Genomic DNA, 72,089 nt, shown 5'->3' with positions numbered 1-72,089 from the left:
GGCTGGGGGATAAGGGAGGGAGGTGAGACTAAGGGAAACAGAATAAGAGAAAGGGAGAGAGAAACCAAGGAACTAGAGCCACTCCCCCTCCTGCCCACCTGCCCAGGAGAAGGAAGGGAAGCAGGGGGAGGGCTGAGGGGGGAAGCAGGGAAGAGGCCGGCCAGGCTTGGCTGTCTCTGGGGAGCCCTGACCCCACCTCCAGCGGCCCAGCCGCTCACCTCCCAACCACGCTCAGGTTTCAGGGCTTGGAGCTCACGCAGATTCGGTAACAAATGCATGTGCAACGCATTATGAAGAAAGCCTTAAAAAGCCCTCGTTTATCGCTGTTTACGTTACATGATTGAGGGGAGAATTTGCCAAGACCAAAGGTTACTGCTGGTGTTTCTGTGACGAATATTACCTCAAACTAAAGCAATTAGCTTCAAGGAAACGTGCGCTGTCTTTGGGAGAGCTTTCAAGAGCGACCAGTAATGTGCCCGCGATGGATTTCCACGCTACCCAGCACGACCGGCCACACATACACATCTTCTGTTTTGCATGGAATTTCTGCATGCGCTTGACCTGACCGCCTGCCTGCCTCGCTGGGCCTTGGTTTCCCTTTCTGTGGAGTGGCATGGGGTGGGCGGGGGGTGGGGTGGCATGGACTAGACACAGGCTCCAGGACTCCCTGTGGCCTAAGTGATTTATTTCCTTTGGTTTGCGCTCCCTGAGCACAAATCTTTAGCTTTTCTCCCTAAGGCTGTTTCTGCTCACGTTTGGCTGATAAAACCCTTTCTTGAGGCAATTATGGAAATTGCTTGAGTGGTAATTAGTGAAAGGTAATTAGTGAACTCTCCTTTCTTCCAAAGAGGACACGTGACAAATCTGCCCTGCCCTGCCTCCCTCCTTCGGCTCCCCAGCCAGGGCTTTGGGAGGTGGTGGGAAATGCCTGGAGCACACCCTTGTGCTTGTAGACATGACTGGGTGTGCCTCAGTTTCCCCATCTGCAAGCAGGGTGATGATAGCACCTAATGTGGGACCGTGAGGAGGAAAGGGACTCACTCCGGCACGTAGGCAACATAAATGAAAGTCATTGTCGCTGTTGTGCCCAGGAATCTGGGCGGACTGGGTAGTGAAGCTGCAGGGAATGGAGGGGTGAACTTTTCATCAGGTGAAAAGGGCAGACACCCCAAGATGGAACGGAAAGACACCTGAACCTGTTGGGATGTGGCAGAAGTCCTGCCATCTGCTTCCCACTGCCTGTCCCCAATCGCCTTGCAAACCAACCAGCTGAAGTCACATAGGTGGTGTAGCTGTATGCCCGTTACTCACATCTAGTGTTAGCAGAAGGCGGAGATACCAGCTCCCAGAGGCACTGAGAGTGGGATGGACCTTAAACATACAGCTGGCAGCCAGGATCTGCCCCTAATTCTCTTTTGGCACTTAGCAGGGGGTCTTCATCGAAAGACATATGCCTCTTTCCTATGGCTGTAGAAAGAGTAGATTATACAGAGAGAGTGCTCAGAAGAGGGCATGGAGCAGACCCCGTGTGCAACAGACCTGTGAACATTGACGGTGGGGAGGGGTCAGAACAGACCCAGGGGGCCCCACGGGGGTACAGAACCACCTGGGTTTGCATGCAGGATCTGGAAACAAAACAGCGTCCAAGTTGAATTTGAAGGAGGGTCCAGCCCTCCTGTCTCCTCCCTCCGGAGGCCCCAGGACAGCCAATCGGTCATGCTCTTACACTTCATGCAGTCTCTGGACTGAGAACAGAACAAGCATCACTGTTCTCAGGGGGGCCAGGAGCCTGAGTCAGCAATGTGGGGGCAGACGGATAGGGGTCCCAGGAAGAGAGGGGTCCCTGCAGCTCTATCCCAGTCTGTGCAGGCTGTTCCAGCCTCCACAGTGTGGAAAGTATCTGCCCAGAGTCGTAATGGAGCGAGGGGTGAAATTTGAAAAGCCAGGGCTCAACTGCCAGCGGAGTCACAGGCAACAAAGCAACAAGAGCGACATCTGGGCTCCCCCAGACTGACTACTTGTTTCTTCTTCCCATTATTATCCCACTTTATAGACAAGAAAACCAAGGCTCAGAGGTGATGTAACTGTACATTCAAGGCTCAAATAGTTGTCTGTCAAGTTGATGGATGGAATTGGGCTCTACTGGAGTCATCCCACACCACCCCCACCCCCCCCAGCACCTAGCAGGGAGCTGGGCATGTCCTGGAAGCTGCATCAGCACCTCCTTCTCCCCTCTGCCTGCAGGACTCTATGACACTTCAGCTCTGTCAGTCCAGAATTGGATGCAGGGTCACACCCCAAAGTGCTCTCTGACATTTTCTGAGCTGATGGACGGAGGTCCAGGAAGCAGGCCTGTAGCCACCCAGCTGCCCAGCCCAGCAGAGCGCTTTCCACTGCAGGACCCTCCAAGAGCTCTTGGGCAGGGTCCCATCCTCAGCTGCTCCTCCACGCGCCCTGCCCTGGGCGACCTCGGCGATCCTGGCACTTCTTGGTCAGTGACCACAAGCCCTGTAACCTGAGGATGCCCAGAGGGACCCGACAACCCATCACGCCGCTCTGCTTCTACCTCCAGAGAGACCAGCTAATTCCTCAAGGTCGCCGCACACCCTCAGCATAAAGCGCCCATTCTTCCCCAGCGTGGGGCTGAGGTGGGAAAATATTTTCCAAAGGTCAGTTTTCCAATTATACTTAAAATTTGAAAGTTCATTTCTCTTTTTTTTGCCTCCCCTCAGTGCAGCCGCTTTCTGCTAATTTCATAAAGATACCATTTAGCTGAGGTAGGTGGGATTCTGGGCATCAGAACAGCTTCCCAACGTCAACAGCCAGCCGTAACTGTAACCACCGACTTCCCATCATTTGTGGGGAAAAAAACGTTTCTCTCCCCAAAAATTATGGCCTGTAGGAACCAGACAACATCCCCATTGCCCGGCGGGAAATTACAGAGATTTTCTTATGTACTTAACTTTAAGCCACGTTTATAAAGCTCTGCTAGGTCTTAATGACTTGCTCATGGGCCGCTGGGGATGCAGGATGTTCTAGGCTGTTGCTTTGGCATGGGGTGATGCAGTTGAGCGCCTGCATCATGGGACAGCGGCCCCAGGGGGTCTGGCATGCAGCCCGAGGGCTGAGAACTCTCAGGGCTTGGAGAGAAGTGGGCAGGGCTCCCTGAGGGTTTGGGTATGAGTCTGAGAGGGGTCAGAGCAGGCCAGACAGGACTGTCTTGGCTACACTGTTTGGGTGGGAATGGAATGAGGGACACATAGGCAATGAACCTGGGACTCTCTCTCCCTCATCTGCCCTAGGGGACCCCAAAGGCAATTGGAAATCTGACCCTATCCCCACCTCCACTCCATCTGTCCCCCATACTCCATTCTCCCTCAGCCAAACTCTGTCCTTCCCTCATCCATCCAGGCCCCCATGTGGTTCAGAGGGAAGGGGCTCCTTCCTGAGGTCTGAGAGCCTTCCACCCTCTCTAGTCACTCTGCTCCAGCCACATGGGGCTCCTGAGTTGACATGAGATGGAGGAGTGGTAGCCAGCAAGAAGGCAGAAGCAAAGGGCCCAGAGGATGGGCTGAGCTGGACCTGGAGTCAGGGTGCAGGAGCAGAGAGGCCTCTGTCCTATAGGGTCCAGGAAGAACAAGGTGCAGGTGTAGTGACGGGCTTGCGTGTACAGATCCCACCCCTTACTAAAGGGCTGAGGGTCTTTCTGGGCCCAGGCAGGGGTGGGAGATTCTTGCCCAGTTGGCAGTAGGGCAGTGCCTCCAGGTTCCAGATTATAAACCTGGTGGTACCAACAATGCCAAATTTTAGGAGAACAGAGAGTCCAGCTTTTGATGTGAAATATCCCAAATTTTCAAATTTGGCATCTATTTCATATTTTAAACACTGGGCTTGTCATACCACACCAGGCTTTGGGTCTCATCAGTTCTATCACCTCCTATCTTTTCCCTCACCCCCATGCTCCAGTCACCTCTTATGGATCCCTGCTCCTATCTCAGGGTCTTGGCTCATGTTTTCTTTGTCCCTGTGCCCAGAAAACCCCTCACCAGTAACTGCATGTCCAGCTACTTCTCTGTTCAGAGGGCTCTGACCATCTGTCACTCCGGTCTACTGTTCCATTTTGTTTTCTTCCCAGCCCTACCTTGACTTCACTTTAAATTATCCATTCATCCATTGATATATTCATTCACCCACCTATCCACTTATCCACTCACTCACACGTCCTGTAAGTGCAGGGACAGGGCTGAGAACAACTACTGTGTGGTTGAGAGCTGAATGGAAATGGGTACGATGCTCAGGGACACTGGAGTTCTGCCAAGCTAGTGGGAAAGGCTAAATCCACCCCCCAAAAAATCTCACTAAGATCAAGTTTATTAGCCAGCAAATTGTCCATCAGAAAATCAGTCAACACTCTTTAAAGAAAAACAACATTCAGGATCTCAACAGCATAGCATTCAGAATGTTTGAAATACAATCAAAATTCCTAGACATGCAAATAAGAAGGAAGAAGGGTTTGTTCCACAACCAGGAACAAAAAAATCAATGTAAACAGACACAGGAAAAATATGTTGAATTAGCAGACAAGAACCCACTCCAGTGTTCTTGCCTTGAGAATCCCAGGGACAGGGAGCCTGGTGGGCTGCTGTCTATGGGGTCGCACAGAGTTGGACACGACTGAAGCGACTTAGCAGCAGCAGCAGCAGCAGCAGCAGACAAGAACATGAAATTATTGCTATAGTATACCATATTATTTATTATATTCTGGTTTAGAATTTAAAGTAAAGGATGGAGTGAAGAAGAAGTGAAATTTCATCAGAAAAAAATCTCTAAAGAAGAATCATGTGTAAATTCTAGAGCTGATAAATAAAATATTTGCAAAGTGAAATTCTCTAGATAAGGTAAATAGCAATTTGGACACTGCAGGAAAAAAGATCAGTAAACTTGAAGACAAGGCAATAAGAACTATCCAACTGAAGCATACAGAGAGAAAAACAGAAAATAAATAAACAGAACCTCAGAACTGTGTGGGGAAATGTCAGTCAGTCTAACATTTGTGCAATTGAAGTTCCAAGAGAAGACAGAGAGATTGGGAAGGAGAAATATTTGAAAAAATAGAGGAAGAAGATTTTTTAAATTGGGTAAGAACAGTAGACCTACAGAAAAAAAAGCACAAAAAACTCAAGCAGAAAAAGCAGAAAACAAAGCAAAACTCACACTAGGGCTCATCATATTCAAATCGTGAAAAAACGAAGTTAAAGAGAAAAGTCTAAAACACAGTCAGACAAAAAGACACAATTATATATAGGATAACAAAGATAAATATACTAAGTTGTCATTAGAAACAGGAAGTCAAAAGACAATGAAGTGCTGAAAGAAATTAAAGAAATGCTGAAAGAAAAAAGACCTGTCAATCCAGAATTCTGCAGCAGCAAAAATACTCCTCAAAAATAAAGAAAAAATAGATGTATTTTTATACAAACAAAAGCTGAGAGAATTTATCATGATAGATTTGAACTATTAGAAGTATTAAAGTTCTGTGGACTGAAAAAGAATATCTGATGGAAGTATATTTACATGGAAAAATGAAATGGTAAATGTGTTAGAAAATATAAAGTCTTATTAAAGAAGGAATATAGATTTACATTGATAAGAGTGGATTTAGTCATTCTAATCGTTAACACACCTAATAATAGAGACTTAAAATGAAGACAGAGAAGTAAAAACTGAGAGAACTGAAGAGAAATAAACACAGCAAGAGATATAGTTGAAGATTTAGCCTTCTTTTTTGAATAGCTGATTAAAAACTAGACAATTTAATAAGGATATAAAATATTTGAACAGTATCATAAACCAATTATGGCAATTAATTCTAATTGATATTTATATATCGTCTTCTGGAGAATATGCATTTTTACCTGTACAGTGGGAATTTAGCAAAACAAGTTGTTGTTTTTTTTAACTTTTTGTTTTGTATTGTGGTATAGCCTATTAACAATGTTGTGACAGTTTCAGATAACCAGCAAGGGGCGCAGCCATATATATTCATGTAGCCATTCTCCCCCAACACCCCTCCTATCCAAACTGCCACATAACGCTGAGCAGAGTTCTATATGCTCTTCAGTAGGTCCTTATTGTTTATCCATTTAAGATATATTAATAGCAGCATATACAGACAACCACAAGTTCATTCTCTAAGTCTGTGAGTCTCTTTCTGTTTTGTAAGTAAATTGAAATTATACTCTGTAGAGAGTATATACCACTACAGAGTTAAATTAGAAATTCATAACAATAAAGTAATAAGAATATTCTCAAATCTTTAAAAGAAATACACTTCTAAATAACTCATTGGTCAAAGAGGAAATCACAGGACAAATTTAAAAAATGTTTTGAACTGATAAAGATTAAAACAGAACATATCAAACTTTGCAGAATGAAGCAAAATTTGTGCTTAAAGGGAAATTTATAGCTTTAAATGTTTGTATTATCAAAGTGCCTCAAATCAATTATCTAAGTATTGTATCATGCATTTAGACAAAGAAAAAATTAAACTCAAAATAGAAAAGGGGAAATAATAAAGATAAGAATAGAACTCAATAAAACAGACAATGAATAGAACAAACAACAGAGAAAATTACTGAAATAAGAGTTGGTTACTTGAAAAGATCAGTAAAATTAATAACAACCCCTAAGTCAATTAAAGTAAAACCAGAGAAAACATAAATTATTATTATGGATCAAAGAGGAGATGTAATTCAGGCTTTGAAGACAACAAAAGAATAACAAATGAGTATTATGGACAACATTATGCCAATAGATTTGACAACTTAGATGAAATGAACAAATTTCTTAAAAGTCAAAATAAAATGCCAAAATCCTTTCTCTGTCTCAAACACACACACACACACACACACACACACAGAGTGAATACATTTCTTTAACTCCTGGGGGCTGCCACAGGCTCCAGTGCCACACCCCGCCCACAAGAAATGCATACTCACGGACCCTTAGTAACCACCAAATAGTAACCACCAGCAAATCAGAAATGCTCTGAAGGGACTTCCCTGGTGGTCAAGACTCCCTGCTTCTAACACAGGGGACATGGGTTCGATCCCCAGTCAATAAAGACCTTGCACGCCACGTTTCCCCTTGATTCCCTGCCACAAAATAATGCTCTGGAAATGGGGAGGTTTGGGGTATGTTAGGGAGCAAAACCCAACTTGAGCTAACAGGGGAATTTATAGTCCCGCTCAGCACCGTCGAACAGAAATTTGTGCTGTGCTGTCCGGTATCGTAGCCACAGGCCACATCTGCCTGTTGAACTCTTGAAATGTGGCTAGTGTGACTAAGGATCTGCATTTTTAGTTTTATTTCAGTTTTAATTAATTTAAACTTAAAACACCATGTGTGCTTCTTGTGTAACACAGGTCTGTATATATCTCAGTTAATGTGACTCTTCATATGTTTCAGGACCAAAAAAATATTAATGGGTATGACTGGGGTAAATATTATATATAATTGTGATTCAAAATAAAATTACAGTATCCAATATAGAAATGTATGGGCTTCCCAGGTGGTGCAGTCGTAAAAAATCTGCCTGCCAATGCAGGAGATGCAAGAGACGTGGGTTTGATCTCTGGGTTGGAAGATTCACTGCAATAGGAAATGGCAACCTACTCCAGTATTCTTGCCTGGAAAATTCCAAGGACAGAGGAGCCTGGCAGACAGTCCATGGGGCTGCAAAAAGTTGGACATGACTGAACACAAACACATACTAACTAAAAATCTGAAATCTCCCCACAAAGAAAACTTTAGGCTCAGATGGTTTCACTGTTGAATTATATCAAGCATTTAAGAAAACAATAATATCAATCTACACTAACTCTTTAGGAAAATAAAGGAGGAAGAAAAACTTTCCCATTATTGTATGAGGCTAGCAAAACCTTAATAAAAAAACTAGTGAAGGATATTACAAAAAATAAAATCATAGACTAATATCATTTTAAAATATGGATATAAAATACTTAACAAATATTAGCAAATCAATTCCAGAAAAAAATTTGTGTTTGTGTGTGTGTTCATGCACACACATGGACATATGCATATGCTAATTTCAAGGATGCACAATTCATTTAATATTCAAAAATCAATATAATTTACCACAATAACAGAATGAAGGCAGAAAATATCATATCATCATCACAGTAGATGCAGGAAAAAATGCTTTAAAAGTACAACAACCTATCCAAATCCCATGATTTGGAGGAAGAATAGCCAACCCTTAGCAACTTCTAGGAACAGAGGAAAATCTTAATCTGTCAAATAGTATCCACAGAACTGGAACTGAAAAGAACTAGAACTTGAGAGAAACATAAAAGCATATTTTTGCAACCCCAAGGCAGGCAAAGTTTTCTTGAGAAGATACAGAAAGCATTAGGATTTTTTTTTTTAAGCATAAATGGAACTTCATCAAAAATTAAAATCTGATTTTTCTTCATCAAATGACATCAACTAAGAAAATGTACAGACAAGTTATCTAGTGAGAAAAAATTATTTTTTCTTTCTGCTTTCTATCCTCTATTATATCTGGTGGCCCAGACAGTAAAGAATCCACCTGCAATGCTGGAGACCTGGGTTTGATTCCTGGGTTGAGAAGATCCCCTGGAGGAGGTGTGGCTACCAGCTACAGTATTTTTGGGTGGAGAATCCCCATGGACAGAGAAGCTGGTGGGCTACAGTCCCTGGGGTCACAAAAAGTCGGACATGACTGGGTGATTAAGCACAGCACATAATCTCTCTCACTCTCAGGACTTGTATCCAGAATATATAAAGAACTCCCACAGCTCACCCAACAAAAGTGCCTTGAAAAGATGTCACAAAAGAAGATATTGTTGTTCAGTCAGTCATGTCTGACTCTTTGTGACCCCATAGACTACAACATGCCAGGCTTCACTGTACTTCACTACCTCCCAGAGTTTGCTCAAACTCGTGTCCATTGAGTCAGTGATGCCATCCAACCATCTTGTCCTCTGTAGTCCCCTTCTCCTCCTGCCTTCAATCTTTCCCAGCATCAGGGTCTTTTCTAATGAGTTGGCTCTTCACATCAAGTAGCCAAAGTATTGGAGCTTCAACTTCAGCATCAGTCCTTCTAACGAATATTCAGGATTGATTTCCTTTAGGATTGACTGGTTTGATCTCCTTGCAGGCCAAGGGACTCTCAAGAGTCTTCTCCAACACCAGAGTTCAAAAGCATCAATTCTTTGGCACTCAGCCTTCCTTATGGCCCAACTCTCATATCCATACATGACTACTGGAAAAACCATAGCTTTGACTAGACAGATGTTTGTTGGCAAAGTAACGTCTCTGCTTTTTAATATGCTGTCTAGGTTGGTCATAGCTTTTCTTCCAAAGAGCAAGCGTCTTAATTTCATGGCTGCACTCACTTTCTGCAGCAATTTTGGAGCCCAGTAAAATAAGGTCTGTCACTGTTTCCATTGTTTTCCCATCTATTTGCCATGAAGTGATGGGACTGGATGCCATGATGTTAGTTTGCATATGGTCAATAGAACCATAAGAAGTACTTAGCACTGTAAAATCAAACACGATACACCACCATTTCATACACACCAGAGGGGCTGAAAGTAAAACAAATGACAATGCAAAATATAAGTGAGGGTGTAGAAGAAATGCATACCTCCTACATTGCTGGTAGAAATGTAAAACAGCACAATCACTTTGGGGAATATTTTGGCATTTTCTCTCAAAGTTAAAAGTATAGTCACCACTAGCTTTCTAGGTATTGATCAAGGAGAAATGAAATCAAATCATGTATCCATCCTAAGAGTTGCGTTGAAATGTTCATAGAACTTTGTTAATAATTTATTTAAATTGGAAGCAATCTAGATGTCCATCAGCAAGAGAATGGATAAAAACAGTGATACACCCATATAGTGGAATACTACCCAGCAATAGAAATGAATGTACTATTGATACATATAGAAACATGGATGAATCTCAAATTTGTTATGCTAAGACAGGCACAGGTGACTCTAATACATGACTCCACTTATATAAAAGTGTAAAATGGTATTTGTGGGTGCAGGGCAGCATCCTCTATAGCAGCGTATCTTGAAATCTCTACTCACCTTGTCTTTTCCACTTTATAATGTATTATGGTCACTGGCCCCTGTCAGAATATTTGGATCTGCCTCTCTGTCTTCATCAGTAGCATGGTATTCCACCGGGTAGAAGGAACATAAATAGTTTACCCAGCCTGCTATTGGAAGACAGAAAGTATTGCCAGTCTTTTGTTCCCATAGCACCAGCACAGTGAAACCCCTTGTACGTTTGTCTAGTGCACGTCAACAAGTCTATCCAGCTGGAGCACAAATTCCTAGAATGGACTTTTAGGGTCAAAAGAATGCATTGGTCTTTTCCTTGGAAAGTCAGAACACAGCTCCTAGCTCTCCAGGGAATAAGGGCTTTCCTGAGCCATCTCAAGGCACACCAAAGGCCCTGAGTCCAGAACTTCCAGTATGGACAGGCATTAGGAGTCACCTCCAGTCACCAAGAGAGTGCTGGTGGTCTCAGAGGGCAGTCAAGGTGTGCTGGTAACACCTAGCTGTGGCCATACTATATGTGAGACCTCAAGATGTTCCTGCCTATAGGTCAGCAAGCTGAAGGATGACACCTGGAAGAAGATTTGCCCATGATGGAGCTTCATCTGAACACAAATGGACTAGGTTTTCTACCCCAGGGAACAGGCAGCCAAAGCCTCATGCAGATCCCTTCTTGCCAACCCTACAACTAATCTGGGTTGTAAGATTGGCCTTGTGGCCACAAAAGCAGAGATCTTCCTGGACCAGGACTCATAGGTCAAAACCCCAATATGCTTGATTGGTACCTCCTGGTCTTTCTCTTCTTGCCAGCTCCCACTCTTATCTCCAAGTCTGATCCCAACCCCTCAAACCTAGCCTTCCAGTCCACCCTTCAAACCCCTCCAAAGCAATTGTTCTTTTTTTAAAAATTATATTGGCCTATAGTTGATTTACAATGTTGTGTTAGTTTCAGAGGCAATCATTTTTTATGAAAATAAACTTACAAAAAATTATGAAAAGATTTCTGCTTTTCATTATAGAGTAACAGAGTCTAGATTTACCCTCTCACCTGCAACAAATAAACAAAAAACAGAATATGTGAAACAATGGTTTTTTTTTAAGACAAGGGACTATAATTTATAAGGGCCAGGAAACAATGTAGGTCAGCCTTGCAATTAATCTGTTGAGAGTTTCCATGCCACAGTGCAGGGAGAAGGAGCCCAGATGGAGTCTGGTGGTCTCACTGAGTTGAGAAACAAAGTTGAGAGTGTGGAGAGACCAGATAGCTGGATCTATAGGATAGAGTATTAGTGAGTAGAAACCTGGAGATAACTCCAAAGAACTGCAGAGATCCCCCCACCTCAGTATGTAGCAGAGTATGAATCAGCACTTGCATAGGAGAAACTAATCAAGGACAGAGAAAGAATTACCAGAAAGGGTTGTAGGTAACAAAGCCCAGCACTCACACCAGACCAGGAACATACCTGTTCCCACCACCAGATTAGAAAACGTCATGATTAACAAGGCATTGGATAGAATACATAGACAAGTCTTGCCTTTTAGGGAGTCATTTGTCCTTGGGGCTTTCCTAGGTAGTGTTAGTGGTAAAGAACCTGCCTGTCAATGCAGGAGATGCAAGAGAGGTGGGTTTGATCCCAGGGTCAGGAAGATCCTCTGGAGGAGGGTGTGGCAACACACTCCAGTATTCTTGCCTGGAGAATCCCCAAAGATGGAGGAGCCTGGCAGGCTACAGTGCCTTGGGTCAAACAGAGTCAGACATGACTGAAGCAACTTAGCATGCACACATGCATTTGCCCTAGACTGAACACTGCTTCGGCCCCATCTAATAAATCTTAAAAGTATGATCTCAAACCATCAAACTGTTTCCAAGTAACTTAACTGTGTCCCAGAAATGAAGCTCAATAATATTTCCAAGCATACAAATCATCCAGCATCCAACTAGGTAAAATCTACAATGCTTGGCATCCAATAAAAAAATTACTAGGCAAGAAAAGAAGCAAGAACATACAACCTATGACGAGGAGAAAAATAAATCAAAACTGACCCAGAGATGACACAGATTAGAATTAGAATTAGTAGACAAGAATATCAAATAGTTATTATATTCTATATGTTTAAAAAATTAGGTAGACACATGGAAGACATAAAAAAAGAACTAAAACTAAAACCAAACTTCTCTTAAAAAGAAAAACAGAGTTGGAGGAGTAATACTAACTGATTACATGACATCATAAAGCTACAGTAATCAAAACAGTGTAATATTGGCACAAAAACAGTCAAATACATCGATGGAGCAGAAATCGAGTCCAGAATACAGAAATATAGTTAGCTGACTTTTAACAATAGTCAAAGGCAATTCAGTGAAGTAAAAATAGACTTTTTAACAAATGGTGCTGAAACAACTGGATACCAAGAGGCAAAAGAATTAAACTTCAAAACTCATATCAGAAATTAAACTCAAAACGGATCATATATTTACATGTAGACCTCAAAACTATAAAACTTCTAGAACAAAACACAGGAGAAAACCTTGTGACTTGGGCTAGGCAAAGATTTTCTAGCTATGATACCAAAAGCATCATCCAAGAAGAATAAATTGATAACTTGGATGTCATAAAAAGTAAAAACATCTGTTTTGCAGCAGACACTCTTAAGAGATCAAAAGACAATCTACAGACTTGGGGGAAATCTTTGTAAAGCATAAATCCAATAAAGGGCTTTTATCTATAATTATTAAGGAGTTAGCAAAATTCAATAAAAAATAAATCCAAGTTTAAAATGGGCAAAAACTTTGAATAGGCACTTCACTAATGAATATATTTGAATGGCAAATAGGCTTATAAAAAAATGCCCCAAATCATTAATCATCAGAAAATGCAAATTAAAAACACAAGGAGATACTACCTTATACCTAACAGAATGGCTAAAATTAAATGGACTGACCAGAGACTGATTGAGAATGTAGAGAAACCAGGACCAGTGAGAAAGTAACACGGTACAAACACTTCATAAAATAATTTGACTGTTCATTAAAGAGCCATAGTGGGATGTCAGCATGAGTTGTTCCATGGACTCACCAGATGAAAAAAGCAAAGCTGACAATAGCTATTAAGAAACAAACATACAAAAGATCCTAATCACTTAACATCTCTGGAAATTATCCTAAGAGCATATGACAAAAGAAAAAAGCTCATTCAAGAAAACATACTAAAACTTGGTAAGAATAGCAAGAATCTGTGTCATTTCTGTGTCATCTGAGCCATTTCTTCTCTCTCTCTCTCCACTCTCAGTTTTAATGGATGCTCTGCTCCATTCTGGGTGAGCGTGGCCAAGAAGATGATGCTCCCTCTTCCTTCAGCTTCCAACCAAGTCTTACTATACCTCATCAAGAAGGGCAGTCTTGATTTCTAATCCTTGAGTCTAATCCCCTGAAATTCCATTTTGAAGAAGTCCTGTTGAGTGTGGCTGAGAGGTCAAGAGTTCCCTTTTCCCACCAGCTCTGCATCTATAGGACAGAAGCTCTTCCCTAGGCACAGCAGGGGAGAAGGCAATGGCACCCCACTCCAGTACTCTTGCCTGGAAAATCCCATGGACAGAGGAGCCTGGTAGGCTGCAGTCCATGGGGTCCCTAAGAGTCGGACATGACTGAGCGACTTCACTTTCATTTTTCACTTTCATGCATTGGAGGAGGAAATGGCAACCCACTCCAGTGTTCTTGCCTGGAGAATCCCAGGGACGGCGGGGCCTGGTGGGCTGCGATCTATGGGGTCGCACAGAGTCGGACACGACTGAAGCGACTTAGCAGCAGCAGTAGCAGGCACAGCAGATCAAGAATACTAGAGTTCTAATCATCCCTAACTTAGGACAGAGTTTCTGGGTCAAGAAGGACAAATCATGAAGACCAGAGGCTACTGCCCCATTCACAGCCCAGAAGAGTAAATTAGATACTGTGTACAGGAGAAAGGTAGCCCATAAGAAAAGAGATCTGCAAAGCTCTCCACAAAGTAACTGATACTTGAAAAGAGGAGAAGTTTAAGTCTAAAGTTGCTCTCAAGAACTGTAGCTCCTCTGAAAATTAGGAGCAGCTAGCTAAATCAGTTCAGTGAGAGAGGGAGAGGGTGGGAGGATTTGGGAGAATGGCATTGAAACATGTAAAATATCATGTATGAAACGAGTTGCCAGTCCAGGTTCGATGCACGATACTGGATGCTTGGGGCTGGTGCACTGGGACGACCCAGAGGGATGGAATGGGGAGGGAGGAGGGAGGAGGGTTCAGGATGGGGAACACATGTATACCTGTGGCGGATTCATTTTGATATTTGGCAAAACTAATACAGTTATGTAAAGTTTAAAAATAAAATAAAATTAAAAAAAAAAAGAAATAGGAGGGAAAAAGGAAGAATATAGTGTTTTACATAAGCATTAAAATAATCTGGATGTAAAAAAAAAAAAAAAGAAAGAAAATAAAGGCTTTACCCATCGACAAAAAAAAAAAAAAAAAAAAGAATCCACCTGCAATGCAGGAGACCCTGGTTCGATTTCTGTGTCAGAAAGACCCCCTGGAGAAGGGATAGGCTACCCACTCCAGTATTCTTGGGCTTCCCTGATGGTAAAGAATCCACCTGCAATGTGGGAGACCTGGGTTTGATCCCTGGGTTGGGAAGATCTCTTGAGAAGGTGCATGACAACCCGCTTCAGTATTCTTTTCTGGAGAATTCCCATAGACAGAGGAGCTTAGCAGGCTAGAGTCCATGGGGTCTCAAGGAGTCACACACCACTGAGAGACTTACTTTCACTTTCACTTTTCAGCTAAATCATAACCATGTAGCTCACCAAAGAGAACCGGGGAAAAAGACAGAAGACCCTCTGGAAACAAAACAAACCTCAAAGACTTGCCTGAAAATCTACTCTTGTCCAACTTTAATTGGATCAGACTGGAGAAATAAATATCCAAGGGCATTGCCAAAACGATAAAGCAACCAGTTGGTACTTAGTGGCTCCTAAAGGATAGAGAGTAATATCAAATGAAGAAGATAGACTAACAGAGAAATCAGAGAAAGAGTCATAGAGAGCCCTGCTAAAACCTCTCTCATCCAGGGTGACCTTGTGTATGTTCAAGGCTCTGCCCCCAGAGGAGCAACAGCAATGACTTCACGCTGTGAGGGAAGTAGACGTCATGAAAATAGTCAAGTCACCAAACAAATAGCAAAACAAAAATAAGACCCTCAGAGAGGAAGGGCAGCCAAAACTTGATAAAATTTATGACCTAAAATACCAAGTTTTCCACACAAAAAAATTATAAAACACACAAAGAAACAAGAACATTTTTAAACAGAAAAAAGAAAAGAAGGAAAAAGTGCTTCTGAGAAGGTCCATATGTCATTTTTAACAAAGACTTCAAGGTCACCATTATAGATATGTTCAAAGACAAGAGGAAAAACCATGCTTCAAGAACTTAAGGAAGATATGAAGACAATGTTTCATCAAATAGACACTGTCAATAGATATAAAAACTATTTTAAAAGAACCAAATGAAAATTCTGGAGTTGAAAAGTATAATGCTGCTGCTGCTGCTAAGTCGCTTCAATCATGTCTGACTCTGTGCGACCCCATAGACAGCAGCCCACCAGGCTCCCCCGTCCCTGGGATTCTCCAGGCAAGAACACTGGAGTGAGTTGCCATTTCCTTCTCTTTCATGAAAGTGAAAAGTGAAAGTGAAGTCGCTTAGTCTTTTCCGACCCTCAGCGAATCCGTGGACTGCAGCCTTCCAGGCTCCTCCATCCATGGGATTTTCCAGGCAAGAGTACTGGAGTGGGGGGCCATTTCCTTCTCCAGAAAAATATAATAAAATGAATCAAATGATTTATTAGAGGGGCTTAACCAGATTTGTACCGGCAAAAGAAAGAATCAGTGAATTGAAAGATCAGATCAGATCAGATCAGTCGCTCAGTTGTGTCCGACTCTTTGTGACCCCATGAATCGCAGCACGCCAGGAGTTCACTGTAGAAATTAGGCAGTTGAAAAAAATGGAGAAAATAGAAGGTGGAAAATTGAACAGAGCCTCAGAAAAATGTGGGACACTTTTAAGCACATGAACATATATGTAATGGAAATACTGTGAGGAGAAGAAAAAGAAACTGAAATAACATTAGAAGGAATAATGGTTGAAAAATTCCCAACTGATGAAAAACTGTAAACTACATATCCATGAAATGTAGTTCCATATTCATGGAATTTGCTCAACAAATTCCAATTAGGATAATAACAAAGAAATTCATACCCGGATACATCATAGTAAAAATGCTGAAAGATAAAATCTTGACAGCAACAAGAGAAAATGAATTTTTTACCCAGCAAAACTATCTTTCAAAAATGAAAGTGAAATAAAAACATTCTTGGGTAAAACAAAAAAAGAATTTGGTGTTAGCAGCCCAACTTATAAGAAATGTTAAAAGAAGTTCTTAAGGCCAAAATAAAATAAATGCATATGAAAATCATAATCCACATAAAGAACCTATTTAAGGTAATTATGTAATTATTAAAAAATTATACCAAAAATTTTGTATTTTTCTTTCTTCTCTTAACTGATTTTAAAAAGCATCTGTATGAAATAACTTGTATACAAATGCATTGGTGTGACACATATGTTATATATATGACAACAACATCACAAATGAGGTGAAAAAGAGCTGAGCTATATTACAGTAGGAAAATGATACCAGATTGTAATTGGAACCCATGAGAATTCATGAGGAAAAACAGAAATACTAAATAATGAAGTAAATATAACAACTCAGTAATACAAACTTGTTCTCCTTTCTTTTCTCAGCTTCTCTCTATATATAAAATAGAAATTATTACAGTGTACTGTAGGTTCAGTTCAGTTCAGTTGCTCAGTCATGTTCAACTCTTTGTGACCCCACGGACTGCAGCATGCTAGGCTTCCCTATCCATCACCAACTCCTGGAGCTTGCTCAAACTCATGTGCATCGAGTCGGTGATGCCATCCAACCATCTCATTCCTGTCATCCCCTTTTCCTCCTGCTTCAATCTTTCCCAGCATCAGGGTCTTTTCCAGTGAGTCAGCTCTTCACATCAGGTGGCCAAAGTATTGGAGTTTCAGCTTCAGTCTTTCCAGTGACTGATTTCCTTTAGGATTGACTGATTGGATCTCCTCGCAGTCCATGAGATTCTCAAGAGTCTTCTTCAATATCACAGTTCAAAAGCATCAATTCTTCAGCACTCAGCTTTCTTTATAGCCCAACTCTCATATCCATACATGACTACTGGAAAAACCATAGCTTTGACTGCTGCTGCTGCTGCTAAGTCACTTCAGTTGTGTCTGACTCTGTGCGACCCCATAGATGGCAGCCCACCAGGCTGCCCTGTCCCTGGGATTCTCCAGGCAAGAACACTGGAGTGGGTTGCCATTTCCTTTTCCAATGCATGAAAGTGAAAAGTGAAAGTGAAGTCACTCAGTCATGTCCGACCCTCAGTGACCTCATGGACTGCAGCCTTCCAGGCTCCTCTGTCCCCGGGATTTTCCAGGCAAGAATACTGGAGTGGATGTCATTGCCTTCTCCGACTAGATGGACCTTTGTTGGCAAAGTAATGTCTCTGATTTTTAATATGCTGTCTAGGTTGGTCATAACTTTTCTTCCAAGGAGCAAGTGTCTTTTAATTTCATGCCTCAGTCACCATCTGCAGTGATTTTGGAGCCCCCCAAAATAAAGTCTGTCACTGTTTCCATTGTTTCCCCATCTATTTGACATGAAGTGATGGGACTGGATGCCATGATCTTAGTTTTCTGAATGCTGAGTTTTAAGCCAACTTTTTCACTCTCCTCTTTCACTTTCATCAAGAAGTTCTTTAATTCTTCTTCATTTTCTGTCATAAGAGTGGTGTCATCTGCATAGCTGAGGTTATTGATATTTCTCCCAGTAATCTTGATTCCATCTTGTGTTTCATCCAGCCCAGCATTTCACATGATATACTTTGCATATAAGCTAAATAAGCAGGGTGATAATATACAGCCTTGATGTACTCCTTTCCCAATTTGGAACCAGTCTGTTGTTCCATGTCCAGTTCTAACTGTTGTTCTTGACCTGCATACAGATTTCTCAGGAGCAGGTCAGGTGGTCTGGTATTCCCATCTCTTGAAGAATTTTCCTCTGTTTGTTGTGATCCACACAGTCAAAGGCTTTGGCATAGTCAATAAAGCAGAAGTAGATGTTTTTCTGGAACTCTCTTGCTTTTTCCATGATCCAGTGAATGTCGGCAATTTGATATCTGGTTCCTCTGCCTTTTCTAAATCCAGCTTGAACATCTGGAAGTTCACAGTCCATGTACTATTGAAACCTGGCTTGGATAATTTTGAGCTTTACTTTGCTAGCGTGTGAGATGAATACAATTGTGTGGTAGTTTGAGCATTCTTTGGCATTGCCTTTCTTTGGGATTGAAATGAAAACTGACCTTTTCCAGTCCTGTGGCCACTACTGAGTTTTCCAAATTTGCTGGCATATTGAGTGCAGCACTTTCACAGCATCATTTTTTAGGATTTGAAATAGCTTAACTGGAATTTCATCACCTCCACTAGCTTTGTTCATAGTGATGCTTCCTAAGGCCCACTTGACTTCACATTCCAGGGTGTCTGGCTCTAAGTGAGTGATCGTACCATCATGGTTATCTGGGTCATGAAGATCTTTTTTTGCATAGTTCTTCTGTGTATTCTTGCCACCTCTTCTTAATATCTTCTGCTTCTGTTAGGTCCATACCATTTCTGTTCTTTATTGTGCCCATCTTTGCATGAAATATTCCCTTGGTATCTCTAATTTTCTTAAAGAGATCTCTAGTCTTTCCTGTTCTATTGTTTTCCTCTATTTCTTTGCATTGATTACTGAGGAAGGCTTTCTTATCTCTCCTTGCTATTCTTTGGAACTCTGCATTCAAATGGGTATATCTTTCCTTTTCTCCTTTTCCTTTAACTTATTTTCATTTCTCAGCTATTTGTAAGGCCTCCTCAGACAACCATTTTGCCTATTTGCATTTCTTTTTCTTGGGGATGGTCTTGATCACTGCCTCCTGTTGGTTTAGTAACATATATAGATGTAATAAGTATAACAATAATAGCACAAAAAGAGGAAGAGCTATCTAAGAATAACATTTCTATAGCTCACTGGAATCAAGTTTTTAGAAATCTGAAGCAGATTCTTATAAGAAGTATACAGTAGGTCCTACAGCAACCACTAAAGAAATAATGAGACAGAACAGAGAGTCATTAAAGGAATTAAAATGTTATATGAGAAAACATTCAGTTCATGCAAAAGAAAGAAGTAAAGGAGGAACAAAAGAAGTAAAAAGATATACAGTAAACAAAAGTAAAATGGCAGATGTAAATCCAACTATACTAACAATTACATTAATGTGAATGAATTAAGCGGTCCAACCAAAAGGCAGGGATTGTCAGTTCAGTTCAGTCGCTCAGTCGTGTCCAACTCTTTGTGACCCCATGAATCACAGCATGTGGGATTGTTATAGTGGATTAAAAAAAATCACCCAACTATATACATGCTGGCCGTAGGAAACATATATTTGATTCAGAGATCCAACAGATTGGAAGTAAAAAAATGAAAAGAGATATATTATGCATACAGCAACCATAAGAAAGTTGAAATGACTATGCTAATATCAGACAAAATAGCTTTAAGATTTTTTACTAAACACAGAGGGATATTTTCTAATGATATGACTATCAATCCATCAGGAAGTTATAACAATTATGAACATGTATGCACCTATGGTTTTTCCAGTGGTCATGTATGGATATGAGAGTTGGACTATAAAGAAAGCTGAGCGCTGAAGAACTGATGCTTTTGAACTGTGGTGTTGGGGAAGACTCTTGAGAGTCCCTTGGACTGCAAGGAGATCCAACCAGTCCATCCTAAAGATCAGTCCTGCATGTTCACTGGAAGGACTGATGTTGAAACTGAAACTCCAATACTTTGGCCACCTGATGTGAAAGCTGACTCCTTTGAAAAGACCCTGATGCTGGGAAAGATTGAGGGCAGGAGGAGAAGGGGACGACAGGGATGAGATGGTTGGATGGCATCACCAACTCAACGGACATGGGTTTGAGTGAACTCCGGGAGTTGGTGATGGACAGGGAGGCCTGGCGTGCTGCGGTTCATGGGGTTGCAAAGAGTTGGACACGACTGGGCAACTGAACTGAACTGAACTGATGCGCCTAACAGAGCCCTGAAATATATGAAGCAAAGGCTGACAGAGTTGAGGGTAGAGATAGATAATTCAACAATAATCATCAGAGACTTTAATGCTGTACTTTCATTACTGGATGGAACAACCAAGGAGAAGATCAACAAGAAAAGAGAAGACCAGAATAACAATATATACAAATTAGACCTAATTCATATCCATAGAACACCTAACAGGAGCAGAATGCACATTTTTTTTTCTCAAGCATACATGAAACATTCTACATAGGGTAGGTTATAAAACAAATCTCAATTAATTTAAAAGGGTTAACATCTTACAAACTATGATCTCCTCAAAATGGAATAAAATTGGAAATTAGAAAGAAATTTGAGACATTCACAAATGTTTGGAAATTAAATAACATAATAAATGTAAATGGGTCAAGAAGAAATCATAAAGAAAATTAGAAAATACTTTGAGATGAATAAAGATTAAAATAGCAAGAAAACTTCTGGGATGCAGCTAAAGAAGTGCTTAGGGTGCAATTTATAGGTATAAATTACATGAAATAAGACAGACCTCAAACCAACAACTCTCCACCTTAAGAACCTACAAATAAGAAGTGCAAACTGAACTCAAAGCAACCAGCAGGGATAAAATAAATATTACAGTGGAAATTAATGAAATAGAAAAACAATAGAGAAAATCAAACTAAACCAAGTATTGGTTCTCAGAAGAGTCACACTAAATTGACAGACCTTAAGCTAGATTGACAAGGAAAAAAAAAGAAAATTCTAAAATTACTGAAATCAGGAAAAAAAGAAGGTACATAACTACTGCCTTATAGAAACAAAAATAATTATAGATAATACTACGAACAACAGTTTGCCACAAATTAGATAACGTAGATGAAATGAACAAATTCCTAGAAAGAAAAACAACTAAATCTGACTCAGAAAGAAACAAACTTACTGTGGTGATCATTTCACAATATATATAAATGTCAAATCATTATCAAATATCAAATCACCTTGAAACTAATATAATGTCCAATTATACCTCAATAAAAATGAAGAAAAAGAAGAAAGAGAAAAACTGAATAGACTTATACAAGTAAAGAGAATGACTTAGTAATAAAAAAAAAAAAACTTCACAAAAATAAATCCAAGACCAAATGGTTTCACTGATAAATTCTACCAAACATTTGAAAAAGAGCTAATTCATTAGAATAAACAAGTTCATCAAGGTTGTAGAATACAAGATCAATATATAAAAATTAAATATTTCTAAACAATTCTATTTGTAACAACATCAAAAAGAAAAAAAAACAATAAATTTAACAAAAGTAGTATAAAACTTCTACTCTGAAAACTGAAAATTATTAATGAAAGAAATTAAAGAAGACCCAAATAAATGGAAAGATATGTCTTTCACCTGATTCAGGTTTATGAATGAAAGACTTAATCTTGTTATAATGCCAAATGATCCATAGGTTCAATATAATCCCTATCAAAATCCTAGTTGAGTTCTTTTCAGAAATTAACCAGTTGATCTTAAAATTCATATAGAAATTTAAGGGACCCAGGATAGCCACAATAATCTTGAAAAAGTCCAAAGTTGGAGGATCCACTTTTCCCCATTTCAAAATTTACTACAAAACTATAGTAACCAAGATAGGGTGGTGCTGACATAGGAGAGAAATGTAGATCAAGGGAACAGAACTGAGAACCCAGAAGTGAGCCCTTATATTTCCAGTCAATTGATTTTCTATAACATGATTCAATAAAGAATAAGCTTTTTAACAAATGGTGCTTCGGCAACTATAGATCCACACTGCAAAGGATAAATTTGGATCTCTACTTCACACCATGTACAAAAATTAACTCAAAATGGATCAGAAGTCTGAATGTAAGAGCTAAAACTATATGTCTTTGAAGAAAATGTCAGTGTAACTCTTCACAACCTTGGATTAAGAAATGATTTCTTTGATATGACATCAGAAGAGTTAGCAACAAAAGAAAAAGACCGGATATCATCAAAATTAAAACTTTCTGTGCTTAAAAGAACACCATCAAGGAAGTAAAAAGAGAAACGCGAAGTGGGATAAGACAGTTGCAAATCCTATAAGGGAATTGTATCTAGAACATACAAAGAATTCTACTACTCAATAATTTAGAAACCAAATAACTCAATTTCAAAATGGGCAAAACATTTGAATAGACATTTCTCTAAGGCAGACATACAAATAAGAATGTAAAAGGGTCTCACCATCATTAGCCATCAGGGAAAAGTCAATGAAAATCACGAGATAGCACTTCATACTCACTAGAATGGTTATAACCAAAAGAATATAGTAGTAAGTATTAGCAAAAATGTAGAGAAATTGGCACTCTCATATGCTACTGGTGGGAATGTAAAATTGTGTGACTACTTTGGCAAAGAGTTGGGTGGTTCCTCAAAGAATTAAACATAAAATTAACATGTGACCCAGCAGTTCCATCCATAAGTATTTATCCAAGAGAAATAAAAACATGAGTCCTCACAAAGACTTACATATGGATGTTCAGAGCAACTTTAATAACCAAAAATAAAAGCTCAAAATTGGAACCAAACCAGATCAAATGTCCTTCAATGAATGACTGGATAAACAAACTGTGGTATATTCATCCCATTGAATACTGCTCAGTAATAAAAAAGGAATGAAGTATAGATATACACAACAATGTGAATAATTTTCCATATAATTGTTCTGAGTGAAAAATAAAAGCTGATTATGACAAACTTTGAGGCTGTTTAGCATTTTGATTGTAGTGAAGTCTCCATGTAGACAAATGATAGACAAATAGATAGACAGATAATGAGTGTGTCAAAACATATCAAGTTCATCGTGAAAGTTTAAAAGACAATCTGCAAATTAGAAGAAAGCATTTGTAAGTCATGTATCTCATAAGGGTTTAATATTCAGAATATATAATTCTGAATAATATATTCCTACAACTCTGTAATAAAAACAACAAACAACCCAATTAAACATCAGGCAAAGGATTTAAATAGACATTTCTCCAATGAAGATATACAAATGACCAACATGAAAATACATGAAAGAATGCTTAACATCATTGCTGTTGTTCAGTCACTAAATCATGTCTGACTCTTTGTGACCCCATGAACTGCAGCACACCAGGCTTCCCTGTCCTTCACTGTCTTCCTGAGTTTGCTTAAACTCATGTCCATTGAGTTGGTGATGCCATCCAATCATTTCATCCTCTGTCACCCACTTCTCCTCCTGCCCTCAATCTTTCCTATCATCAGACTCTTCAAAGAGTTGACTGTGTCCTTCAGTTGGCCAAGGTATTGGAGCTTCAGCTTCAGCATCAGTCCTTCCAATGAATATTCAGGGTTGATTTCCTATAGATTGACTGGTTTGATCTTCCTGCTGTCCAAGGGACTCTCAAGAGTCTTCTCCAGCACTGGAGTTCAAAAGCATCAATTCTTTGGCACTCAGCCTACTTTATGTCCCAAATCTCACATCCACACATGACTACTGGAAAAACCATAGCTTTGATAATATGGACCTTTGCCAGCAAAATGATGCCTCTGCTTTTTAATATGCTGTCTAGGTTTGTCATAGCTTTTCTCATCAGTCATGACCAACTCTTTGCGACCCCATAGTCTATACAGTCCCTGGAATTCTCCAAGCAAGAATACTGGAGGGTAGCCTTTCCCTTCTCCAGGGGATCTTCCCAACCCAGGGATCAAACCCAGGTCTCTCTCATTGCAGGCAGATTCTTTACCAGCTGAGCCACCAGGGAAGCCCCTTCCAAGGAGCAAGCATCTTTTAATTTGATGGCTGTAGTCACCATCTGCAGTGATTTTGGAACCCAAGAAAATGAAACCTGACACTGTTTCCATTTTTACCCCATCTATTTGCCATGAAATGATGGGACTGGGTGCCATGATCTTTGTTTTTTGAATGTTGAGTTTTAAGCCAGCTTTTTCACTCTCCTCTTTCACCTTCATCAAGAGGCTCTTTAGTTCCTCTATGCTTTCTGTGATTAAAGTAGTATCATCTAAATACCTGATTGCTGATATTTCCCCCAGCAATCTTGATTCCAGCTTGTGAGTCATCCAGCCTGGCATTTCACATGATATACTCTGCATGTTAAAAGAAGAGAAGCAAAGAGAAAAGCAAAGAGATATTCCCATTTGAATGCAGAGTTCAAAAGAATAGCAAGGAGAGATAAGAAAGCCCTCCTCAGTGATCAATGCAAAGAAATAGAGGAAAACAATAGAATGGGAAAGACTAGAGATCTCTTCAAGAAAATTAGAGATACCAAGGGAACATTTCATGCAAAGATGGGCTCGATAAAGGACAGAAATGGTATGGACCTAACAGAAGCAGAAGATATTAAGAAGAAGAGGCAAGAATTCACAGAAGAACTGTACAAAAAAGATCTTCATGACCCAGATAATCACGATGGTGTGATCACTCACTTAGAGCCAGAAATCCTGGAATGGGAAGTCAAGTGGGCCTTAGAAAGCATTACTATGAACAAAGCTAGTGGAGGTGATAGAATTGCAGTTGAGCTATTTCAAATCCTGAAAGATAATGCTGTGAAAGTGCTGCACTCAATATGCCAGCAAATTTGGAAAACCCAGCAGTGGCCACAGGACTAGAAAAGGTCAGTTTTCATTCCAATCCCAAGGAAAGGCAATGCCAAAGAATGCTCAAACTACTGCACAATTGCACTCATCTCACATGCTAGTAAAGTAATGCTCAAAATTCTCCAAGCCAGGCTTCAGCAATATGTGAACCGTGAACTTCCTGATGTTCAAGCTGGTTTTAGAAAAGGCATAGGAACCAGAGATCAAATTGCCAACATCTGCTGGATCATGGAAAAAGCAAGAGAGTTCCAGAAAAACATGTATTTCTGCTTTATTGACTATGCCAAAGCTTTTGACTGCATGGATCACAATAATCTGTGGGAAATTCTGAAAGAGATGGGAATACCAGACCACCTGCCTCTTGAGAAACCTGTATGCAGGTCAGAAAGCAACAGTTAGGACTGGACATGGAACAACAGACTGGTTCCAAATAGGAAAAGGAGTACGTCAAGGCTGTATATTGTCACCCTGCTTATTTAACTTATATGCAGAGTACATCATGAGAAACTCTGGGCTGGATGAAGCACAAGCTGGAATCAAGATTGCCGGGAGAAATATCAATAACCTCAGGTATGCAGATGACACCACCCTTATGGCAGAAAGTGAAGAGGAACTAAAAATCTTCTTGATGAAAGTGAAAGAGGAAAGTGAAAAAGTTGGTTTAAAGCTCAACATTCAGAAATCTAAGATCATGGCATCTGGTCCCATCACTTCATGGGAAATAGATGGCGAAACAGTGGAAACAGTGTCAGACTTTGTTTTTTGGGCTCCAAAATCACTGCAGATGGTGACTGCAGCCATGAAATTAAAAGACAACCAATGTAGATAGCATATTAAAAAGCAGAGATATTACTTTGCCAACAAAGGTCCGTCTAGTCAAAGCTATGGTTTTTCCTGTGGTCATGTATGGATGTGAGAGTTGGACTGTGAAGAAGGCTGAGCACCGAAAAATTGATGCTTTTGAACTGTGGTGTTGGGGAAGACTCTTGAGAGTCCCTTGGACTGCAAGGAGATCCAACCAGTCCATCCTAAAGGAGACCAGTCCTGGGTGTTCATTGGAAGGACTGATGCTGAGGCTGAAACTCCAATACTTCGGCCACCTCCTGTGAAGAGTTGACTCATTGGAAAAGACCCTGATGCTGGGAGGGATTGGGGGCAGGAGGAGTAGGGGACAACAGAGGATGAGATGGCTGGATGGCATCACTGACTTGATGCCAACTCATGATGCCAACTGACATGAGTTTGGGTGAACTCTGGGAGTTGCTGATGGACAGGGAGGCCTGGCATGCTGAGATTCATGGGGTCGCAAAGAGTCGGACATGACTGAGCAACTGAACTGAACTGAACTCTGTAAGTTAAATAACTAGGGTGACAATATACAGCCTTAATGTACTCCTTTCCAAATTTGGAACCAGTCTGTTTTTCCATGTCCATTTCTAACTGTTGCTTCTTGACCTGCATACAGGTTGCTCAGGAGGCAGGTAAGGTGGTCTGGTATTCCTTCTCTTTAAGAATTTCCCACAGTTTGTTGTGATCCACACAGTCATAGACTTTAGAATAATCAATGAAGCAGAAGTAGATTGCTTTTTTTTTTTTTAATTCTCTTGCTTTTTCTATGGTCCAGTAAATGTTAGCAATTTGATCTCTGGTTCCTCTGCCTTTTCTAAATCCAGCTTGTACATCAAAGCTTTCAGTTCACATATTGCTGAAGTCCAGCTTGATGGATTTTGAGCATAATCTTGCTAGCATGTGAAATGAGTGCAATTGTATGGTAATTTGAACATTCTTTGGCATTGCCTTTCTTTGGGATTGAAATGAAAACTGACCTTATGCAGTCCTGTGGCCACTGCTGAGTTTTCCAAATTTGCTCACATATTGAGTGCAGTACTTTCACAGCATCATTTTTTAGGATTTGAAATAGCTCAACTGGAATTCCGGAGAAGGCAATGGCACCCCACTCCAGTACGCTTGCCTGGAAAATCCCATGGATGGAGGAGCCTAGAAGGCTGCAGTCCATGGGGTCGCTGAGGGTCGGACACGACTGAGCGACTTCACTTTCACTTTTCACTTTCATGCATTGGAGAAGGAAATGGCAGCCCACTCTGGTGGTCTTGCCTGGAGAATCCCAAGGATGGGGCAGCCTGGTGGGCTGCCGTCTATGGGGTCACACAGAGTCAGACACGACTGAAGTGACTCAGCAACAGCAGCAGCAACTGAAATTCCATCACTTCCACTAGCTTTGTTCATAGTAATGCTTCCTAAGGCCCACTTGACTTCAGACTCCAGAATGCCTGTCTTTTAAGAGCTATTTTGTACAGTTCTTCTGTATATTCTTGCCACCTCTTCTTAATATCTTCTGCTTCTGTTAGGTCCTTGCTGTTTTTGTCCTTTATTATGCTTATCTTTGCATGAAATGTTCCCCTGGTATCTCCAATTATCTTATAGACATCTCTAGTCTTTCCCATTCTGTTTTTTCCCCTCTATTTATTTTCATTGTTCACTTTAGAAGGCTTTCTTCTCTCTCCTTGCTATTCTCAGGAACTCTGCATTGAGTTGCGTATATCTTTCCGTTTCTCCTTTGCTTTTCATTTCTCTTCTTTTCTCAGCTATTTGTAAGAACTTCTCAGACAACCACTTTGCCTTCTTGCATTTCTTTTTCTTGGGGATGATTTTGGTCACCACCTCCTCTACAATGTTACAAACCTCTGTCCAGAGTTCTTCAGGCACCCTGTCTACCAGATTTAGTCACTTGAATCTATTTGTCACCTCCACTGTATAATCATAAGGGATTTAATGTAGGTCATACCTGAATAGGCTACTGGTTTTCCCTACTTACCTTGATTTGAGCCTGAATTTTGCAATAAGGAACTGATGATCTGAGCTACAGTCAGCTCCAGGCCTGCTTTTGCTGACTGTATAGAGCTTCTCCATCTTTGGCGGTAAAGGATATAATCAATCTGATTTCAGTAGTGACCATCTGGCAATGTCCATGTGTAGAGTTGTCTCATGTTGTTGGAAGAGGGTGTTTGCTATGACCTATGTGTTCTCTTGGCAAAACTTTGTTAGCTTTTGCCCTGCTTTATTTTGTACTCTAAGGCGAAACTTGCTTGTTATTCCAGGTATCTGTTGATTTTCTACTTTTGTATTCCAGTCCCCTATAATGAAAAGGACATCTTTCTTTGGCATTAGTTTTAAAAGGTCTTGTAAGTCTTCATAGAATCATTCAACTTCATCTTCTTCAGCATTAGTGGTTGGGGCATGAAAGTGAAAGTGAAAGTTGCTCAGTCACATCCAACTCTTTGTGATCCTATGGACTGTATAGTCCACGGAATTCTCCAGGCAAGAATACTGAACAAGAATACTGAGTTGTCGTGCACCTCCTACAGGAATCTTCCCAACCCAGGGATCAAACCTAGGTCTCCTACATCACAGGCAGATTCTTTACCAGCTGAGCCACAAAGGAAGCCCAAGAATACTGGAATGGGTAGCCTATCCCTCCTCCAGTGGATCTTCCTGACCCAGGAATCGAACCGGGGTCTCCTGCATTACAGGCATATTCTTTACTAAGCTATTGGGGCATAGAGTTGGATTTCCGTGATGTTGAATGGTTTGCCTTAGAAACGAACCAAGATCATTCTGTCATTTTTGAGATTGCAGCCATTTTGAGTACTGCATTTTGGACTCTTTTGTTGTCTATGAGGTCTACTAATTTTTTGTAAGGGATTCTTGCCCACAGCTATACATATAATGATCATCTGAATTAAATTCACCCATTCCCATACATTTTAGTTCACTGATTCCTAAAATGTGGATGTTTGTTCTTGCCATCTCCTGTTTGACCACATCCAATTTACCTTGATTCATGGACCTTACAGGTTCCTATGCAATATTATTCTTTACAGTGTTGGACTTTACTTTCACCATCAGACAAACACAACTGGGTATCATTTCTGCTTTGGCTCAGCCTCTTCATTCTTTCTGTAGCTATTTCTCCACTCTTCTCCAGTAGCATATTGCACACCTATTGACCATGGGTAGGGGTGGGGGAGCTCATCTTTCAATGTCATACCTTTTTACCTTTTTATACTGTTCATGGGGTTCTCAAGGCAAGAATACTGAAGTGGTTTGCCATTCCCTTCTCCAGTGGACCACATTTTGTGAGGCCCTAACTAGCAGGGACATGCCCTTCACCACTCCATGTAGCTGGACATGTGCCCAGTGCCCTGGTGCCCTGGTTGTCCCACAGCTGGTGCTCGTTGAGTGTATAAACCTTGACTGGCTGTTGGGTGTTGGTCAGTGTGCGGCCCAGGATGGAGGCAAAGGCCCTGCTGGAGTGGCTGGGAAGGGAGTCCAGGGAGGCTGGAGCTTCCCAGCCTCTTTGCTGCTGCTGGCCACCCTAGGGCCTATCTTCTACCCAGTAATCGCTGTCTGCCCTGGAGCTGATCTGCCACCCAGGAGTGGAGGGCCTCTCAGCCTCAAGAAAATGCAAATCAAAGCCAGGATGAGATATTGATTCATACTTACTCGGTTCAGTTCAGTTCAGTTGCTCAGTCATGTCTGACTCTTTGCAATCCCATGGACTACAACACGCCAGGTTTCTGTGTCCATCACCATCTCCCAGAGCTTGCTCAAACTCATGTCCATTGAGTCAGTGATGCCATCCAACCATCTCATCCTCTGTCTTCCCCTTCTCCTCCCACCTTCAACCTTTCCAGCATCAGGGTCTTTTCTAGTGAGTCAGTTCTTTGTATCAAGTGGCCAAAGTATTGGAGTTTCAGCTTCAGCATCCAATTCATTCACCTTCCAATGAATATTCAGGACTGGTTTCCTTTAGGATAGACTGGTTGGATCTCCTTGCAGTCCAGGGGACTCTCCAGAGTCTTCTCCAACACCACAGTTCAAAAGCATCAATTCTTTGGCGCTCAGCTTACTTTATAGTCCAACTGTCACATCCACACATGACTACTGGAGAAACCATAGCCTTGACTAGATGGACCTTTGTTGGCAAATAATGTCTCTGCTTTTTAATATGCTGTGTAGATTGGTCATAGATTTGTTTCCAAGGAGCAAGTATCTTTTAATTTAATGGTTGCAATCACCATCTGCAGTGATTTTGGAGCCCAAGAAAATAAAGTTTGTCACTGTTTCCATTGTTTCCCCATCTATTTCCCATGAAGTGATGGGACTGGATGCCATGATCTTTGTTTTTTAAATGTTGAGTTTTAAGCCAGCTTTTTCACTCTCCTCTTTCACTTTCATAAAGAAGCTCTTTAGTTCCTCTTTGCTTTCTGCCTTAAGCATGGTGCCATCTGCATATCTAAAGTTACTGATCTTTCTCCCAGCAATCTTGATTCCAGCTTGTGCTTCATCCAGCCTGGCATTTCTCATGATGTACTCTGCATATAAGTTAAATAAGCAGGGTAACAATATACAGCCTTGATGTACTCCTTTCCCAATTTGAAACCAGTCCATTTTTCCAGTTCTAACTGTCCATCCTGTCCATCATGTCCAGTTCTAACTGTTGCTTCTTGTCCTGCATACAGGTTTCTCAGGAGGCAGGTAAGGTGGTCTGGTATTCCCACCTCTTGAAGAATTTTCCACAGTTTGTTGTGATCCACACAATCAAAGGCTTTAGCGTAGTCAATGAAGCAGAAAGAAGTGAGTGCCAGAGACTGAGAGGAGTGGGGATTGTGGAGTTAATGTTTAATGGAGACAGTTTCTGTTTGGTTTCACAACATTGTGAGTATAAGTGCTGCCACTGAATTTTGTACTTAAAATGATTAATATTGAAAATTTTATGCTGTACACATTTCACTACAATTGAAAATAATGTAATATGCCAAAAAAACGTTGACTGGGATGCTTTAAGTAGGTGAATTGTATCATATGTGAATTATATCAACAATAAAGCTTTTTAAAAAAGCAATCAATTTTTTACATTTTTGTGCGAAGACAGAATATATATATATATATATATATGTATATATGTATGTATGTATTTAAAGATAACAGAAGCCCTCCTTGAAAGTAATTTAGTTAAGATCATTTATTGGATGGGGAAAAAATGAACACAATGAAAGCTAGGAACAGAGACACCCGAGATGTGGGTCTCACCTCCACCCCAAGTGGCACCGCCTGTGGTCCCAGACAAGTTTGCAGAGGTGAGACCCATGTGGGAGATGGACTCTGTGCAAAATCAGGACTAGAAGCACATCACTTCGTCTTGTCTGCCTTTGTGGATCTGGTAGCTGGTCAAGGCCACTGGCTTGTTCTCCTGTGGAAGGCTTTCAAACACTTGAATGTGCACGAAGTCATCATCCATTTGAACCTTGATGAAGAAGGTCCTCCCAGAAACCCCTTGGCTTTTGAACTCCACAGCGTTGAACACCAGGAACTTCTTGTTTTCCTTCTCTTCCAGCAGAGGCTTCACTTTGTCAGCAATGGCCTGGATCTCAGCCATGCCAGCTGCTTAGCGGGGGGTGCACCACACATCATCTCAGTGGTGGGTCCGTGGACACCAGGAGGCGGTCATGGAGCGGCAGTCATGCTGCACCAGCGGTTGCGCAGGAGCATCACTTGCAGGAATTTTATGTGCATTTTATTGTACATAAATTATACTCAGTAAAGCAGCTAACAAAACTAAGTATGAATTACTTTGATAAAAATAAAAATTAAATTTTAAGAAAAAAATTATTTCTCAATCATTGAACAGTACAGATTTAATACAGAGGGAAACAAAGCTTCCCGCTGTGTCCCTGCTGCCCTGAGATGCATTCATTCAAATGCGAATCAAATGCCTACCACTTAGCATGTACCGGGTGAGCTGTGACCTGGACACATGCCTCAGTTTATCTCACTGGCCTTAGGAAGCAAGCAGTGAGATACTGAGATGCAAGAAAACAGAAATGGGACCTTGGTGACTTTATTTAAGCCCAAGACTTGGTTTCTTTATCCATAAAATGGAATAACAATAATGTATGCTTCAAAGGATTAATAGAAGTATCTTAGAAAAGGCTTAGCAGTATCGGGCATGCAGAAAGGGCTAGATACACATCGGCTACTTAGGGGGGACCATGGTCCCAGTAAGGGACACATGGTCATTGCCTGGACCTTTGACACATAGCAAGAGGGTAGACCCTGAGTCAGGAGAGAAAGGTGAGGGCAGAGACCAGGCCTGGAGGCTAGCAGTGACCTTGGTGAACCTCTTGGTCCCTGAGAAGGTCTGGGGTCATGGCAGGTAAGTAATGTGGGAGGGGTACGCAGTGCCGGGAAGAGACATAGGAGCTGGTCCTGGGACCTTGGCTGAGCCCAAAGTGGAGACCAGGGGCCCCATGACCATACCAAATTACAGTACTAATACTTTATTCAGCCCCATTCCAAGACTGGGGGTATCCATGTCCTTACCTGGAAAAAATAGTGGGAGCTACTCGGTGAGGCAGTGAGGAAATGGAAGAGGAAAAAGGAGGCTCATATTCCCCACCTTGTCCTCAGTCTCCCCATGGCATAGTGCTCTAGGGTCTGCCCACCCCCTCAACCCCAGGGACCCAGCCCACGCCCCTTCTGCCCTCTCAGATCCGTCCATCCCACCAGGCCCGCCCCCTTGCCCCGCTTGGACAGCCTGGCTGGGCTATGAATAGCACATGGCCCTTTTCCTTTCCAAATATAAAATGTTTGCTTTCAATCAGGGGCGTCTGGGGAAATGGAAATTATAGGATTGGAGAGTGTCCTTGGGTAAAGAAATACCTCGAATGCCGAAACCTCGCAGGGCCTCTGATTAGGGCTGGAATAATTCCTGCTGTAATATAAACAATCCTCGCTCGGCTAATGGGGGGCGGGGGAGCGGGGCCAGAAAATAGGGGCACATGCTGCCTCTTTGTTCTCTCCCCTCCCAGCATGCCTGTGTGGCTGGGCCAGGGCTCGGGGTCCAGAGCAGACAGCTTGAGAGCCTCAGGACATCAGAAGCCTCGGCTTCTGGGGTGCTGAGTGACCATGGGTGAAACCCTGCCCCAGGGTCCCCTGCCCCTGCCATAGCAAGTGGCAGACAGATTCTCCATGAGGAGCAGCCAGCCCTGGCCCCTTGGTCTTCTAAGGCTTCCAGAGGCTTGGACCTGCTCTGGGGGCTGACGAAGAGCACGGGGCAGGGGGTGGGGTGAGGGGAGGCCATCTGAGTAGATGACCAGGGAGAGAGGAGAGGAGCCTGGGAAAATGGCTCTGAGCAAAGTTTCCCAAGTGGTTGGTCAGTTAGTCAGCAAATACTTCTCAGTGTCTCCCTGAAGCACCAGGATGTGAAGGTGGTAAAGGCGCTTTCCCCACCCGGGAGGGGCACAGGATCTGTCTGGTAAATACACCAACAACAAACCATGAGCCTGGCAGCAGTGCCTTAGGGCAGAGGCCCTGGGAAGGAGCTTTGCACATCCCAGTGACTCCCAGCTTAACAGGAGGGACAGCTTCCTGCCACTCAGAGCATGAAGGCTGTGCCTCGGAGGCCCTGCCTATGTCTTCAGCATTGTGCAATCAGCTCTCAACATCCCATTAGCTGGCCTGGTTAGCTAGCACCTCAATTAACCAGAGCAGGGAATGTCCTCAAAATCAGTATGCATATGATAACATCCAGCTCCAAAGCCAAGCTTTTTTTTTCTCTTTTGCAGAGGAACCTCTCAGGCTAACAGCTCTTCTTGACACCTCATTCTCAAATGTACAGTTATCTTGATGCAAAGCACTAAGAGAGAGAAAACAGGTCAAGCTCCTCATAAAACAGAGAAACTGGGAAACTGTAGGAAGCATTTGTAAATATTCACATGTCACAGACCTATGTGGCCATGTAGGTTACACTCAAACCATGCTGAGGACACAGCCAATCAGTCTAGGGGTGGGGGCTGGGAAGGGTACTGGCTTGCTGTGTCTCTATGGCTACAGCCTCTCATCTGTAAAATGGGTGCAAATGTCAAAGGAAAACCAGCCAAGGTGATATTGAGGAAGATGAATCAGGTGTGATTTGTGGAGGATCTGGTCCTATCCTGATGGAGCTAGGGGTCCTGGGGGAACCTTCAGTCCACAGGCATGGCTGGCTCATAGAGTCCAGCCCAACACCCAGTTCTGAGAGTGGCCAGTCAAGTTGGCCCCCATGTACTGAAGGCCCAGACGGTGTGAACACAAGAGGAGGCCCACAATGCAGGCTGGTGTCTCTGAAGAGAAGCGAAGGTATGGACGGGGCAAGGAAAGAAGCTGGGGTTTCTGGATGGTTGGGAGGGGAGGCTGTTAGCCCCAGGCCTAAGAGCTGGGCCTGCTCTGAGGGAGGGGCTGGGAACATACCTGACCACTCTCTCCCACCTTCCCATCTCCGGCTGTTGCCTCCCAGGATGGATACTCAGGATGGTCGGGATGCAACTGGTGGGTCCAGAGCAGGTGAAGGAGGGGAAGAGAAGAAGCGGGCAATGTAGGGACACCTGCCCAGTGCTCCCCAACAGTGGACACACACTCCCCCAAGGGGGCAGAGGCTTCAGCCAGACCTCTGCCGAGTGACTGAGTGATGGGACTTGACCCTCACATGGCAGCTCCACATCTTAAGTGAGAACATGTTGAAAACCCTTCAACGTGGGGAAGCATTTGCAGGCCTGCTCAGAACCCCAACTGGCGGCTGCCCTGCAGCTTGGGGCCGGCAGGAGGAAGCCATCACCTGCAGCAGCGGCTCCTGGGGGTGGGGGCGGGGGTGGGGGCCCTGCCCAGGAGGGTGGGGTGGGAATAGGCCCCAGGAATGTAATGGCAGCGTTCTCCTAGGCAGATGGGCCCCCCACCCACACACCCTGGGCCGCCAGCGGTTCCGTATTTATACTACATTAATAATGGTTTAAACGTTCTCATAAATAGATGCTGATTAATTGGCAATCCATTTGCTGAAGCCTGGGCTGCCAGACGGTTTCCTGGAGGCCCGTTCCACATCCCGATAAACACCATCAGGGAGCAAGGCAGGCGCTAATGTAGTGGGCGTCCCTCCCGGGCCGCAGCCCGAGAGCAATTCCTCAAGCCTGAAAGGGCCCGACCTGGAACTCCAGCCTCACACAGCAGGGCGCCAGCCGGGTTGGGCCCAGTCCACCCCCAACAGGCTTTGGCTTCAGCCCCGCCCCCTGAGCTGGTCCTGGTGGACAGTGCCCCTACTGCAGTGCTCCTGACATCTAAGAAAAGGTCGGTCACCAAGGATCTGAGCTTGAGGGCCGGAACCCTTGCTTGTTGGTTCACCTGTTCCTTCACTCATTCAGGCTGTCAGTCATTTCTTCATTTAGAGGAGTCTGCCCCTGGACAAGCCTGGAGGGTGTCAGGGAAGGGCCTGAGGACTGGGAGCCCCTTCACAAGGCCCTGGACTCCTGGGAGACCATTTTCAGAGGATGCCTGGTGGATGGAATCCCTCAGGTGTGAACCAAGGGCAGAAACTCTGTGCTCCCAGTTAGTAGGGACTTAGCTGAGCGTCACTGCCCATGGATGGCCCTCTTGAGGCATGTTTACTCCTGCCCTCTCTCAGGTCTCCCAGCTCTGCATCCCCAGCCTGCATGGCCCGCTTCCAGTTCACCTGGCAGATGCCCCTGTACTTTCCAGGCTGAGCCCCAGCCCCCTCCCCTGTAGGATGGGGACTCCATTGCACCTTCACACAGGAGCCCCTTCCCAGCCCAATGTCCCTGTCCCTAGCGTGGCAGCCCACAGTCTGCTCATGTTCTGGGACCCCCGCCACACCAGCCATTACTGAATGCTGTTTCATAGTGTCACATGCCCCACCCCCCTCCACAGATGGGACCACTGACACCTGACAGTCACCTGCCCAAGGTCACCGGGCAGGTAAGTGCCACAGTCAGGACTCAAACCCCAGGTCCACTAGAGAGGGTCCTAACTATTGCCATGCTGCCCGATGCTGGGTCATTGAAAGAATGAAAGCAGGAGGGATGAATGAATGAATTCTACCAGCCCAGATCCAGGGAGCAAAGGGGTTGGGGGAGGGGCCTCCCCGGTGACTGGTTTTTAAAACTCAGGCAGACCCTGAGCCTGAGTGCAGAGGTCAAAGGTGGCCGTTGATGGTTGTCACTCAAGCAAAATAGGCCCATTTTCATTTTTCACTTGGGCCCAGACCCCTCCAAACAGACAGTGATTAGACCCTGATTGAGCCTTTCCTCTGCCTGATGACTCCCACATGTGACCCGCTCCCAAATTACATGCAAATGTTCCGCCGATGAGCTGCTGAAAGCCCCCGGCCTCCCAGCCAGCTCCTGCCGCCGCGCAGGCGCCCTTCGTGCAGGTGTGTGCAGGGCCAGGTCACCACCAGAGGCACCTGCAGGCCTCTGAACTCCACAGCGCCTCTAGGGGTGATGCACCTGAGCCTCAGTCTGCTCATCTGTAGAGAGGGCATATTGACAGAGCGAAAGCTGCCTCACAGGCCACAGTGAGCATGATATTACATTTAAGAAGGCAAAGTGCCTGGGACCAAGAGACACATGGACTAGTTATTCCATGTTGGTCTCTGATTCTATAAGAGTCCCTGCCTCCCGGGGGTGTTGGGGACAGCCTACACAGACATATCTAGCTGCTGAGAACAGTGCTGGGCATGAGTATTCACACCTGTCACTGTCACTGTGATTTTTACGGACACTGTGCAAAAAGAAGGCAAACCCCCTCTTCCAAGAAGTCTGAAGCCCGTCCACAGATATTTCACTGCTCCCTGGGCAGCAGCTATGGTCGCTGGAAACTTCTCTGTACGAGCCAGCCCTATGTAGGTGCCCCACCCTGCCTGTCCCATGAGGGTGGTGACACCCGGAGTCTCATTTTCAGTGGGAGTCACTGTGGGGCCAAGAGAGGCCCTCGGTCACAGAGCTGGCCAATGGTGAAGACATCCTGAGGGCCCAGCGCATACCCTCAACTTTGGAGCCAAAGCCCTGGCCTGCAGATGCCTGGATTCTCCTCTGCCATCCCAGCCCTGGCCATCTGCCTCCTGTGAAGCTGGTAGCGCACTACAGCCCTTTCCATGAACTGGGAGGGAAACGCTCCTGACAGCCTTGCGTCTATGCTTTAAGGTGCCCCAGCTGGATCTTCGATCTTGTCCTCTCCTTCACTCATTCATTCATTCATTTATTTAGCAAGGCCTTCTCTGACCACACACCTTAGTTTCCTCCCCACCCTTGAGCATGTTTCATTGTATTCTCAGGGCAGATACCTCTTTGACATGAGTTGGTTTCTGGGTTGGTTCGCTCTTGCCTGGGTCACTGGTAGAACATCAGCTTCACCAGGGCAAGAGCCATGTTCATTTCCCTCACCTGGATTAGAGCCATTGTGAAATGCACACTCCAGAGAAAGAGAGAGAGAGAGATGGGGTACGGGTAGGAGGAAAAGGAAGAAAGAGCAAAGAGCGAGAGGAAGAGAGGAGAGAAACAGAGACAGAGAAGGAGGGAGAGAGAAACAGAGGAAGAAAGAGGGAGAGGTGGGAATGAAGGATCGTGCTTTGGATGGGGGAGAGGGGAGTAGGGGGCCCAGGTAAGGATGGAGGCAGGCCTTAGAAAAAGAGTGGGCAGATGGGCAGGGCTTTGGATTAACTGTGTGAAGTGACCAGCTCTGGTTCTAGCGTCAGACTGAGCGGGGTCAGGGAGGGGTGAGGTGGAGACATGAACACATTGGCCATGCAAACTGCTGGGCAGGCTGGACACCACGCACAGGGGTTCTGTGGAGTCCAGCTAGTCTCACTGGACATGCTGAGCTCTCTGGAGGGAGACTGCACCCTCCCCAGCCAGGAGGGATGTCTTTCCTTGAATCCTGGCTCAGACGGTAAAGAATCTGCCTGCAATGTGGGAGACCTGGGTTCGATCCCTGGGACAGGAAGATCCCCTGGAGAATGGATTGGCTACCCACTCCAGTATTCTTGCCTGGAGAATCCCATGGACACAGGAGCCTGGCAGGCTACAGTCCATGGGATTGCAAAGAGTTGGATACGACTGAGTGACGAACACACACACACACACACATACACACACACACACACACAAGCAGTGGAGGCCTTTGGTTGGCTCATTCTGGGGAAGAGGAGATCTGAACTGCTGGGGTTATCTGCCTGTGGGTTTGTCTGTGAGTTAAAGGCTGGGAAGGATGGGACCCTGTTGATGCAAAAGCAAGTCTGGAGGGAGGGGCCGGGCATGGGGGGTCTGTGTGGAGGCACACTCACCATGAGCTGTGCTGGGGCCCTTCTCTCGCTGCGTGCATCCGCCTTCTCTCAGGCCCACAGTCGTCCTCACGCAGCTGTTATCCTCAGCCCTGCCGGGACAGTGAGGCACCAGCGTCCTGCAGACGAATGACTTGCCCAGGTTGCACCGTGGGCACCAATACAGGAGGGAACTGTGCCCCTTCCCCGTCCCCTTGGCCTAGGATACCCACATGCCCATCCCCTTCATTCCTGGGCAGGAAGCAGCTCAGTTCAGCCCCTCCCTCAGTGGCAGGTGGGTGGCCCTTCATCAGCCTGATGTGGAAAGTGAAATAACTTCTCCCAATTACCCTCGAATCTGGAAACTTTTTGTGCCTCCGACATTTCCTCCTGCCTGGGAGTTAATCAGCCCCTTGGCCATCCCCCCACTGGGCCGGGGCGTGGGGGCACCAGGGGCAGTTGTGCCCCAGAAAATTATTTCTCATCGCCAATTACTGCCCATTAGAGCTAATGGTCGCGCTTAATCACCACACACTTATCTGGGGTTTTTTAAGCCACTGGAATGGGTCCGGACCCTCCCCCACCTCCCCCTCCCCATTCTCTCTTGAGCAAAGCTCAAGCCATTGCCAGAAATATATTTTTTTAAACCAAATCACACATCTGATACCGTTTTGTTTGAAAAATGAGCTACCCTCCCTTTCTTGTGTCTGCTGGTTAAACAACCAGTAAAGTTTTGGGGACAGAGACAGGACCTCCATGGGGCTCATTCCTAGGACTCTGGGGGAGGTGGAATCCCTCTTCAAAGGGAAAGGTACTTAGCCCTAGCAACAGAAAAGGAAACTGAGGCTGGTGGCGGGGGATATTAAAGGCCCCATAGAGAGCAGTGGCAGAGTGAGGATCAGAGTCCAGGCTGGTGAGTCAGACCTGATGGATACAGGAAAGGGGCGGGAAACAGAGGACAGCCTGGGGCTATTTAACCCTTGGGATTGGGGCAAGGCAAATCAGATGCTGGGGGATCTCCCACAGCAGCCCTCTGGGGCTGAGGAGTTGAATCAGTATTAAAAGAGTGTTCACCTGAGAAGTGAAAAGGCTCAGATGGTGCCAAAGCTGTGGCTGCCACAGTGCGTGCAGATCACCTGGTTCTGCATGAACCCAAAGCACTCAGGCAGAATTTGCTCCGCAGCCTCTTTCCACAGAAGTGTCGGAGCCTCTGGTTCCCCAAAGGGCAGGACTGCTGTGAGGATTCAGGGTCCGGGCCCTCACCTTCAGTGTGGTGTGTGGCCCGGGCAACTCTGTCCCCAGGTAGGCTGACCCTCTGGAGTGAAGGTAACTGGGAGGTGGGTACATATAACTCCTGCCAAGCAAACTCATCCGCCACTGCCAGGGGCTGAGACCACCCAGCCCAGCCAGATGGCAAGTTCCGTGGACCCTCACTCCAAACGCAATGACCTCAGGCAAATCTCGCAACCACAGAGTTGCACCCACTCATTAGAGAGTCCTTAAAGGCCTCCTCCACTTTGGGCCCCCTGTGAAGGACAAGACAGGTCTATTCCTGCCTCTGTGGGGCTAGTGGATGGCTCTGGAGGACGAGCAACAGGTAGAGGGATTAGGAAACCAGATCATTTCAGAGCATCCTGTGGAAACCACAGCGGGGAATATGAGGGAGCACAGTGAGGTGCCTGTTTGTATATGTCAGGTTTTGAACACATTGCCCATCATGTGTTTCTGGCTCTGTCTGTTCAGAGCTTTGCAGCTGGCCACTGGGATCTCAGAGCACCCACAGCTCCCAGACCGTGATCTCTAATGTCATGGCCTGGGAAAAGGAATCCAGCTTCTCAGAATACAGCTGGTTCCAAAGTCGGGGCAAGGTTGATACAGCATAAGCCTGGACCATGTATTACATGGTAAAGAAAATGCTCAAAAAAAAGAAAAAAGAAAAAATGATGATGGCATGTCAAAGGTTACAGAGCCAGCTTGTGGGGGCTCCCATTGGCTGAATCTGAGACAAATGAAGCACCAAACCACTTAAGCAAAGTAATGATTATGAGCCATTGAAAAATAGGAATTCGTGGTCTGTCCTTATAATAAGGGTAAATGAGTAGGGGAGGGGAGCTCTTTTTTACAGAAGAAAGCTGAGGGTTCTGTTGCTGCTGCTGCTGCTGCTAAGTCGCTTCAGTCGTGTCCAACTCTGTGCGAACCCATAGACGGCAGCCCACTAGGCTCCCCCGTCCCTGGGATTCTCCAGGCAAGAACACTGGAGTGGGTTGCCATTGCCTTCTCCAGTGCATGAAAGTGAGAAGTGAAAGTGAAGTCGCTCAGTCGTGTCTGACTCTTAGCGACCCCATGGACTGCTGCCTACCAGGCTCCTCCGCCCATGGGATTTTCCAGGCCAGAGTACTGGAGTGGGGTGCCATTGCCTTCTCCGGAGGGTTCTGTTACCAGCTGGCAAATGCAGAGGGAGGCTTAGGTTGAAAATCAGCATTTTGCTGCCTTTATAAGGTGGGAGCCATCCACAGATATTAAACACGGTGGAAAGTCATGAGAGGAGCAAGGTGTTTCCATGCTCTTACATAGTTCCCTAACAGACTCTGGATTAGACGCAAGAAGGCAAAAAGTTACAGTGGCAGCACCTTGGTAGGTGATCAAGTTAACTGATGCCACAGAGGGCAAGTGGGTGCATGGGTCCCACGCAGCGCCCTGAGAGGGACGCGTCCCTCATGTCACTCACACCGGCTGGAGAGACACAACCTGAACCAAACAGGGGAAAACTCAGAGAGACCCACCTGAGGGGTGTTCCACTAAAGAAACCGTATTCTTCAAAAGTGCTACTGCAATAAAAGGAAAAAAGGTGTGGGCACTGCTGCAGACGAAGGAGGACAAAAGAGACACTATGGCTGAGGGCAGTGCCTGGCCCTGTATCAGATCAGCGGCTGGAGGGGAAGGAAAGGCTATGAAGGCCATGGTGTATGGATGGCAGATGAGAGAAAAGTGTGGTATCAGCGTTAAAGGTACTGAAGTGGGAACTGAACCATGGCCACGTAAGAGCATGACCTATTCTTGGGAAATTCACCCTGAAGTATTTAGGGGCAAACGGCCCCGATGCCTACAACTTGTCCTTGAACTGTGTGTGTGAGAGAGACAGAACAAGAGCCAATAATACGTAGCAATAAAAAGTTAACAGCAGGTGAGGTCTATGCCTGTGTTCTTTGTCCCGTTCTCATTTTTGCAAATTTTCTGTAAATTTTAAAAGGTTTCCAAATAAAAAGTTGAAAAAGAATGATGTGAGTAAGAGGCAATTTGAAATGGGATCAGGGTGCATGCTCTGAGAGGGGACATGTGGGCAGAGGCCTGAAACATGAGCAGAAACCACTGAGAAAGAGTGTTTCAGAGGGAGGGCCAGCTCGTGTGTAGGCCCTGGGGGCACTGGCTAGGTGTGCAGGGGCCACGGCAGCAGAGTGGGTGAGGGGCAGGGAGGCTGTGAAGTTGAGGGAGTTGGCAGGAGCCCAGCAGGTCCAGGTGGGGAGTTTGGGATTTAGTCTTAGTTGCCATATAGGTGTAATAGGGGCAGAGCCCAGCCCTGGGGATGATGTTGAGTGAAGACAACACCACCATTCAAAAAACATTTTTACCCCTGTCCATGACCGAGACCCAGGAAGAGGGAGTCCTGTGCTTCTATAACAGTTATGGCATTGGGGGAAGATTGCGCTAGAAAGGAGGGCACAGGTATTGCCCTAAAGGTAGTCCTTGGGGCCTGTGAGTCAGGACGGGTTGGGCTCTGTTCAGTAACAAGCCATCACCTAAATGCTAAGCACAACAGTCACACTGATGGCCAGCCTGTCATTGTCCCTGGGGACCCCAGATGCTGGGATGGGACAGGTGGTGCGTAAGGGCACACCGTTTCTGCTCACATTCCTCTAGCTAAGTTATATGCCACACCCAACTGAAAGGTACATGGGGAGTGCCGGGAAGGACAGGGAAAGCCCAAGTCAGGAGCGGCCCTAAGGACAACCACAGGGAGGAGGGACACCCTGTCTGTGCAGCTGTCCACCTGCACTGGCTGAGAATGTGTGATAAAGACTGGGGTGTTTGAGGACCCCTCATTGAGCGGCCTCATAAAGTCAGGCCGTGGCACAGCCAACGGGCTGCTACATAGCTGGCAGTGAGCACGTGGCCGATTGCTGGCCCTGGCAGAGTACCAGGTAAGATTGTTATTTCTCTCTCCAGCCCTCAACCCTGATGGAAATATCACAAAATGCAGGGAGGAGGAACTAACTGGTTGCCCACAGAATCACAACTTGCAGGGAATGGCTGTGTTTGGGTCATTCAAGGGGTCCCTGGAGGAATCAGAAGACATGGCTATTCTACATCCAGACACCTGAGTGGCCTGGCCAGCCTCTATGCCGGCTGCCACATCCCCACTACTCCCTATTGTCCCCCAGTAGAGGACTCACAGTGGCCATTTCCCACCAGGTGGTGGCTGGTACTCATCTGGGGCCAGAAGAAAACCTGGAAGGGCTGCATAGCTTTAGCAGCAAGGGAGCAAGCAGGTTGTTGGGGAATTCTGGGGACCCCAGAGGATCTGCTGTTTGCTGAGCTGGAGGCTCCCTCTGTGGACCTTTGACTTCATGGCCTGCTTTCAGGGTTCAGGACCACTGTCCAGCAGGACAGCTCTGCCTCTGTCCAGGCCCAGGTTCTTCCTGCTATGCCGCACGCTGTCCCTCAGGCCTCCTGGATGTGGTACTTCTGCAGGGGAGGGACCCATCCATCAGTGACCTGTCAGCGGTCAGGCACGACTTGTGCACCACCCGGAAGGGGCCAAAGCAGAGTCAGCTCAGGCCACTGCAGAGAGCCGCTGGGCCGCGGCCTCGGACGTGATGGATGGGCGTCACCCGGCCACTTGAAGTCGTGTTTATGGGACACCCAAACAGCCGGTCAATCCCCCAAGATGATCACTCACGCCAGCTACCAGGCGTCCCTGACAGGCCCCCTGGTTGTTTTGCTGCTTTCACTCCAACAGCACTTAGAGTCTTAGCCTGTCAGGCCTGAGGGTCCCACCCAGCCCGCATGTGACAGATGGGCACAGAGCCCTACAGGGCATAGGACTGCCAGGATTACCAGCTATGAGCCGGGGCTTCTGGGGCTCAGCCATCCTACTCACCCCCTGGGCTCTCTGCGTGTCCCTGCAGACTTGGTGACCAGGCCCTCTGCATATGGACAAAGGACCCTTCCCAGATAAACCTGTTGTGTGGTTTAACTCATGTTCTCATGTTGTCATGGTGTACTCAGGGCCAAGGGGAGCTCTGGTAACCTCCTTTCTTCCTTCAATTTGACAATTGATATAACCCAAGAAGCACAAGCAAAAAACCAAAAATGCTGAATGGGACATCATTGAAATCAGAAACTTTTGTGCTTCAAACAACCCAATCGAGAAGGTAAAAATACAACCACAGTATGGGAGAAAATATCCACAAATCACGTATCTGGTCAGAGTCTTACATCTGGTATACACAAAGAACCCTTACAGCTAAAACAAAAAGGCAAAAGATAACTTGTCAATGGGGGAAACAAAATCAAATCCATAGTGAGGTACCATGTTATACCCACTAGGACAGCCATGTACCAAAGGACAAATAATAACAAGTGCTGGCAAGAGTGTGGAGATATTAGGACCCTCATACATTGCTGGTCCAGGTAGAAAATTGTGTGGCTACTTTTGCAAATAGCCTCGTGGTCCCTCAAAGTGTTGAAGGTAGTTATCACATGGCCCAGAGGTTCAAGCCTACCTACATATCCAGGGGAATTGAAAACATGTACCCACTCAAAACCCAGTACACAAGTGTTCAAGCAGTATTTTTCCTAACAACCCCAAACGGTAATAACTCAAATGTCCATCAAAAGCCAAGTAGGTAAGCAAATGTGGTTCATCCACACAACAGAATATTATTCAGTCATAAAAAGGAATGGAATATTGAAATATGGGTAAACCCTGAGGACATTATGCTGAGTGATAGAAACCTGTCACAAAAGACCACAAATTACAGGATCCATTTATATGAAATGTCCAAAATAGTGAAAGACTCAGAGGCAGAAAGGAGATTACTGGTTGCCCTGGGCTGGAGAGCATGGAAGGGTGAATTAGGAGTAACTACTAAGGGATTCCTTTTGGGGTGATGAAAATGTCTTGGAATTACTGGTGATGGTTCCATGACCCTAAATATAAAGGTCACTGAATTGTACAGTTAAAAGGGGTGAATTTCATGACATGTGAATTACATCTCGATACAGGTGATATATAAAAAAGTAATAATCTGAGTTGGCACCAGGCAGTGTCTTAAAGCCATTCCTGCTTTTCTTGTTCTGGCCCCAAATTTCTATCAGGTGGGTGAGGGGCCAACAGATTTCATGATGGAGTGTGGATTCCTCCACCATTTGGCTCCAAACCTCCTTCAAAACCCTACAATCTTTGGTAACAATTAATGACTGCTTGGAATTTTGTAACAGAGGGGCCAGCCCGCTTGTGGTTAATAAATAAAGGGAAAAATCGTTCATCAGAACCCAAGATGATAAGTGGGCTTAGCATGTTTAACTATTTGCAATTGAGACATTAAAAGCATTGGAATCAACCCCCCACCCAATTGCTCATATCCTTTGGCAAAGTAACCGCTCTTTTGGGAAGGTTTTTCCTACAGAAATTATTTAAAAAGAAAAAAGCTGTGTGTGTATGTGGGTGCCCCTGGCAATGCCATTTCATCAGGTAACCTGTCTTGGGACTGGAGGGAAAGCCAAGGAGTAGAAGGAGGCAGAGACCATCCGGTGGGTGAGTGGCTTACTGGGGATGGCCATGGTATTAGGGCGTTTCCATGCTGTGTCCACATCTTTATATCAAACAAACACCCATAGAACTCAGAGGAAGCCCAAGTCCCAGAATGGCCCACAGGTTAGGTAGAAGGCCTGGAGACTGAACTTACAGGACAGGACAGTCCAGTGAGTGGGCAACACAGTGGGGTCCTGCTGGGAGGAACAAGTATCATGTGTTGGCTCCACAGCTTCCTGGAGAGTAGAGGTCGGCAGGGCCAAGGAGAAACAGACACAGAAGTGGAACCCGGGTAGCAGGAAGCTCCTCTAGTGTTTAGAAGAAAGAGTCTCTAATGCAGAGAACTGGTTGTGCAGGTGGTTAAGGGTGGGATAGCTCTCTCTGCAGATCAGCATCTGCCAGAAGTCCCATCTTCTGGCTGGTGGGGCCATAGGACAGTACGGAGCAGAAATGGGAGGGGACTTCTCCTTTTCTCTTACTGAAGATGGAATTCAGGACAGGGGGAAGGGAGAGAGGGATCTCGCAGCCTACGACCAGCACAAAGGTGAGGGGGCTGGACTTTCTGCTGGGTCTTTGAACAAGCCAGGGCCCCAGTCCAGATGTGGACCTCAGCCCCCTAAGCTTCAGCCATGGCTCAGGTCACCTTGACTGTGGCGTAAATAATTTCCTTTCCATGATGTGCTTTCTTTTCCTTAAAATAATTTACTTTCAAGAAGACATTTTCCCACCACCATAAAACCCATGCATGGAAGCATAACTAGGAAAATGAAGACAATAGGAACCAAACAGTGGGATCAAATTCTATTCACTTGCTCCAGGAGTCAGCCAGAAGTTTCCAGATTACTGGGAAGGGGCGCCACCTTCTATCCCCATCAGGAGGTCCCACACCTGTGCCTCCTAAACTCATGTGCTGCTCCAAGACCTGCCCAGACCCCAGGGCCAGGTGCCACCAGGCACTGGGGCTGAACCAGCTGGGTACACGTGGTTTTCTCTGTCTTCTCAGTACAGCAGAGGGTGTAATCAGAACATTTCAGCACCAGTGGGGCTGCTTGATGTCCATGACCACAGGGAAAGGACAACCCTGGTGCCTCCAGAACCCTATCTTCCTGCGGTGTTTTGTTCTCAAGCATCCTTTGTGTGAGTCTGCACTTAACTGCCCCACCAGCAGCCAGGCTGGGGGTGGGGGCTTTGAGCGGGAGATTGCACCCTAATGTCAAAAGCTTTCCCCCTCCCCGAAAGCATCTCACAGCTGTCAGGGGCCTCGCAGGCAGGGCCCTCCATTAGTGGAGGCAGGTGATTTGTATTGCTTGCTGCTGCTTGTGTAAACAAAGGGCTTAGGAAGCTGGAGAGGGGAGGGGGCTGGGAATGCACCTGGTACACCTGAGCTGGAGGCTCGCCACCAACCAGTCCTCTACAGACACGTGCCAGGGCCCATCTGCCCCGCGCTGGCACCTAGGGCGAGGCCAGGGCCACCTTGAGGGTCTCTGCACATAGGGAGAGACAGAGGTGAAGATACACCCGACTACGTTCCCACTAGACTGTCGCTGCAGCCCTGCACTAGGCATGGAACTCTCAAAAGAGTGCTGATGCTGAGTCCCCTCCCGCCTCCTGGCCGGGCACCTGAGGTGCGCCCATCTCTATGTTGAGCTAGTGTCAAGTCCATTTCAGCTCACTGGGCTTCACATGGCAGCCTCTCTGCCCCCCATCCCCCACCACCCTCCCAGCACTTACCACACGGCTGTGATGGTCTGTTTACAAGGTTGTCTTCCGCACCAGACACAGGGCTCTTGAGGGATTTTAATGACCTCCACCTCCCCTGTCATCGCTAATCAGTGTTTCCTGAATGAATGGATAAAGGAATGAATGAATTCTTGAGCACCTACCACGCGCCAGGCTCCATGCTGGGAGCAGCGTGTCAGGAGGCCTGTGGTCGCCACACCCCAGGTGATCCTGGGGAAATGTTGGGATTGGGTGGGGAAAGGGCTTGCTGAGAAAGGGGCTCTGGATACAGACCTGATGGGTGGGGGAGGGAGCTGTGTAGACAGACATGTGGGGAAGAGCACTCTGGGGAATGGCACATGCAAAGACCCTGGGGCAAGGCCAGCCTGGGATGGTTCAAAGAACACTGAGAAAAAAATGGCTCAGCTAGAGCCAAGTGAGGGAGAGCGAGAGGAGGAGAGAAAGAGAAGCAGTTTCTGAGAAGTCCTGATATGGGACAGGCTAGCCAACTCCCACACCTAGTCCCACTCTCTCCTGCCACTCTCACTGTAAGGGAGAAAGAGCCAGACCCTCACTTCAATACGCAGTAAAGCAGGGCAGGAGAGGGCAGGCAGTTCTGCTCAATGAGATGTAGAGAGAGCTCCCTGAGAAAGAGGTTTCTTAGAGGACTTATCCTCCTTGAGAAGATGAGAGGGACCTTTCCAAGTGTCACCCCCAGCCTCTCTTACATATACTGCAAGTCCCTGCCTTTTCTCTGGTCCTGTGTACACATGCTGTCTGGAGTGCTGGCAGCCACTTTGAGCCCATGAGATACTGCAGAGCCCCTACCCCAGCACGCAGATGGGAGAACAGTTGCTACTTCCCACCACTGCCTTGAGTGCTTGTGAATCCTGGCTCCAGTTTGTGTCACTCAATTCTGACAAACAACACTGCCCCTAGAAGCCCTCCCGGACCATCTGAGCTGTATGCTGCTCCTTGATCTATATTACTCTCTTCATAGTTCTTTACTCTCTCTCCAAAATGGTCTGTTTTCTCTCTAGATATTCCCCTTGCGACATCAGCTCATGGCATTAGACTTGGGCTTGTTTTGCTTACAAGCGTGACTTCTGCCTGGAACAAGGTCTGACATAGAACAGTTGCACTAAAATGTCATTTAGTACATGAGCCAGTGGGTAGCATGAGCTGGCATCCAAGGACCATATTATCACTGCTATTGTAGCTTCTGCTTCCTCTGCCCTGATGGAGCACCCATGGACTTCGCTGTATTGTGAACCCATATCCATTTACAAGCTATGGAACTGGTGTGGTGACCTGCAGGGGGTTGCAAGCTGGTTAGTACAGACTGAGTCCACTCGGTGACCCAGGATGAACAGGAAAGGATGTAGGTGCTGCCATGGCCATCATCTGCCAAGGCCCAGGAACTACCTAGAGACCACAGCCATGAAGGTGGGGGGACCACAAGCCTGGCCGGAACCAGCAACCCAGCTCCTGATGTATTTTGTGGCAACCATTACCATCCTGGGGTAAAATCAGTAAGCAACACAACCTCCCCAAATATCTCATTTCAAGCCTCCATATAATACCTCATCTGCAATGGAAGGAGAAATAAAGGAAACTGACCTAACGTTTTTAAATGTATGTTTTAACATACAAATGTGTAGGAGGCCTGGTTACACCACACAACTTGAGGAGCAACCCAAATGCACAATGCAGCAAGCACGAACTGGACTGGAGAGAGCATTCAGCTGTGTGGACCGTCCACACTGTCTCTGTGAAACCTGGGTGTAGCTGCACGGATGATCATGCATCTGTGTGATGCGCCTGGGAAGGGCATGGCAGGCAGGATGGGGAGGAACTGGACCAGCAGACCCTCAACACCAGGTACACTCTGGCCAGCAGTTTCCTACAAAGGTGAGAAGCCCCTGGGAATGCTTTATAAACATACATTAGCATATGTAAAATAGTCAATGGAAATTTGTTGTAAAACTCAGGGAATTCAAACTGGGGCTCTGTAACAACCTAGAAGGGTGGGATGGGGAGGCAGGTTCAAGAGGGAGGGGACATAGGTATACCTATGGCTGATTTTTGTTGATATTTGACAGAAAACAACAAAATTCTGTTAAGGATTATCCTTCAATTAAAAAATAAAAATTTTTTTAAATGCAATGTGACAGTTCCTTAGATTACTTAGGCATTGCCTTCTTGGAAAATTTTGAATATATCAGAATCACAGAAAAGACACTGTATGTTTTCTGTTTTTAAAACAATTCTTTCTTTTATAAAAAATGTGATTAATTTATTTTAATTGGAGGATAATTACAATATTGCGATGGGGTTGTTGTTGTTGTTGTTTTGCCATATGTTTTCGTATAAAACAGAGCCGGGTTCCAGGCCTGGAGACTGAAGGGGCTCTATTCATTGAGTATGTGTAGCGCCCTGGCAAGTGTCTTGGCTCAGGGGCCTGGGCTCTCCCTTGCACCCAGAGACCTCCATGCTCAATGCCACTGCTTTCTAGCCTGGCGCTGCACTGGACCCCCTTCTCCCTGGCTCTTCCCCAGCTGGGCTAAGTGGGCAAAGCCCCAGACCTGCTCCCTTGATGGAGCTTAGTCGCTCAGTTGTGTCTGACTCCTTGTGACCCTTTGGTCTGTAGCCCACCAGGCTCCTCTGTCCATGGGATTTTCCAGGTAAGAATACTGGAGTGGGTTGCCGTTTCCTTCTCCAGGGGCTCCCTTGGTTGGCTCATTTCTAACGCCCCTGATCCCAAAGGCAGGCCTGGCCTAACTTGGGCCCAGGCAAGCAGGCAGCCCCTGTGTCAGGCTGCAGAAACCCCCCTGCTGGAGCTAGGCACAGGCCTGAGCAGGCCTCTGCCTCCCCCTATCCACCGCCAGCCCCCCACCCCAACTACCCAACATAGCAAGGGGCTCCCAGGCAGGTGGTGATGGATGGGCCGAGGAGGCTCCATCCCGCCGCGGGTCTCACAGACATTCCTCCCTGCAGATAAACGGCCTCTGAGTGGCCGCCCCCGCAGCAGCCCATCCAAGAGGCCCTCTTGAAAGGCAGGAGATGAGGGGCCTCTGTATATAATAAAGGTGAAAAGTGCCATCCAGACATTTTTATGCTCTTCTTGAGGCCCCAGCTGCTGCGCGGCCGGAAGGACCTAGGGCTTTTAGCAAGTGGCCTGAGGAAGCGGCTGCTTTTAGCAGGTTCCAGGACTGCAAGGGAGCGCAGGGGTCGGAGGCCTGGGCATGACTCAGGGCCCCTTTCCAACTGAGTTTGCCCCAGTAGCCCCTCCTCTGAAGGAATGAGGACAACCTGCCTGAGACTTCAGGGACTTGCTGGCCTGCTCAGAGCCATGTCTCTGGGGGGCATGTGGCGAATAGGTTGGGGGGAACTTGCCTATAGCTGGGCTAGTAGGAGGCAGAGCACCCCTTCCAGAACCTCGAGTGACTACCTGAGCTCACATAGGAAAGCCCAATTTCCTTAGGACACCCACCCAAGAGCGCCATTGCCCCTAGGGGAGAGGCGTAGAGGCCTGGGGGGCCCTCCTGTGGCTTGAGCCCCTATTGTAGTTTGAGGAGCTTCAGGAGTGGGGTCAGTGGCACTCTGACCCCAGGGCCAACACCTAGCAGGCACTCAGGGATGTTTCCCTCCCATTTCCATCCTTCATCCCTCTCCCAGGTCTGCAGTGCAGCCAGGATGAAGCCTCCAGCTCACATAGGAAAAGGCCAGGCCACCTCATGGCATACCACCAGGAAGGGAAGCAGAGTCAGGGCCAGGGACTTGCCCACCAAGGCCCAGACCACCTCGTGTCCAGGGTGGGGACTCATCCACCAAGCCCCCAGGCCCCTCGAGTCTCTGGAGCCAGGGTACTCAGTGTTCAGCCTTGAAGGCCTGGTGCCCTCTCTACAGCCAATACCGGGGACCTGCTTAGCGTGGTCTCCATCCTGATATCTTAGATTCTCCCTAGTCCAGCAGCCTGTGACCCTGCAGTACCAGGCAATCCCTTGACCACCTCAGCCCCTGAATATAAGGGTCATGTAACATGAAATGGGCTGCTTTTCATGTGGTCAGTGGACCCACAGAGGGGAGGCTTTAGGCTTGGTGGTACTGAAGGCCCATGCCCTGCAGGGAGAACCCAAAGCCCATGCAAAGCCAATGAACTTATCATGCCTTCATGGCAGCCTTGTAATATCATCATCTATATTCCCATTTTCTGCAGGGTTAAACAGGCGTAAGACATGGACAGATCTGCTCAAGATAGCAAAGGGGTAGGATTTTGGATTCAAACACTTTTCCATCTAGCTCCAGGTACAGAATTCTTGACAAACCCTACATCTAGCTAGCAGTGATGAAGTAACTTAATGAATAAAGAAGACCTCTAGAAAAGGAAATCAGAAATGATTTAGTATTTGATTGATAGCACTGATTTACCTCTCCAGGTGCCAGGTAGAACTCAGAATTTTCTGAAAAAGCAGATGGAGAGTTAATGAGCCACTCAGAGAAAAAGAAATAGCACGATCTTTAGCCTTTTCTTACCATCCTGAGCCTAATGCTGAACCCCAACCCCTAAGCCAGCCTCAGCACTGGGATCCCCAGCAGCAGGCCCCTCCAGCCCTTAATGGGGCACACTGATTCTCTGTTGACCCCTGAGAATCTCATGGTTCCTGCCCCCTCAGTCTGGCCATCTGGATAAGGGAGACAGGCTCCCAGCACCTACAGAGCTGGGTAGGACATCCTTACCACCCCATCTCCTAGACTCTCACCATCTTCTCTGCTAGCCCCCAAAGCTACCTTCCTCCCACTCAGACCTCAGGACACCCAGCTCCGTCTTTTCAATTAGTCTGAGTTTTTCTAAGCACAGGAGAGGCTTGGGGGACCATGAGGATCCTGCCTAAGTGTGGAGATGAACCAATGGGGTGGAGATGAACCAATGGGATGTAGCTGGGAAGTGGATGGTGACCTTCCTCAGGATGTTGAAGGAACTCTTGGGCCTAAAGCAATCCTCCTCTTGACTTCTCAGCCTTGAACTAGCCCACTCCTTTTCCCTTAAGCCATGGGAGCTGGTTCCCCTGGCAACCCCCAAATACATTACCCTGTCCTTTCTTGGAAAGAACCGTCATGAATGCTGAGACTCCTGCTCTTTGTAATAACAAATGGCAGTGGATCCTTGCTTGATGACTCAGTGCAGAGCCATGGGCAGGTTCTCCCTAACAGTTTTAAGGTTCTAGACCATGAAATCTCATAACCAGGGGCTCCTGGGTCTGCTGACCCTCAGAGCCTTCTGAGGGGAGGGTCAGACATCCTGGCCCTGTGTCCTCCAGAAAGGTCATGGCCAACTGACGATAGTAACAGCAGAGCCCCACACTGCCCACCTAGATGCCAAGAACACCAGGCATCTCCTAGCTGGATTCTAGGTACATCAGGTAATGCCTTTGGGAGAGATCAAAGCATGGGGTGAAGAGGGGCTGTGTTGTTTGTTCTTAATTTCTAATAGGTAAGTCAATACATTGTTCAAAATATAAAGTATACAAAATGACAGACCCCCCCGTATTCTCCCATCCAAGTGCTCCCCCAAGCAGCCTCTGTTCTGGTCTGTGGGTCCCTGACCTGTGTTGGTCGGAAAGGCAGGTGAGAAGATGCCCAAGTAGCTCTCCTGCCAGGAGGCATTTGACACCAGTGCATCTTCTCCTGGGGGGTGGGGGCACAGTCCACAGTGCCTAAGGGTGACACCATACACTTGGTTGTCACTGTCTCCTCCCTGCTGCCAATCCACACCCTACTGAGGCTTCCTGGAATCAGCCTCCAAATAGGGGCTTACATGTCAGCTTCTTGGAGAATACCAGTGGTCTGGCTGCTGAACAAAAGGGGAGTGGGGCCTGGAGACTCCTCATCACAGTGGAAAACCTAGAAGGTTCAAGTAAGGCCAAGAGCAAGGTTGGGACAGCCCTGAAGTCCAAGAACCTGCCCACCCTCTGCCCACCCAGTGCAGGCCCCAGTCTTCCTGCCCCCACAGTTCTGTGCAGAGCAGCTTTCATGGTTTCTATAGTGCTCACTGAATCATGTTAAGACCCACAACAAAACCCACTTTGATGGCCTGATGTGTTTACCCATCATGATCAGACTACTCCCTCATCTCCAGCCTCATCCACTTATTCATCTGCCGTTTGCCAACCCCCTCTCTCCTTTCCCCACTGCTAGACCTTCTCCCCAGCTGAAGCCTGCACACCTTCCTGCCAACTTGGACCTGGGAGACCCCCAAGAGGCCCCAAACTCCATCTCCCAAGCCCACCTCTCACCCCACCACCCCTACAGGATACCAGAGTGCCCCTGCCCCTGGCCCCCCACCTCTCAGCCCATCCCCTCACACATTCTCAAAAAGGAAACTCCAAAGGCAAGAAGACAGACTCTCTGGAAGGAGCAGGCATGTCCCACCCAGGCTCACAGCTGCAGCAGCTGCCCCTCCATGTCACTCTGGAGACCAGGGATGTGAGAATTGCCATGTTGGCCTGGCCTGTGCCCCAACCTGGGCCCTGCACAGAACAGGCACTTAGTAAGCATGTGTTGACTTATTGTGTGATTGTGGGGTGAGTCACCACTCCCATCCTGATGGATAAGGTGGACTGTCCCCTCTTGCAGGGGCCAAGGTGTCCAGGCCAGGTGCTCCACTCGCCCAGCAAGGCCAGCCCTAGGGATGCTCTGCTCCCCAGGCCACACCATACCCGCTGCCTGGGTCAGGTTTCCATCCGCCGTCATCAGGCAGATGTCATGCTCGAAGGGGCAGCAGCAATTTGGACAATTACGACCACTATTATTGCTTCCTCTCCTTAAACAGGGGCCCAAATTACTCATTCACAACCACCAGCTGCTCCCCATGGCAGAGGGGACCCACAGGGGCAGGGCGGGGCAGGGGCACAGGGGCAGGGCACCATGAAGGGCAGTGTGGGCACAGCACATCTGCTGGTGATTGTTCAGGTTGCGTGTGACATTGGCGGGTCCCACTCTACCCTTCGACTGGCAGAGCCACTGCAGAGGGAGACTGTGCCCTGAGGGAGGGCTAGCTGAGCTTATTCAACGGTCACTGCAGGCTGGGGAGGGAGCAGGTCTGTTTGAGACAAAAGTCCAGAGTGAGGTCTCCTCCTCTGAATCCCAGAGCAAGTCTGGCCCTGAGACTGGGTGGAGGGTGAATGAGGGGCACTGCGGTATGTGGGGGAGGGGTCTGGGAAGCTGTGGCCCAGGACGCGCACCACCCAGGAGATGGTGGCCCAGAGGCCAGGATGGGCTCACTAGGGGCTCAGCAGGCCCAGGAGGCCCTTCTGTTGACAGACAGATGCTGGGCACCCGGGCTCCCTGGTGAGTGAGAAATGGCAACTGTTCATTTCTGGGTGTGGTTCGGGGAGGGGAGGTAAATACTGACCTTCCCTCTTTCCAGAGTTAATTAGCCACAACCAGATACTATTATCAGTGAACATTTATGTAGCACCTGCTGTGTGCTGGGGCTGAGCCCAGTTTATGTGCAGTAGCTCGTTTAATCCTCAGAAAATCTCTGTGAGATAGGCATTCCCATCACCCTCACTTTACAAGAGGAGACTGAGGCACAGCGAGGCTCATCAGCTTGCCCAGATTCACACAGCAGGGAGCTCACCCCTTCCAAGAGCTGCCCACCACTCTGCAGGCGTCTGTGAGGCAGAAGTAACTCACGATGCTGCTTTCACTGCCACCTCATCATAGAGGGAGGAAATGTGGGCTCAAGGAGGGAAGGGACTGCCAGGGCCGCATAGGTAAGAAGTTACATGTGTGCCCAGCAGTGGGCTGTTAGCCAGGTGGTCTGGGATCTAAAGGAGCAGAGAGGGGCACAGAGTGGCATGCCCAGGTGGGTATGGTCAAGTTACAGGCAGAGAAAGGGTCAGGTGAGTAGATGGAGGGGTGGGGTGGGATTTGGACTGAACAGAAAGAGTGTAATGTAACGTTATGTTCAAAATCCTTCAAACTAAGCTTCAGCAGTACATGAGCTGAGAACCAGATGTACAAGCTGGATTTAGAAGAGGCAGAGGAACCAGAGATCAAATTGCCAACATTTAGTGGATCCTAGCAAGGGAATTCAAGAAAAACATCTATTTCTGTTTCAATGACTACCTTTGACTGTGTGGATCACAACTGTGGAAAATTCTTAGAGATGGGAATACAGGACCACCTTACCTGTCTCCTGAGAAACCTGTGTGCAGGTCAAGAAGCAACAGAACCAGACACAGAACAACGGACTGGTTCAAAACTGGGAAAGGAGTACATCAAGGCTATATATTGTCACCCTGTTTATTTAACTTATATGCAGAATAATACATCATGAGAAACACTGGGCTGGATGAAGCACAAGCTGGAATCAAGATTTCAGGGAGAAATAATAACCTCATATATGCAGATGATACCAGTCTAACGGCAGAAAGTGAAGAATTAATGATGAAAGTGAAAGAGGAGAGTGAAAAAGCTGACTTAAAACTCAGCATTTAAATAACTAAGATCGTGGCATCTGGTCCCATCACTTCGTGGCAAATAGAAGGGGGAATAGTGGAAGCAGTGATGGATTTTCTTTTCTTGGGCTCCAAAACCACTGCAGACGGTGACTGCAGCCATGAAATTAAAAGGCACTTGCTCCTTGTAAGGAAAGGACTTACTGGAAAAGCCCCTGATGCTGGAAAAGACTGAAGGCAAAAAAAGAGAGCAGCAAAGGATAAGATGGTTAGATAGCATCACTGACTCGATGAATATGAATCTGAGCAAACTCTGGGAGATAGTGAAGGAGAGGGAAGACTGGCATGCTGCAGTCCATGGTGTCCATGCAGTTCATGGTTGGATGGCATCACTAACTCAGTGGACATGAATCTGAGCAAACTCCAGGAGATGGTGAAGGACAGGGAAGCCTGGTGTGCTTCAGTTTATGGGGTCAGAGTCAGACACGACTTAGTGACTGGACAACAACAGTATCATTTACAACTCTTCACAAGATAAAAAATTAAGTAAAAATCTAATTAAAGAATCTGATAAAATTATAAATTTCTGGGAAAAAATGAAAGAAAACTTATGTTAATGGGGAAACATATCATGTTTGTGGATTGAAATATTCAACATAGTAAAGATGTCAATTCTTCATAAATCTATATATAGATTTAAGACAATTATTATCAAAATTTCATCAGGGTCTAAGTTGTTATAAACGTAGACAAGCTTAGTTTATTCTGAAATTTGTGTGGGGAAGCATGGAGATCAGAGTGTTCAAATTCCTTTTGGAAAAATTGAGTGAGAGAAGTCATCTCTCCCAATTAAGGCACGCTACGTGTGCTAAGTTGCTGCAGTCATGTCTGATTCTTTTGACCCCATGGGCTGGAGCTCACCAGACTCCTCTGTTCATGGAATTCTCTATTCATGGAATACTGAAGTGAGTTACCATTGCCTTTTCCCGGGGATCTTTCCTGCTAGGGACCAACCCGCATCTCTTGAGTCTCCTACATTAGCCAGCAGGTTCTTTACCGCTAGTGCCACCTGGGAAGCCCTAAGGCATGCTGTACCTCCGCAGTAATCGAGCCAGTGTCGGGCTGGCAAAGGAGTAACATACAAACCAATGGAACAGAATAGGCAACCCAGAGATAGACCCACACAAATATACCCAATTAATTTCTAAAATAAACTTCTAATTAAAACAGTTTTAGATTTACAAAATTCCTACAAAGATAACAGAGTGTTTCCACATATTCAGTTTCCCCTGTTAATAGCTTTCACTGGCACAATTAATACTGATACATTATTACTAACTGAAGTCCACATTTTATTCAGATTTTCTAATTTTCCATAATTTTTTTTTTACTTTCCAATATGCCATCCAGGATATCACATTATTTAGTAGTTATGCCTGTTTAGGCTTCTATTGATTGTGACAGTTTTCAAAGTTTCTTTGTTTTTTCAAAAGTCTTGACACTTTTGAAAATGACTGGTCAGGGACTCTCTAGAAAACTCCTGAATTGGGATTTGTTTGATGTTTTTCTTATGATTACAGTGAAGTAATATGTTTTTCAGAGTAAGATCACGGAGGTAAAGTATTAGTCTCATCACATCATATCTAGGATACATGTTAAAATAAGATTTATCACTGTTAATATTATCATTGGTCACCTAATTGAGATAGTGTTTGTCATATTTTTCCATTGTAACTATTCTTTGTCCTCCCTTACCATACTATATTCTTGAGAAGAAGTCACCACAGGTAAGCCATAATTAAGAAGAGGAGAGCTTTCTTTGGAAAAAATGTCTGTTTAGGTCATCTACCCATTTTTTTTTTAATTAGGTTGCTTGTTTTTCTGATATTGAGCTGTATAAGCTGCTTGTATACTTTAGAGATTAATGCTTTGTCAGTTCTTCATTTGCAATTATTTTCTCCCATTCTGGGGGTTGTCTTTCTGTCTTGTTTATGTTTTCCTTTGCTGTGCAAAAGTGTATAAGTCCCATTTGGTTATTTTTGTTTCTATTTCCATTACTCTAGAAGGTGGGTCAAAGAGGATTTTGCTGTGATTTATGTCACAAAGTGTTCTGCCTATGTTTCCCTCAAGGAGTTTTATAGTACTTGGCCTTATATTTAGGTCTATAATCCATTTTGGATTTATTTTTGTGTATGGTGTTAGGGTGGAGAAGGCAATGGCACCCCACTCCAGTACTCCTGCCTGGAAAATCCCATGGACGGAGGAGCCTGGTAGGCTGCAGTCCATAGGGTCTCAAAGAGTCGGACACGACTGAGCGACTTCACTTTCACTTTTCACTTTCATGCATTGGAGAAGGAAATGGCAACCCACTCCAGTATCCTTGCCTGGAGAATCCCAGGGACGAGGGAGCCTGGCGGGCTGCTGTCTCTGGGGTCACACAGAGTTGGACACGACTGAAGCGACTTAGCAGCAGCAGCAGCATGGTGTTAGGGCATGTTTTAATTTCATTCTTTTACTTTCAGCTGTCCAGCTTTCCCAGCACCACTTATTAAAGAGGCTGTCTCTTCTCCATTGTATATTCTTGCCTCCTTTGTCAAAGATGAGGTGCCCATTGGTGCATGGGCTTATCTGTGGGCTTTCTATTATGTCCATTGATCAATATTTCTGTTTTTATGCCAATACCAAGAAGGTTTTACCTGGATAGCCACAATGGTGTGAAGATCCACCTAGAGCCAGACATCCCACAGTGTGAAGTCAAGTTAGTCTTAGAAAACATTACGATGAACAAAGCTAGTGAGGTGATGGAATGCCAGGTGAACTATTTCAAATCCTAAAAGATGATGCTCTGAAAGTGCTGCACTCAATATGCCAGCAAATTTGGAAAACTCAGGAATGGCCACAGGTCTGGAAAAGGTCAGTTTTCATTCCAATCCCAAAGAAAGGAAATGCTAAAGAATGTTCAAACTACTGCACAATTGCACTCATTTCACATGGTATAAAGGTAATGCTCTAAATCCTTCAAGCTAGGCTTCAACAATACATGAACTGAGAACTTACAAATGTACAAGCTGGATTTAGAAAAGGCAGAGGAACCAGAGATTAAAATGCCAACATCCACTGAATCACAGAAAAAACAATGGCATTGCATAAACACATCTACTTCTGCTTCATTGACTACGCTAAAGCCTTTGACTATGTGAATCACAACACATTATGGAAAATTCTTCAAGAGATGGGAATACCTGACCACTTACCTGCCTCCTGAGAAACCTGCATGAAAGTCAAGAAGCAACAGTTAGAACCAGACATGGAACGACGGACTGGTTCCAATTTGGGAAAGGAGTATGTCAAGGCTATATATTGTCACCCTGCTTATTTAACTTATATTCAGAGTACATCATTGGAAATGCTGGGCTGAATGAAGCTCAAGCTGGAATCAGGATTGCCAGGAGAAATAACAGTAACCTCAGATATGCAGATGACACCCCCCCGCCACCCACCACCAATAGCAGAAAGCAAAGAGGAACTAAACAGCCTCTTGAAGAAGGTGAAAGAGGAGAGTGAAAAAGCTGACTTAAAACTCAACATGCAAAAAACTAAGATCATGGTATCTGGTCCCATCGCTTCATGGCAAATTGATGGGAAACAATGGAAACAGTGACAGACTTTATTCTCTTGGCCTCCAAAATCACTGAGGATAGCGACTGCAGCTGTGAAATTAAAAGATGCTTACTCCATGAAAGAAAATATACTCTGAGAAAACCATAATTCAAAATGACACATGTACACCAATGTTCATTGAAGCATTATTTAAAAATAGCCAGGACATGGAGGCAAACTAGATGTCCATCAACAGATGAATAGACAAAGAAGTTGTGGTACATATATACAATGAAATATTATTCAGCCATAAAAAGGAATTAAAGTGGGTCATTTGTAGTGATGTGGATGAACCTGGGGTCTGCCATACAGTGTGAAGTAAGTCAGAAAGAGTAAAACAAATATTGTATATTAGAGCATATATATGGAATCTAGCAAATGGAACAGATGAATCTATTTTCAGGGCTGGAATAGGGAAGCAGATGTAGAGAATGGACTTGTGCACACAGCAGCGGAAGAAAGTAGGACAGATTGAGGGTAGCACTGACATATATACATTCAGTTCAGTTCAGTTCAATTCAGTTGCTCAGTCGTGTCCGACTCCCTGCGATCCCATGAATCAAAGCACACCAGGCCTCCCTGTCCATCACCAACTCCCGGAGTTCACTCAGACTCACGTCCATCAAGTCAGTGATGCCATCCAGCCATCTCATCCTCTGTCGTCCCCTTCTCCTCCTGCCCCCAATCCCTCCCAGCATCAGAGTCTTTTCCAATGAGTCAACTCTTCGCATGAGGTGGCCAAAGTACTAGAATTTCAGCTTTAGCATCATTCCTTCCAAAGAAATCCCAGGGCTGATCTCCTTCAGAATGGACTGGTTGGATCTCCTTGCAGTCCAAGGGACTCTCAAGAGTCTTCTCCAACACCACAGTTCAAAAGCATCAATTCTTTGGCGCTCAGCTTTCTTCACAGTCCAACTCTCACATCCGTACATGACCACTGGAAAAACCATAGCCTTGACTAGATGGACCTTTGTTGGCAAAGTAATGTCTCTGCTTTTCAATATGCTATCTAGGTTGGTCATAACTTTCCTTCCAAGGAGTAAGCGTCTTTTAATTTCATGGCTGCAGTCACCGTCTGCAGTGATTTTGGAGCTCAAAAAAATAAAGTCTGACACTGTTTCCACTGTTTCCCAATCTATTTCCTATGAAGTGATGGGACCGGATGCCATGATTAGATTTCTGAATGTTGAGCTTTAAGCCAACTTTTTCACTCTCCTCTTTCACTTTCATCAAGAGGCTTTTTAATTCCTCTTCGCTTTCTGCCATAAGGGTGGTGTCATCTGCATATCTGAGGTTATTGATATTTCTCCCGGCAATCTTGATTCCAGCTTGTGCTTCTTCCAGCCCAGCATTTCTCATGATGTACTCTGCATATAAGTTAAATAAGCAGGGTGACAATATACAGCCTTGACGTACTCCTTTTCCTATTTGGAACCAGTCTGTTGTTCCATGTCCAGTTCTAACTGTTGCTTCCTGACGTGCATACAGGTTTCTCAAGAGGCAGGTCAGGTGGTCTGGTATTCCCATCTCTTTCAGAATTTTCCACAGTTTATTGTGATCCACCCAGTCAAAGGCCTTGGCATAGTCAATAAAGCAGAAATAGATGCTTTTCTGGAACTCTCTTGCTTTTTTGATGATCCAGCAGATGTTGGCAATTTGATCTCTGGTTCCTCTGCCTTTTCTAAAACCAGCTTGAACATCTGGAAGTTGACGGTTCACATATTGCTGAAGCCTGGCTTGGAGAATTTTGAGCATTACTTTACTAGCATGTAAAACAGACAGCTAGTGGGAAGGTGCTGTATAACACAGGGAGCTCAGCTTGGTGCTCTGTGACAACCTGGAGAGATAGGATGGGGGCGTGGGAGGGAGGTTTAAAAGGGAGGGGATATATGTATGTGAAGTCATTCAGTCGTGTCCGACTCTTTGCGACCCCATGGACTGTAGCATACCAGGCTCCTCTGTCCATGGGATTTTCCTGGCAATAGTACTGGAGTGGATTGCCATTTCCTTCTCCAGGGGAATCTTCCCAACCCAGGGATTGAACCCAGGTCTCCCTCATTGTAGACAGATGCTTTACCACCTGAGCCACCAGGGAAGTCCATATGTACATATATATGTAGACTTAAAGCTGATTCACATTGTTGTACAGCAGAAATTAATGCAACAATGTAAACAAGTATCCTCTAATTTAGAATAATAAATAATCTTTTAGAAACGAATATAGCATTCAAGATGGCTTCCCCGGTGACTCATTGGTAAAGAATCTGCCTGCCGATGCAGGAGACATGAGTCCGATTCCTGGGTCAGGAAGATCCCCTGGAGAAGGAAATGGCAACCCACTACAGTATTCTTGCCTGGAAAGTTCCATGGACAGAGGAGCCTAGTGGGCTAGAGTCCACGGGGGCTGGAAAGAGCTGGACATGACTTAGTGACTAAAGAACAGCAAATAGCATTCAAGAAGGAGCCTTAAGATTTTAGAAAGATTTCACGGGCATTAGAGATTCAGGGTCATTTGCTGTTTTTAATAAAAATCTTTGTGTAAGTTGGAAAAAAAAGAAGAGGCGATCTATATTCCATCTCCTTAAGAGCAGATAATGTACAAAAATTATTTGAAATTCAGCATGAGAGTCTTGTTTATTTTCCCTATTTGTTTATTTATTCAATCATTTACTTATATCATAATTGTTATTAATAAAGTATTTATTTTATACTTTAGGTTATAATTCAATTTCAGATTATTTATTCTGTTGTTCAAATATTTCTGGCTTTGGCCATTGGCTCTCTTTCAGTTGGTGTCTGTATCTCTTTGACATGCCTCCAATCACTGTGAGTTTTGGTGGGGTTTTTTTTTTTTTCCTTCTTCTTCTTTTGAATTTTTTAAAAGTACTTTCTTACTTTCTGGTACTACAAAATTCTTCTGGCTCATTTTGTATATTTCTCATCCTGGTTCAACAGTCAGCAATTTCTCCAAGGAGCCCAAGTTCTCTTTATTACAGAAAGGTAGTAAAACCAAGATGGGAGCACTAATGTACTTGTTTCTACTAGAGCACATTGCTTTTAGGCCCTCCCAACTGAAAGAGCTAGGAAACATACATGTGATACTAACCCACTTTTATACAAGTCTGTAAGTATTTCTATGCATAGCCATCACTATATGTGTTCCAACTAATGTCATTTACCCTAACCATTTCTACTTCTTCCACTTGCTTACCTTTGACCTCCAACTCCAAATAAATGTGACTCTCACCATCAGCCATCCATTTATTTAATTGTTCAATTCCAATATATGTAGTGGCTTAAGAATTGTTCACCCATACCCTCAAAGGAGATGGTTTATCAACTGATGAAAGTGAAAGTGAAAGTCACTCAGTCGTGTCCGACTCTTTGCGACCCCGTGGACTGTACATTCCATGAAATTCTCCAGGCCAGAATACTGGAGTGGGTAGCCGTTCCCTTCTCCAAGGGATCTTCCCAACCCAAGAATCAAACCAAGGTCTCCTGCATTGCAGGCAGATTCTTTACCAACTGAGCTATCAGGGAAGTGCTTTATCAACTGGAATAGTGCTTACACACAGTTCCTTTTAACTTTAGTCTTAAGACATTACTCATTTCCATAGCTACTTAGATCAGCTCATTTCCATAGTTACATTCTTATTCCTCACTTTCTTCAGTGAGGCTGTTTCATACATTTTTCAGCCTTATTGTGGTGTAATTGACAAATAAAGATTATACATATTTAAGGTATACAACAACATGCCTTGATATACATATATATGTATATATATATGTATTGTGAAATGATCACTACAATCAATTTATTTAACATATTTATCACCTCTACATCATTACTATTTTCCTTCTTTTCTTTCTTTTCTCTTCCTTCCTTTCTTTTTTCTTTGTTTCTTTCATGGTAAATGGTAAGAATGCTTAAGATTAACAGATTTCAAGCATGCAATACAGTATTGCTACGTGTAGTCAGCATGCTATACAGTAGGCCTCTGGAACTTATTCATCTTTCATAACTGAAACATTATACACTTTGACCAACATCTCCCCATTTCCCCCTGCCCCCAGCTCCTGGCAACCACTATTCTACTCTGTGCTTCTATGTCTGATTTTAGATTCCAGGTATACATGATATCATGCACCAATTGTTTTTCTGTACCTGGCTTATTTCACTTGCCTAATATCCTCCAGATTCATATTGTTACAAATGGCTGGATCTTGTGTGTGTGTGTGTGTGTGTGTGACTGATGAATGTATAAAGGAAAACAACATCACATTTTTTTATCCATTCATCTATTGATGAACATTTAGAGTGAATCCATATCTTGCTTATTGTGAATAACGCTGAGATCAACATGAGAGTGCAGATATAATTTCCTTTGCATATACACCCTGAAGAAGGTTTACTGTACATTGCATTCCCATGACTCATTTATTTTATAACTGGAAGATTGTACCTTTTTATTCCCTTCACCCATTTCCCCCACTCCCCCAAAATCAATCTGTTCTCTGTTTCTATGGGCTTGGGTTTTTGTCTTGTTTTGTTTAAGATTCTACTTATAAGCCTATCATACAGTATTTGTCTTTCTCTGTCTGATTTATTTCACTTAGCATAATGCCCTCAATATCTACTCATTTTTGTTTCAAATTCTCCATCATTTTTAAGGAATAGCTTTGCTAGATATAATATTCTTGACTAGGTGGCAGGTTTCTTTTTAGTGGAGCAGGGAAGGGTGTCTCTAAGAACGTCTTTCACTCTGACTTACTGCGAGTTTGCCGTCTTAGTAATGAGCAGTGTGACCTGGGGTATCTGAGTCTTGGTTTCCTTTTCTGCAGAATGAAGATGATCACTGCCCCTCCTTGTTGTCCTTCCTTCTTTTCTTCCTTTCTTCAGTCAGTCAGCAGATATTTATTGAGTACCCACTGTCAATTATGTGCCAGGCTCTACTGATATGCTAGGAATAAAGCAAGCCACACATTCATAGACTGAGTCCCAGCACAGAAGACAATAGTCACACAAAGAAAAGTACATTGTGTCTGTCAGACAGCCTGGAGTGTGGTGGAGGAAAATGAAGAGTGGTTGGTGAGTACTGGGTGTGGAGCTTGGCAGTGTCAGGCGGGTGGTCCCAGGGATGGCTCAGTGAGAACATTTGAACAAAGTCTTAAGGGCAGTAAGGGAGAGTCATGCAAAACTACAGATGTAAGCAGGGGGCACAGCAAGGGTCAAGGTCAGAGGAGTATGTGCACACAGTTGAGGAGCAAAGGAGGCCCTGGGGCAGCAGGGAGAAGTGGGGGCCAAAGGCTGAGGTGGGAACTCTGGAAGTTACTGGAAGGCTATAAGCAGATGAAAGGCTGGGTCTGTGTGGGCGTGAGGAACAGTGTGACAGGGACTTTGAGGGCTCAGTGACTGAGAAGGAAGTATGAGAAGGCTGAAGATTCATGATTGGAGGGTAAGCTGAAAAGTTTCTAGAAAGCAGCAGCTCATGCAGACTACTGAAAGCAGGAGAATGGAGATGTTTTGAAGGTGAAGTTCAATAGGCATCTAACAGCCAACCCACCCTACAGGTTCAGGACTCTGGGATGTCTGAGGCAGGATGGGGTTCACTGTGAACAAAGGCCCTGGCTTCCGGCCAGCTTGCCCATGCTGAGGATCTCAGGCTGGGCATGGACCTAGTCCATCTCAGCAGACCTGGGGGCCATGTGAACTCATGAGAGCACATGCCCCGCAGCACCTGGCATCTGATCTCTACAGTCTCCCCACTTTGGGGGAGTTCCACCCGCTGAGCACCAGGTCTGCTTGGCTGAAGGAGACAGGGCTCCACCTAGCAACACCTTTTCTTGGAAAATAAAGCCTCCTTTTCTGTGCTGCTCACTGAGCTCATTGGGAACACATTTTTTCTTACCTTCTCTCCTAAAAATAAAGGAAAAAAAACCAATTTGCACAACTGTTTTATTTTTGAATGCATTAGAAACAGATATAGAAGGTGCTCAGCAGTTAGTTGGGTTTCCGGACCCAGTTGCTAGCTGACCACTTTCAGAACCTGCTGAGGTTTGTGGGCAGGGTGTGCAAGCAGTGGCTTAGGAATGGCAGCTTGGGAGGGCTGCATATGTGTCCTGCTTGGTCAGGCCAGGACATGCATACGCACGTTTGGGCTTCTGGCTGCACATGCCTGCAGACCTGCAACAGGACACCCACAGGCCTTGGGCTAACTGGTGGAAGCCCTGCCATCTGGGCTTCGCCTCTCTAGGTGGTCATTAACCATGCTTCCCTCTGCTTCTCAGTCAACACCCTCCCCAACAGGGGAAATCAATGTTCTGCCTTCTATTATCACTGGAGTGCTAGAGGCTTTGAATTTGTATGTTCTGAATTTGGAGTTGTATAACTTTGTATCACATGGCAAAAGCATTTCTCATATCTGTTATTCTGTTTCTAATTATACCAGGGAGAAATGCTATGTATGATAATTATGTTTTGAATGCCTTTATAGTTATTTTATAATAGAAAAGAGGAGCTCTCACTCACTCAGTCAACCACTTCAAGTAGCTACAATTCAACATCAGCTCTAAGTTTCCTTGGACTTATTGTGACAGGTAACTTTGATTCTTGGAAATTGATGCTGTTTATTTTTTTTTATGATCATGGCCTAGTTTCCTTCAGATAGATACATAGAGAGATAGATGATAGCTAATTAGCTAACTTGATAGTAGACAGATAGAAAGACAAATAGATGGTAAATAGATAAAAGATAGATATGTGTGTGTGTGTGTGTGCACACACAGTCATGTCCGACTCTTTGCAACCCTGTGGACTGTAGCCTACCAGGCTCCTCTGTCCATGAGAGTTTCCAGGCAAGAATACTTGAGTGGGTTACCATGCACTCCTCCAGGGGATTTTCCCAACCCAGGATCGAACCCAGGTCTCCTGCATTGCTGGGAGATTCTTTACCGTCTAAGCCACCATGGAAGCCCAAGAATACTGGAGTGGGTAGCCTAACCCTTCTCCGGGGGGTCTTCCCATCCCAGGAATTGAACCAGGGTCTCCTGCATTGCAGGCAGATTCCTTACTAGCTGAGCTACCAGAGAAGCCCAACAGACAAATTGTTATTATATAGAAAGATAGACACATATGTATAATACATACAAAATATGTAAACAGATCAATGATAGATAGATGTATATATGTACATTTATAAACATATGTACCACATGTCTGAATAGTTCCATTTATATAATGATTAAGAACAGGCAACACTTACCAATGATAATAGAAGGCAGAACATGCATTTCCTCTGTTGGGGAGGGAGTTGACTGAGAAGAGGTATGAGGGAGCTTTCCAGGGTGCTGGAAATAGTCTATGACCTGGTTAGAATATGTGTACACATAAGCAAAAAGTCACTGAGTTGGGCACCTTTTTATGTGTGTGTATGTGTATAAGTGTGTGTTATTTCTCAATTTTTAAATGATAAACTATTTTCAGACTAAAAATGCAACTTAAAATGCTTTTGCACCGATTAAGTTTTCATCTCACAGATTCAGTTTCAAGCCATTCAACCAATGTTTCAAACCATTAAAAAAAATTTGGATCTAACTCATCTACCAATTTATAACTACTGGTATTCGTTATATATGATTTGTATAGAATAGGGACTAAAGCAAGAACATAACTTTTGGTATTAAAGAACTTCTAAAAACTCCTTGAGTTGTTTCATTCCCTGAAATCTTCCTTTCTACTCATACTACTTGCATTTATTCTATCACAAGGTTATCCTGAAAACTGTTGTCAAATGATTCACAAAAATATAGACTAGGTCTCATGCAAGTGACTGTTTTACTCATGTTGTTCAAATCTTTTATACACTATCAGATATGTTTATGCTCGTTCCATCAGTTACCAAGAGAGATGTGTTTAAAGTCTCCTACCATGATTATAGACTTATCTCTTCTTTTCTACCCACCCCCCCCATTCTGCAACAGGAAGTCTGTACCTCTTAATCTCCCTCACCCAATCTTTTCTCCCCCTACTACACACTGCTCTAGCAAACACCTCTTTATTCTCTGTATCTAAAGTTCTGGCTTATGTTTTGTTATGTTTGTTCATTTGTTTTGTTTTTTATTTATTCCACAGTTAAGTGAAATCATAGACCATTTGTCTTTCTCTGAGTTATGTCACTTAACATGATATTCTCTAGGTCCACCCATGTTGCTGCAAATGGCAAGATTTCAGTGATTTCGATGGCTGAGTAATGTTTCATTATATATATATTGTGCTGTGCTGTGCTTAGTCATTCAATTGTGTCCAATTCTTTGCGACACTGTGGACTGTAGCCCACCAGGCTCCTCTGTCCATGTGAATTCTCCAGGTAAGAATACTGGAGTGGATTACTGTGCCCTCCTCCAGGGGATCTTCCCAACCCAAGAATCAAACTGGGGTCTCTTGCATTGCAGGCAAATTCTTTACCAGCTGAGCTACCAAGAAGTCCTATATATATATTACATCTTTATCCATTCATCTGTTCATGGACACTTAGGTTGCTTCCATAATGTGGTTATTCTATGGTGCTATGAACATGGGGTACATGTTTCTTTTCTAATTTCTGTTTTTGTTTTCTTCTGATAAATACTCAGGTGTAGAATTGCTGGATCATACAGTAATTCTAATTTTAATTTTTGGGAAATCTCCATACAATGCAATGCAGGAGACTTGTTTTCCATAGTGACTGTACCAACTTGTGTTCCCACCAATACTGCACAGTGGTTCCCTTTATTTCTTTTTCTTTCTAATTTTGGCAATTTTAACTTTATATATTTTCAGGCTCTATTATCGGAGAAGACAATGGCAACCCACTCCAGTACTCTTGCCTGGAAAATCCCATGGACAGAGGAGCCTGGTAGGCTGCAGTCCATGGGGTCGCATAGAGTCGGACACGACTGAGTGACTTCACTTTCACTTTTCACTTTCATGCATTGGAGAAGGAAATGGCAACCCACTCCAGTGTTCTTGCCTGGAGAATCCCAGGGAGGGCGGAGCCTGGTGGGCTGCCATCTATGGGGTCGCACAGAGTCGGACAGGACTGAAGTGCCTTAGCAGCAGCAGCAGCAGGCCCTATTATAAGGTACATGCAAATCTAAAATATTCAAATTGAATCACATCATTATGAGATGTCTCCCTTCATTTTTAATTATATTTACATTTAATTCTTTTGGTCTGGTATTGGCTTATCTCTGGATAGTTTGAAAGATAAATTTTTTGTATCTTTTTACTTTTTAACCTTATAATAAGCAATTTCTCATAAGCAATATATTGTCAGAGTTTTTTTAATTTCATTTTATTTTTAAACTTTACATAATTGTATTAGTTTTGCCAAATATCAAAATGAATCCGCCACAGGTATACATGTGTTCCCCATCCTGAACCCTCCTTCCTCCTCCCTCTCCATACCCTCCCTCTGGGTCGTCCTAGTGCACCAGCCCCAAGCATCCGGTATCGTGCATCGAACCTGGACTGGCAACTCGTTTCATACATGATATTTTACATGTTTCAATGCCATTCTCCCAAATCTTCCCACCTCTCCCTCTCCCACAGAGTCCATAAGACTGTTCTATACATCAGTGTCTCTTTTGCTGTCTCGTACACAGGGTTATTGTTACCATCTTTCTAAATTCCATATATATGCGTTAGTATACTGTATTGGTGTTTTTCTTTCTGGCTTACTTCACTCTGTATAATAGGCTCCAGTTTCATCCACCTCATTAGAACTGATTCAAATGTATTCTTTTTAATGGCTGAGTAATACTCCATTGTGTATATGTACCACAGCTTGCTTATCCATTCATCTGCTGATGGACATCTAGGTTGCTTCCATGTCCTGGCTATTATAAACAGTGCTGCAATGAACATTGGGGTACACGTGTCTCTTTCCCTTCTGGTTTCCTCAGTGTGTATGCCCAGCAGTGGGATTGCTGGATCATAAGGCAGTTCTATTTCCAGTTTTTTAAGGAATCTCCACACTGTTCTCCATAGTGGCTGTACTAGTTTGCATTCCCACCAACAGTGTAAGAGGGTTCCCTTTTCTCCACACCCTCTCCAGCATTTATTACTTGTAGACTTTTGGATCGCAGCCATTCTGACTGGTGTGAAATGGTACCTCATAGTGGTTTTGATTTGCATTTCTCTGATAATGAGTGATGTTGAGCATCTTTTCATGTGTTTGTTAGCCATCTGTATGTCTTCTTTGGAGAAATGTCTATTTAGTTCTTTGGCCCATTTTTTGATTGGGTCATTTATTTTTCTGGAGTTGAGCTGTAGGAGTTGCTTGTATATTCTCGAGATTAGTTGTTTGTCAGTTGCTTCATTTGCTATTATCTTCTCCCATTCTGAAGGCTGTCTTTTCACCTTGCTAATAGTTTCCTTTGATGTGCAGAAGCTTTTAAGGTTAATTAGGTCCCATTTGTTTATTTTTGCTTTTATTTCCGATATTCTGGGAGGTGGGTCATAGAGGATCCTGCTGTGATGTATGTCAGAGAGTGTTTTGCCTATGTTCTCCTCTAGGAGTTTTATAGTTTCTGGTCTTACGTTTTGATCTTTAATCCATTTTGAGTTTATTTTTGTGTATGGTGTTAGAAAGTGTTCTAGTTTCATTCTTTTACAAGTGGTTGACCAGATTTCCCAGCACCACTTGTTAAAGAGATTGTCTTTAATCCATTGTATATTCTTGCCTCCTTTGTCAAAGATAAGGTGTCCATAGGTGCGTGGATTTATCTCTGGGCTTTCTATTTTGTTCCATTGATCTATATTTCTGTCTTTGTGCCAGTACCATACTGTCTTGATAACTGTGGCTTTGTAGTAGAGCCTGAAGTCAGGTAGGTTGAGTCCTCCAGTTCCATTCTTCTTTCTCAAGATCGCTTTGGCTATTCGAGGTTTTTTGTATTTCCATACAAATTGTGAAATTATTTGTTCTAGCTCTGTGAAGAATACTGTTGGTAGCTTGATAGGGATTGCATTGAATCTATAGATTGCTTTGGGTAGTATACTCATTTTCACTATATTGATTCTTCCAATCCATGAACATGGTATATTTCTCCATCTGTTAGTGTCCTCTTTGATTTCTTTCACCAGTGTTTTATAGTTTTCTATATATAGGTCTTTAGTTTCTTTAGGTAGATATATTCCTAAGTATTTTATTCTTTCCGTTGCAATGGTGAATGGAATTGTTTCCTTAATTTCTCTTTCTGTTTTCTCATTATTAGTGTATAGGAATGCAAGGGATTTCTGTGTGTTGATTTTATATCCTGCAACTTTACTATAGTCATTGATTAGTTCTAGTAATTTTCTGGTGGAGTCTTTAGGGTTTTCTACGTAGAGGATCATGTCATCTGCAAATAGTGAGAGCTTTACTTCTTCTTTTCCAATTTGGATTCCTTTTATTTCTTTTTCTGCTCTGATTGCTGTGGCCAAAACTTCCAAAACTATGTTGAATAGTAATGGTGAAAGTGGGCACCCTTGTCTTGTTCCTGACTTTAGAGGAAATGCTTTCAATTTTTCGCCATTGAGGATAATGTTTGCTGTGGGTTTGTCATATATAGCTTTTATTATGTTGAGGTATATTCCTTCTATTCCTGCTTTCTGGAGAGTTTTGATCACAAATGGATGTTGAATTTTGTCAAAGGCTTTCTCTGCATCTATTGAGATAATCATATGATTTTTATTTTTCAATTTGTTAATGTGGTGTATTACATTGATTGATTTGCGGATATTGAAGAATCCTTGCATCCCTGGGATAAAGCCCACTTGGTCACGGTGTATGATCTTTTCAATGTGTTGTTGGATTCTGATTGCTAGAATTTTGTGAAGGATTTTTGCATCTATGTTCATCAGTGATATTGGCCTGTAGTTTTCTTGTTTTGTGGGATCTTTGTCAGGTTTTGGTATTAGGGTGATGGTGGCCTCATAGAATGAGTTTGGAAGTTTACCATCCTCTGCAATTTTCTGGAAGAGTTTGAGCAGGATAGATGTTAGCTCTTCTCTAAATTTTTGGTAGAAATCAGCTGTGAAGCCGTCTGGACCTGGGCTTTGTTTGCTGGAAGATTTTTTATTACAGTTTCAATTTCCGTGCTTGTGATGGGTCTGTTAAGATTTTCTATTTCTTCCTGGTCGAGTTTTGGAAAGTTGTACTTTTCTAAGAATTTGTCCATTTCTTCCACGTTGTCCATTTTATTGGCATACAATTGTTGATAGTACTCTCTTATGATCCTTTGTATTTCTGTGTTGTCTGTGGTGATCTCTCCATTTTCATTTCTAATTTTATTGATTTGATTTTTCTCCCTTTGTTTCTTGATGAGTCTGGCTAATGGTTTGTCAATTTTATTTATCCTTTCAAAAAACCAGCTTTTGGTTTTGTTGATTTTTGCTATGATCTCTTTTGTTTCTTTTGCATTTATTTCTGCCCTAAGTTTTAAGATTTCTTTCCTTCTACTAACCCTGGGGTTCTTCATTTCTTCCTTTTCTAGTTGCTTTAGGTGTAGAGTTAGGTTATTTATTTGACTTTTTTCTTGTTTCTTGAGGTGTGCCTGTATTGCTATGAACTTTCCCCTTAGGACTGCTTTTACTGTGTCCCACAGGTTTTGGGTTCTTGTGTTTTCATTTTCATTCATTTCTATGCAAATTTTGATTTCTTTTTTGATTTCTTCTGTGATTTGTTGGTTATTCAGCAGCATGTTGTTCAGCCTCCATATGTTGGAATTTTTAATAGTTTTTCTCCTGTAATTGAGATCTAATCTTACTGCACTGTGGTCAGAAAAGATGCTTGGAATGATTTCTATTTTTTTGAATTTACCAAGGTTAGCTTTATGGCCCAGGATGTGATCTATCCTGGAGAAGGTTCCATGTGCGCTTGAGAAAAAGGTGAAATTCATTGTTTTGGGATGAAATGTCCTATAGATATTAATTAGGTCTAACTGGTCTATTGTATCATTTAAAGTTTGTGTTTCCTTGTTAATTTTCTGTTTAGTTGATCTATCCATAGGTGTGGGTGGGGTATTAAAGTCTCCCACTATTATTGTGTTATTGTTAATTTCTCCTTTCATACTTGTTAGCATTTGTCTTACATACTGCGGTGCTCCCGTGGTGGGTGCATATATATTTATAATTTTTATATCTTCTTCTTGGATTGACCCTTTGATCATTATGTAGTGACCTTCTTTGTCTCTTTTCACAGCCTTTGTTTTAAAGTCTATTTTATCTGATATGAGTATTGCTACTCCTGCTT

At 44.4% G+C, this 72,089-nt stretch overlaps 1 pseudogene; it reads right to left on the bottom strand.

Annotated features, from left to right (window-relative positions):
• Positions 1-31,020: 31,020 nt before the first annotated feature.
• On the bottom strand, positions 31,021-45,901 carry LOC129651690 (cystatin-B-like; annotated as a pseudogene).
• Positions 45,902-72,089: the final 26,188 nt, after the last annotated feature.

Source organism: Bubalus kerabau, chromosome 4 (assembly GCF_029407905.1).
Source record: "Bubalus kerabau isolate K-KA32 ecotype Philippines breed swamp buffalo chromosome 4, PCC_UOA_SB_1v2, whole genome shotgun sequence".
NCBI lineage: Eukaryota > Metazoa > Chordata > Mammalia > Artiodactyla > Bovidae > Bubalus > Bubalus kerabau.
The sequence above is the reverse complement of the archived record's forward strand: the minus strand, read 5'-3'. Positions and strand labels throughout refer to the sequence as shown.